Source organism: Grus americana, chromosome 1, assembly GCF_028858705.1.
Source record: "Grus americana isolate bGruAme1 chromosome 1, bGruAme1.mat, whole genome shotgun sequence".
Lineage (NCBI taxonomy): Eukaryota > Metazoa > Chordata > Aves > Gruiformes > Gruidae > Grus > Grus americana.
Window position 1 is genome coordinate 8,549,216 of NC_072852.1, and position 71,577 is coordinate 8,620,792.

General features: G+C 43.1%; 2 protein-coding genes across 4 annotated transcripts; one reads left to right on the forward strand and one right to left on the reverse strand.

Moving 5' to 3' along the window:
• Positions 1-1,283: 1,283 nt before the first annotated feature.
• TMEM243 (transmembrane protein 243) lies at positions 1,284-10,500 on the forward strand. The gene is made up of 4 exons (XM_054826629.1): positions 1,284-1,449; positions 7,959-8,009; positions 8,842-8,946; positions 10,154-10,500. Exons 1-4 carry the CDS (start codon positions 1,324-1,326, stop codon positions 10,274-10,276), a joined length of 405 nt encoding a protein of 134 aa, XP_054682604.1. The 5' UTR covers positions 1,284-1,323; the 3' UTR covers positions 10,277-10,500.
• A 150-nt stretch (positions 10,501-10,650) lies between these two features.
• DMTF1 (cyclin D binding myb like transcription factor 1) lies at positions 10,651-42,640 on the reverse strand. 3 transcript variants are annotated; one of them, XM_054826600.1, is made up of 17 exons: positions 42,452-42,640; positions 35,439-35,555; positions 34,798-34,917; positions 33,869-33,963; positions 32,998-33,112; positions 28,977-29,053; positions 27,345-27,502; positions 26,201-26,233; positions 24,955-25,064; positions 23,960-24,188; positions 22,088-22,239; positions 20,403-20,618; positions 17,948-18,033; positions 17,127-17,285; positions 16,158-16,544; positions 13,222-13,369; positions 10,651-12,022 (listed from the first exon to the last, which is right to left on the reverse strand). In XM_054826600.1, exons 2-17 carry the CDS (start codon positions 35,545-35,547, stop codon positions 11,913-11,915), a joined length of 2,304 nt encoding a protein of 767 aa, XP_054682575.1. In that variant the 5' UTR covers positions 35,548-35,555; positions 42,452-42,640; the 3' UTR covers positions 10,651-11,912. The 3 variants fall into 3 exon arrangements, with proteins under 3 accessions (XP_054682575.1, XP_054682585.1, XP_054682593.1); XM_054826610.1 differs by lacking the exon at positions 20,403-20,618; XM_054826618.1 differs by lacking the exon at positions 35,439-35,555 and having other exon boundaries at positions 42,452-42,631.
• Positions 42,641-71,577: the final 28,937 nt, after the last annotated feature.

Here is a 71,577-nt window from a genome sequence, read left to right on the forward strand (position 1 = left end):
TCTGGCCTCTAATTTTTGTCTATCCAGCAAGAAAGCAAATGCCCATGTTATTTCTACTAAATTTCATTGATATTTAGTGGAATTTATCTTTCAGGGCAAGAAACCTCCTGGGAAGTTGTGGAGCAGTGTGTGGTGGGGAGAACTGGGTCAGGAGGGAACAACAGAGCCAGTTTGAATGAATAAATAAAATCTGTCCTGGGAGATGTGATGTTTTAGTGCATCCTAATTGCTTTATTTTCATCCAAAAATGCACTTGGAGAAATGTTGTAACCATGATGGTCTGGGGATGTCCATGAAGAAAGACGTTTTTGAGACCAAGTGATGTAGTTAGAAAAAATAAAATTAATAAAAAAATAAAATAAAAATTAAATTTAATAAAAAATTTTTAAAAAATAAAATACATTAAAAGTAAAAATACTCCCCTCAAGCTTTCTCACATGCAAACCCACTCTCAGCTCTGAGAAAGCAGCAGCAAGCTTTAGGTGAAGCAGAGGCGGCGTGCGGGATTTCTCGCGGTGAGTCTGAGCGAAAACTTTGGCTAATGTATAGAGCAAAAATATTTCCCTGCCACCAATCCCAGCTCCCTTTTATCTAATTTCTGTAGATAGCAGTTGTAGGTGACTGGGAAGACCGTGTCAGTTCATTTTTCAGCTCTGCCAGTGTCAGAGGTATAAAAATGAAATAGAATAGAATAAAATGAAATAGAATAAAATAGAATGAAACAGAATAGAATAAAATGAAATAGAATAAAATGAAATAGAATAAAATAGAATAAAATAAAACAAAATGAAACGAAATGAAACGAAATGAAACGAAATAAAATAAAATAAAATAAAATAAAATAAAATAAAATAAAATAAAATAAAATAAAATAAAATGCTTAATTTCTCCAGGTTACAATAATGAGCTTTATTTAAATAACGCGCCTTCGTTTTGCAGTCAATACAATAAATAACAGACCGGTGACCGTAACTCCTCTCCCCCCCCGGGCCGGGGCTGCCGACTCCGCAGCAGCGCCCGCGTAAGGCTCGGCACGCCCGATGGGCACACGCACCTGCGGACGCACACCACACATACATTACATACGCACACACATACATACGCACACACATACGCACACCACACACACATACGCACACACACATACGCACACCTACACATCCACCCACACCGGCAGATGCATCGCCGCGCGCGAGCCCCGCCGCAGCCTTCCCCCCCCCCCCCCCCAGGTTCCCGCGGCGGGGCGGGGGCGTGGCCGGGCGCGGGGGGCGTGGCCCGGCGGCGCGCGGCGGGGCGCGGAGCGGCGCGGCGCGGGGGCGCAGCATGAGGGCGCCCCCCCCCCCCCGCCGGCCGCCCCAGCGCCCCCGCGCCATGGAGGGATTCGCCGCCCGCGGCTACGGCACCGGCGGGACGGACAACCGGCCGCTCTTCGGGGAGACCTCGGCCAGGGTAAGGGCTGCGGCGGGAGGGGGGGGGCGGTGCGCCGATTCGCCTCGCCGGGGAAAGGGAAGAACACTGCCCGGAACCCAAATGGGGACCCCCCAAAACACCACCCCCCCGTACACCCCAGCAAAGAAAACGCAGCAGCAAGCCCCCCCTCAACATAAATGCCCCCCCTCCCCGCAATAACGGCAGCCGTCCCCCGGGCTCAGCAAAGGCAAAGAGCACCGCAGGCAGCCGAGCAAGCCAGCCCCCTAACTGGGGGAACCTGCCCAAATCCGGCAAACAAATTAAAAAAAAAACAAACAACAAAAACAAACCCATAAAATAAGAAAAAATATCCCCAGCCCCGCCAAAACAGCATCAAAAAGCAGCAAGGTGACAACAAAGCTGCACCCCGATGGAAAAAATATGAAAGGAGCCCCCCAAATTCCAAAAGAAAGAAACCCTTTGCACTGGCAGAATTATTATAAAAAAAACCAAACAAAACCTGGAAAAAACCAAAACCAAACCCCTCCTGATCAGTGTCCCGAAACAAAAGAAAAATAATCCATCAAAACCAGCCCAAACAAAATTAAAAAAAATGAATGCCTCCCCAGAGCAATCCCCCAAAGCAAGCACCCCCCCCCCAAATAAAACCCAAACTCCCCAACCCCCCCTCCCCTCCCGCAGAAACAAACTTCCAAATAATCCCCCAAACCAGCCCCCCTCCCTAAGCCCGCGGCGGGGGGCAGGCGCTCAGGGCGCAGAGAGCCCGGGGTCGGGGGGACCCTCTGAAGGGGCCTGGACGCAGGTTGGGTGGGGGGGGGGCACCCCAGCCCCGGTGCCCCATCTGGGTGTGTGTGGCCCTGCAGCCTCCCCAAAGTGCAGCCCAGGGCTGCAGCACCCTGAGCTGCATCTCACCAAGTTTTGGGGGGGCCTTTGCTTTGCTGGGGATGGGACGGGGGGAGCTGCTTTTGGTGCCCTCCTGGTAATTAATTTATTTGCATCGGTTGACGTGCGGCAGTGCCGACTCTTCAGGTGTCAATCCCCCGTAAGCCGCTCAGCCGGGCAGCTTTCGGTGCCTGCTTTGGGGGGCTGCGCTGGGGAGGGGGCTCCCCGAGGCGCTGCCCAGCCTCGAGATCCCTCAGGAATGGCGATACCTGGCGCTGCGCACCCGTTTCCAGCGGGGTGATGGGGATTCGTGGCTTGGGGTTTGTGCCCTGTTAGGAGAGGTGACCCATCGACGTGTGGGTGGGTTTGGAGGGGTGCAGGCTGACATCGCGCTAAGTTATTCATGAACGTGTATAAAATACATCGTCCCCCCACTTGGAAATGCTGCTAAAATGATGACATTTAATAAAAATATAAATAAAGTGATACTAGCCAAATTTTTTGGGAAAAAAAAGAATGGTATGGGATAGGAGGAGGACAGGTGGGACCTCTGAGAGGACGAATTGAGGGGGGATGGGTCTCCCCTGCCAACGGGTGCTGGCCCTGATGGGGAGCACTGGAGGTGAGGGGACCTTCACCGCAGCACCCTGCGCGGGGGTCGCGATGGCTGATGCTTGGTTGAGGATTTTTGGGAAGCTTCCAGGGATGGGGACTTCTGGGGACCAGGATGTACCGTTGGAGCTGAGCAGTGATCCCAGCAGGCAAACCCCAAACTTTCCAGCCCGGGTCAAGCCTTCCATCCCTGACCCCCCCGTCTCTTTCTGGCTGTGGCTCCGCTCACAAAGGAGAGCAGTAAATAATAAGCATGGGATGCTGGTTCCAATTCCTGGGCTCGACCAGGGATCCAGTGTCCTGCAGTTTATCCCCTGTGGCTCCTCGAACCCATCGTATGGGACTGGCCCGTGGTCTCTTGCTGCCGTGCCCGTGTCTGATGGGCAAGGGATCGCTGTGCTGGCCTGGGGGGGGGGGTTTCCTTCGTGATTCGTTGGAGTTGCTTAGACAGACGCTGGTGAGGTCCAGAGCTGGAAATGTTCCGTCTCAGAAATGGCGAAGCTAAACTTTGCCTTAAAATGGGAGCAGGTTTGCTGGGAGAAGCACAGCAGAAGCACTGGCTGTGCTTTTGGATCTCTCTCTTTTGGCGATGGCCAGTGCCAGCAAACTGGGACCCTCTGCTCGGGCTGGGCATGAGGCCACGGGGAGGGGCAGGGGCAGTGCTCGTGCCCCAGGAAGCCCTGCAACCCAAATCAGGGGTCTTGCACCCTTGCCAGCGGTTGGAGATGGATATGGAGATGGATGTAGAGGTGGGGATGCTCCTGGTCTCCAAGCTGGTGGCTGTGGGGCTAACCAGGCTCTGGGGACAGGGCAGCCAGGCAGCAGCATCGGTCTCCTTCCCCTGCCGTGGTCCAGCTGAGCCTGCCAAGCTTGCCCTCCTGTGCTGGCTGTCGAGCAGAGGTTGGGGGCAAACTGGTACCAAAAAGGTCTCTGGTGGGAAGGGAGAGTGTAGCAAGATGATGCCAATGATGCTGTGAATTCAGCTGCGGTTACCAGGGATGCAGCACTGGCAGCATGCGGGTGTGAGATGATGCAAAGCAAAGGCACGAGCGGTAAGGTGGCAAAGAGGAGGCAGAGCATCACAGATGCAGGACTTCTTGGGAAAGAAGTTGAAAGCAGAAACTGCTCGGGTTCCTCTGTGATTGGAGCATTTAAATATAAGTGGGTGGGTGTTAATTACTGTGAGTTGGAAGCAGAAGGCGATAAAAAGAGACTGAGCCCCCCAGATGGAAATGAGGAGCCTTTGAGGGCACAACAGCATTTCCCCATATCTTGAAGTGGGAGGGTGGCCAGCATGGCCATGAGCCCAGCTCTTCTCATGTGCAGCACGTACTGCCCGCTACTCCGCGCAGTTTAACCTGGCACTAGATGAAGGTATCCCCTATGGCTGCAGTGGGCTGGCGTCTCGCTGCGATTGCTGCTGACCATCTGGACTTGCTGATGTAAGGCATAAAAATGGCTTTTCCATCATGCCTGCGGAGATGCCACCAAGTACCCACCCTCCAGGGGACAAGCCTGTTCCCCCATCCTGGCCAAGCCTCTGTCAGGAGCTTGTTCGCCATGGGCTCAGCCCCCAAAGCTGCTGCGAGGTGCTGAGCTGGAACGGGGTGAAGAGCAAAGTTGTCTCTCTGTCAAAGCCAGTGCTGCAGGTGCAGTGGTGCGGATACGCCGTCAGTTCTGCCTCGGTTTCCCTGCTGCTCAAAGTAACCCTGACCTAGATCCCAAAGGATCCTGGATTGTACCCTCCTGCTCTGCAAGGACTCGGTGCTTCCTGACCTCGTCTCCCTTGCTCAGACAGCCGGAGGGAGAGCTTTGCACCACAGCAGCTCCCTGGGGCAGCCGGGTGCCTCCAGCCCCTGCAACACCCTCCCTGGAGTAGGAGGAGAGGGCAGAAACCCTCCTGTTTGGAAATGCAGCTTGTGCAACGCTGAAATGCAGGATTCATTGCCTGTCTGCTGAACCAGCTGCCGGCTGGCTGACTGGGGATCCCCGTCAGCACATCGCGTGCTGCCAAGCTGTCTCAGAAGTTAGCGTCCGTGTCCACGTGCCCTGCGCCGGTGTGGGTTATCTCTCAGCAGCGCCGGCTGGGCAGCGTGCGGCATGCGTGCTCACCCTCTTTTTTTTTTTTTTTTTTTTTAAAATCTTTTTACTCTAGCATCTATCATAGCAAGGGAATACATAGTGATGCTGGAAGAAAATCCACCCTACATCAGGTGCGCTTGTTGCAAGAGCTGGCTGTGCCGTCCGGCTGCGATGGCTTGTAGAATACACGGCTCATCGTAGCCTGTTTCTGCACACCCGATATCCACGAGTGCCTGCCCAGGCTGCGCTGCGTGCTCGGACACGGTGCGGAGGTGAAAGGCTCCGTCATCCCCAATCCCTTTAGCCGTCTCGGCCTCTGCTTGTGTATTTTTAACCTTTTTGCTGTGCTAAGCTGCCTGGGGCTGAAGTGTCAGCGGGCACCGAGGAATACAGCCTCTTGCTGCTTTGCCAAGCCCAGGATTTCAGGATCAGTGGCTCTAATCTCTGGATCCTGAAATACCTTCTTCTGCCAGCGGCGCATTCGGAAAATTTTAGCGACTGCAGGTTTAACCACAGGGAAGGGGATGCCCTGACCCGCAGGGACCGGCTGCCACGCGGCAAAGCTGCTCCACTGCCGGCATCCGTACCCCATCTGGCTGTCACCGCGATGCCCATCACTCGCTGGCGTGAGATGAGAGGCCCCTGTGCCAGGGGGGATGCTCTCTCCCACACCCTGTAAAACAGGCAGAGAGAAATGTTCTGTGGTCACCGCCGAGTCCGACCCTCTCGTTTTCTCCCGGCAGACCAGTCTCTGTCCTGGCAAAACAGGTGAATTCTCTCCATCTTAAAATTCCCACCCTCTGAGTCTCTAATTAATCAGGAGAAACCTAATCATGGCTGAGTTTCTGGATGGTGTACCCTGTCTGTAGGTTTGTGACCGTGTGTCCGTCCCTCTGAGCCTCTCTGCAGGGAGCAGGCTGGGGCCGTGCTCACCGGGTTAGCGGTACGGGATGGTGACTCACTGCTGCTCCTCGGCTTTCCCTCCCCTTCCTCTGCTGTTCAAACCCCATCTCCCCATGGCACAACGGGAGAAGGGGTCCAGCTGCTCACCTCCTGCCACCCCTTTTGTCCCTGGGGAGCCGAGCCCGAATGCAAACTCCGGTCCCCCTCCATAAAATCACCTTGGTGGGTTCAGCTGGGTCTGCAGGGCAAGGGCAGAGCAAAACTATCATCTTCTCCTGATATCGGAGTTGTTTTTTGGGGTGGGAACCCCTCCATATACTGTCTAAAGTTAGCTTTGAGTTCTTTAATTATTTTAGGTTAGGTGGAGGAGCCCAGCTGAGCTGTTGTGATACGCTCTCGTGGAGGCCACGTGCTTGCATTTTGCCTTGTTGCTTCTGTTATTTGCCTGGATTTATTTCTCTTAGCTCATTTTTGGGGGTTGGTGGTGGGGTACCTTGTAGATGGCTCCCACATCGCCAACACCGTGTGCGGAAACACCGGTGAGGAGAAGGGGGTTGTGCCTGGCTGGAGGAGGACCTCGCGCAGGGGGTGTTGGCGATGATTTCCCACCGAGGTGGGTCACTTCCCAGGGCTGCAGGAACATAAGTGGTCTGGCTTTACGTAGAGGAGCCAGGCGCTAATAGAAGAGGTTTTTAAAACTCAGCTTGCTGTGGCCCTTGCTCTGAGAGACTGAACAGCCAGCGACCGGACGCAGCATCCGCCTGTTACGGAACCGCAGCTCAGGCACCCAAGCTCCACTGAGCCTCAGGTCAGGGCTGGTGGTCTCCCGTGAGAGACTTGGCTCTCTGCTTTCTCCTCTTGCCTTGCTGCTGCCGTGCTTTACTTCTTCACAACCTGGGGCTGTTCCCTGTATAAATCAGCCTCCAAAATGTAACGGCAGGGGAGAAGAAGGGTGTGTGACCAGGTGGAGGGAAATCGCCCCACTGGCTGGGATGTCTTTGGACAAGATGCTGACAAATGACTCTCCTTTTCTCACTTTCTTTTAACCCTACATATTTAATGACTCTCAGTAAATTACTTGACGTTCTGGGTTTTTTCTCTCCGCACATCTTTCCTGCTGTAGCTGTTCTTCCAGCGTGTTATTTGGGGAGCCAGCCGTCTGGGGTGTTACTCCTGACTGCGTGCAACCCGGTCTGACTTTGGTGACGTTCGTACTCAGAGCAGCGCCATGAAGACGGGGGGAGGCAGGTATCCCGGCAGGGACCGGAACGCTCTCCTTTTGCATCAAGTCCTTTCTTGCTCCAGCGAGTGTGTCAGTGCGGGGTCCTGCCCTGGGCGCTCCCCTGAGCCTGCGGTCACGCAGCCCGGTGTCACTGCCAGTCCCTGCCCGATGCCATCTGGGGTGGGACTGCAGTGCTGACACCGAGGAACACCTCTTCCCAGTTGCAAAAAGGTTGTCTCCTCCCAGGCAAGTGTTTTATACTGATAGGGAGCAGCAGAAAGAAGAGGGGATGGACAGCTGTCTGTCCAAGCAGGGCCGCCCTGAGGTGTGTTCGGGTCTGCTGGTGTTGAGGGGGAACATTTGGGGTGCGGGGAACACTTCACCTCCTTGCCAGCAGCCCACAAATTCCCACCTAAGACACTATCAAGCTCTTCATTCTCAGGCACCGAGGCTAAAATAAGCTTTTTCTGATAACCTCTGTCTGTGCACTCCCGCTTTTTAAAGATTTTTAAAAAGGATTTGCACAAGTGTAATCGATTCACACGTAGCGAAGAAGCCAACTGCAAATGAGCAAACCTGCCGCACGAGGACTTGGCCAGTGCAACCTCCCAGAGGTCCAGGGAGTCAGGGGAAACCTTCCCGTGGGGCAGAGCTGGGCAGGGAGCTTCAGTGGTGCTGCGGGGTGTGCTGGGGATGATGTGGGTCCTGGCTGATGCGGTGCTTTCGGCGTTGTCCATTACTGTTCTGTTTTATGTGGGGGTTTGGGTTGGGTTTTTTTTTTTTTTTTTGGCAAGGCGTGCGTGTAACTGTCCTCTCTCTTCTTCAGGACAGAGTCATCAATCTAGTTGTTGGCGGCTTAACATCCTTGCTGCTTGTAGTAAGTATCCCCTGTCCTGTCCCATGTTTTGTGCCTCCCTTAGGCGACGGGGTGAAAACCAGAGTTCCTCCCCAAAATGGGCGGCGAAACTTCACTGACCTAACAGGCTGTAGTTTGAGGCCCAGGTAGTGACTTTGGGTGCATCTGTCTTTTAAAACTCTTTGACAACAGGTCAAGGAGAATACCTTCCTTCAAGCTGTGTTTTAAGATCAGGCTGTGCAATAAAAAGCCCTAAGTCCACGAGCAGATTGTCCATCCCGGCTGAATGTGAGGCTGGGTGAGATGACAGAGTGCTTATGACGCAGGAGAACTGATTTTCTTCTCTTGATTTCCTTCTATATATTATTTCCCTCTATTTATGGACTATAGGAGTTTTTCCAAAGCTTGTCACTTTGTCTGGAGCTAAGCTTTCCTCAAGCTTTACAGATCACGACTGGAGAGCATCAGTTCTGCGCTCCAGGCAGCAGCGTCGTTTGCGAGCTGAGGTGCAGGGAGGCGTTGGGGAGAGCCGCCGTGCCAGCTGGTGGAAAGCTCGGCTGAAGGGGTGCTCCTACATGCGCAGCGTGCCCCCCCTGTGCCTGCTGGCTCTCTGGGTGTTTGGAGGACAGTTTCCAGCAATAAGCCAGAGTAGCAAAGTTTTCATAATATTTTTTTTTCCCCACCCCCTAAGTCTGCAGTTGTGTCAAAGCAATTCTCCTGCAGTATTTTATGTTTCCCTCCAGCTCTTCACACAGTGGGAGTTAAAGCGGGGGGAAACGACGTGCAGAGCTGGACATTTCTCATAGCAGCTCTGAAGAGAGCAGTGTCTTCATCTCTGTTTTCCTCCACACAGGTCACTCTAATCAGTGCTTTTGTCTTCCCGCAACTACCTCCAAAACCTGTGAATATATTTTTTGCTTTCTGCATCTCCTTGTGTTGCATTTCTGCTGGCATACTTGTAAGTACCGCCACGTTTGCTGTGCAAGCTTTTGACTGTATGACTGAGGATGAAATCCGAATAAAATCTGCTTTACATAGTGCTGCCTGCTTTTTTACGCTCTCCTAGAAAAGCTTTCCTGCTTCCATAAAACAAGCTGACAATGAGAGAGTTGGGTAAGCAGTTTTGTATTTACTGCAGAACAAGAGTGTGAGCTAAGCCAACTTCTGAAGACCAGCTGTGATGCAAGAGTTGTCACCTCTGTGACAATGCCACCTGTAGCCGCCTGTGGAGACAAAGCAGGAAACAGGAGAGCAGAGCAGTGAGATGGGAACGCAGGGATGGATTCTGCTGCAGAGGACTAGGGGTGAAGCAAAACACTCCAACTGGAAGCAGTGGGGCCAGCCAGGCACCTGCAGCTGTTGGTGGCCTTTCAGGCACAAGGGATGAGTTACAGTGGCAGGAAGCTACAGCACATGGCATTTCATAGGCTTGGAGCAGAGGTTCCTCTGTGGCATCCCAAGAGTTGGTCCCAAGCGTTGGCAAAGACGGGTCAGAGTTCATAGACTAGTTTGGGTTGGAAGGGACCTTCAAAGATCATCTAGTCCAGCCCCCCACTGTGGGCAGCGCCATCAGCGGTTCCTTCCTCTGCTGGAGCTTTTCTTACTTGTAGTATTCTCCTTCTCCCAAGGGTTGTGGCTCTGAGCTCCTGCCCCTCACTGCTGGGTAAGCTGGGAAGGTGCTCTGCGTTGCTCAGTTACTACCAGTTTCTGGTTCTGCGACTGGTAGCCATGACTCTGCCCACAATAGATTGCGTAGCGCAAAACCTTATGTTTGTCCTCATCGACCAGAGTGTAGCCAGTTTCTAATGTTTAAGAAACCAAACCAACCCTGTTCAACAAAGCTGACGAGACAACTCATGTCTTCATAGCTAACCTGGCACCCTAGTTTCACAAACAGCCTTGTTTTGGGGAGAAACACCTTGCCAAATTCTTGTTTCTGTATTCCACAAGCATGCTAAGAAAACATAGGCAGTATTTAATTGTTAAGAAAATTGGCTGGACTCTACACCTAGTCTTCTCTGGTCAGATGAAGCTGGGTTCTTTTACAGAAAAAAACCAAACAAAACCAAACCCAACTTCTAGAAGTTACCAATTCAGTTACTAGAGAAAGTTTCCTCAGAAGTACCGGGCATTTTTAAGTAATACGAGCTCCTTCTCTCTTCTAGATCTACTGGTATCGACAAGGAGACCTGGAACCTAAATTTAGGAACCTAATTTACTATATTTTATTTTCTATCGTCATGTTATGTATATGTGCCAACCTGTACTTCCATGAAGTGGGTAAATGATGGATGTTGGGGATACCCAGCAATGATGCTACTGTGTCAGACTGCTTTCAGCTCAGCCCAAGACATTTAAGTGAGGACAATCAGCCTGAGAGGAAAGAAGTGGGTTGTGCAAGGATAAATCAGTACATGATTTTCATGTAAATGTATATGTAATGTCCCTCTTGTTGGGGAGAATTATTGCCATAAGACATGACATTCTGCTTTTTTTTGAAGAGCTACTGTTGCACTTAATGAACATTCCAGTTGTACTGATGTTTCAGAATGGCACAAGCTTTTTCATTTTGGAAAAAACTGCATTTTTTATTACTGTACAAATAAACTGCAGCATTGCAAGGATCTGTAGCAGTATAAATAAATGGCATCTTACAGTTACGTAAGACAAATACTCTTTATTTCGTTTAAACTGAATATACAATTATTTCTGTTCCCTAGGCAACCATTTAAAACTACAACTTATTTTTCACATTAACAAAACCACAGACTGAAAAAGACCAACTCTTGATTATGAAGAGCTAATTACAGAAATAAATAAATTAATTTATACATGAGTCTTTAGTTTCTATAGCTTTTTCTCTCAATCCCTAGCTAACAGGCTGCTGCTCAGCCTAGTGTCTGTTTCAAACCCTTGAATGTAGGAATTAATTGGCTTCCTTTGCCTCAGGGCTCTATGCCCAAATTCTCACAGACCTTTTTCTCCAAGACTCTGCCACCTCCACGCCACTCCCCCATCTACTAACTCACTGCATAAATCACCTCTGGAGAGGTGGCTGGTAGTGTCATGTAAACTGTAAGAGAGACAAATGTTCCAGCCTACTCACAACAATCTTCAAAGAAGTTACAAGCTTGTGGGGGGAGGCTAGTGGGTCCTAGTAGCTTCCCTTTCTCATAGCCCTTCCCTTTTTATTCAGCTTGCTGTAGTGATGAAGGAAAAGGAAAAAAAGAAGAAAAAAAAAAAAGATTTTCCACAAATGATCTTTCTGAGCTCTGTCCGTTGCCAGCAACGGACTCCTCAAGAACAAGCAGACCAGGCAAGTCCCGTAAGCATGTGTGTCTTCTTCCTATGCTGTAGACGTACTAACAAGCCAGATGAGATGGGAATACAGACCATGTCTTCATGATGCTGCCCATGCTCCCTGAAGTCTTTGATGGAATACATTTCTTCCTGAAATGTAACAGTCTCTTACTCCATGTATTACAAGAGTCAGTAAGTGCAGAAATCCTCACCCATTCTTCATGAAACATGTGCAAACTAATTCTTGCTGTGGCACTAAGAGGCTACAGTCCACAATCCTTGACTGCTGTCCAGTTTTCCAGATGTGCAGTTCAGCACACCAGTAACCAGTCAGATCAGAATTGACCACGTGGATCCTAGCAGTGAGCACTGCAACAGAGGTTCTTTAAAACACTGAAACACCCCGGCTGAGACATAGTACATCAGGCTTCTGTTGGCTGCTCTCTAACCCTTTATAAATGAGGTAAATAGCCTGAGCAGAGAAAGTGCACTGTAGTAATTTTAAACTGGAAGTTTCTGTTTAAAGACACGGACTGACTGCTTTCTTTGGAAATGTGGCACAGAGTTGTAACTAATTTCACAATGCAAACATGGTCAATAGAAAATGGACACGATGACTGCTTCTCAGTGACAGCTCACTAAATCTTCAACATCCTTTGAATCTTCTGAGTCAGGGCTGCCCAACGATGAGCCAATAATGTGTGACCCATCTCCGTGATGCTGCAGGATAGGATCTGTCAAGAGACATAGTACATTAGTAATATGTACTTGACCATTAGTCAAGAGACATAGTACATCTTATAGCAGCCTTCCAGTACCTAAAGGGGCCTATAGGAAAGCTGGAGAGGGACTGTTTATAAGGGCATGGAGTGATAGGACAAGGCAGAATGGCCTTAAGCTGAAGGAGGGTCGATTTAGATTAGATATTAGGAAGAAATTCTTCCCTGTGAGTGTGGTGAGGCACTGGCACAGGTTGCCCAGAGAAGCTGTGGATGCCCCATCCCTGGAAGTGTTCAAGGCCAGGTTGGATGAGGCTTTGGGCGACCTGGTCTAGTGGAGGGTGTCCCTGCCCATGGCAGGGAGGTTGGAACTAGATGATCTCTGAGGTCCCTTCCAACCCAAACCAGTCTGTGATTCTACGTTTAGAACTATTATTTACTGTGCCATTATAACAAGATACACAATACACACTTAGGAGACAGAAAATGCAGTCTGGAATTTTAACCAATTTTAAGCAATGTTGCTCAAACTAGGCAGCTCTCAATTTCTGCTTTCAAGGTAAGCCGTGACTAATATAGATACAACCGGTGTGACTCACATTTGGATTCATCAGGTATTACTGTATTGGGCCTAGTGCTGAGCCTCTGATGGCTCTACGAGGAGATCCTTCCTCTGGATGGGAGTATTTGTTAGGTGCAGCAGTGGGAGAACACACCTGTGCTGCTTCTGAGATGACTCCTGGCATTGGGAAGTGTGGCACAAGCTAGCAAGCCCTTCCAGGTGAGTGCTGTGCAAACCCCAAATAGCCCAGCTCCTCATCATGAGAGCTATCAAGTGCATTTCTGATACCTCTAGTCTTCTCTCAAATAAACAAATTTCATTCAAGCACCTGGCATGAAGAAATGCACACTAAAGAAAGAGTTACTCATTAGCCTACGTGTACTAATTCAAGGCTCAAGGATGATGAAAACAGCTCAGCAAGTGATGAAGCAGCTGTTGTTCTAACGCTTTTCCCACGAGGTTAAGTGGGACTTCCTTTCACGTCCACTGATACAAGTGGGGTAACCAACTTGCTTAAAGTTTCATAGCAAGGACATGGAAAATTATTTAAGAGAAAGCAAGGGATTATAAGGCATTTACAGGAACTCAGAAGTGCCAGAGTGCTTTACTGAATCCTAGCTCCAGCACCAACCACATGAAGGGACTGCTGTACCTGTTAGAGTTGTCAGGGGCAAGACTGATTCGCTGTCTATGTCATCCGTTGTCTGGATAAAACCATGGGAAGAAGGAACAATAAGCACAGTCTCATCATCTATTGTAGGCTGATCAACTTGTTCTTCTATTGTTGGAGAACCCAGGTCCTGCACAACACAGAACAGGACATGAGAGTGTATTCTTGGTAACATAAACAGAAAAACTTGCTTTGGTCAGCTATACTCCATAATAAGCAATAGATTCCCTGGATTAATTTTATCTCATTAAATTGAAATGTCATCATCTGAGCTAGTTTACTTCAGCATTTATAGGGCATGTTTCATCCTAGTGCAGGCATCTAAAAACAAGATGAGAAGAATTCTAACCCTGTGAGCAGTATGAGGGCAGGGGGAGAGGAAAGGAGAGACTGCAAAGTGGTGATAAAAATGTTCTCTTGTACGTCAAACATTTTGTCTATAAAAAGGAATAATTAAGCTTTTCCACTACTTCTTGTTTAGATGTTCTGAGATACTGAAGCAATACTTTTATAGTACTTACCAGCTCCACAAAAGCAATAGCTTTACCTGAATTTAATACTTAGTTTCACAACTCCTCCTTCTCTGTCAAGTTTTAACTACTGGACACACAGCTCAAAAGACCCATTCTAATCACTGTGCCTTGCTTGCCCTGTCACTTGCTGACTGTAAGGTGGCTCCAAACTTTTTTAGCTGTTCCTCATTTTATCAAAAAATTGGCAACACACCGATTCCTCCCAGGTACAAATTGTCAATACCCCAACCCTCTTCCAGTCCCGTGATAGCTGCGGTCTCTTCGCTGGCTCTTGCAGTGCTAGCACTGAAATGGCAGTAATACGTCTGGCTTACTCAGTGTCAGAGCACACTCCATAGGACTCCTGGTTCTGCAAACGCAGAGAAAAGACATCCTAGATAGTACTGCCAGAATAAGCAGAGAGATTTGAATTCCAGTTTTTGTGTGTTAGATGCGTAAGGTTTGTTCAAGCTTCAGGAATCACTGATGCAGAACACTTGCTAGTGTTGCTGGCAGAATGGAAGGTACCTGAATTTATCCCTGTTTCCAGAGGGAGTGGGAAATGTTTGGGAGAGGTAACAGCCATCTCTGTTCAAGAAAATCCTTAAGTTCCTCCACCAAGTTATAGCAAAACTTAATTTCCTACATAGTTTCACAGTATTCTTGCAAAGGCACTGCCTGAAAACCCCTTTCCTGGTGCTGCCAAAGGAGTTGACCACCTTTGCTGCAGCTCAGTGATTTACACTCAGCCCAAACGTGTACCCATTCATGCAAGGCACAGTATGCCCAACCTGCAAAAGCAGCTTTCTGCAGAGAGCACAGCTGAACCTGCCCACGATAAGTAGTATGTCACAAGGCTTGAAACTGGGAAAAGGAGGCGTGAAAAACTAAAGAAGCCATTGTGGCAAATGGGCACCTTTCCCAGCCAGAAATAATAAAACCCTGCAACATGACTGCCTGCTTCCCACCACCCACACCCACAGTGGCAATACAATACTGGCAAGCGCGTAAAAATAACACTGACTTGAAGAAAGCAAAATTTAGGCATGTCTTTCTAGAATAACTTTTCACTTACAATCACAGACAGTTCGCTATTACCTGGAATTTAAATACCCATGACAAAACTGAATCTGACTAGAAGTATAAACAAATTAGAATTACAAACTCAAGTTTGTTTTTCTGTATAGAAAAGAAGTTCAGTAGCTCTTTATACCCTGCTAGCCATAAGCAATTTCTACAACGTGCAATTAGGAACTATGTTTATAGCAAAAGTTTACTAATTCTAGCTTGAGAAGTGAAATTTTAAACTGAGTAGAAAGCTGTTGGGCTGCCTCAACTGTTGAGAATCTTATCACAACTATGTCAACCACGACACAAGAAAGAGGAAAATGGAAGAACAATCTCCAGCTTCAGATCTATTCAGGATCCAAACACTGCAGTAGCAGACTGTTGAGATATACATAAGAGTACAAACTATACAAAGCCTAACAAAGTCCAAGCATATCAACAATGGATCTTCAAGACTGATAAAGCAGAATTACAGCAACTGTAGAGCACAGTGTTTTAGAGAACAGGAGGGGGTATTTGGATCTAACATATCTTTCCATAGTCTAACCTAATCAAGCTTCTAAGGAAAGAGGTATTTTCTACCCACTAAAGAGAGTTATCTTCTTTTTAGCATCTGTTTTCCTTGACTTACTCATTATGATAGTTCCAACAACTGAAAGATAGAGGAATTTAGTATAAACAATCCAAATGCCTGAAATCATTTGGATAAACTCATTTCTGCATCTCAGAATATTCAGTTGGACCTGAATAAAACTGAGGCCAGAGAAAGCACTAGCTTAAATGCTTCAAATTATAATTTAACGGATACTTAGCTGGAGTAGTATGTTTAATAGAAATCCTCAAAAATGGAAACTGTGGTGCACCTCAAAATAGGTTATTACAATCATAGAGCAAAACCTAAATACTCTACCTCACCTCCCTTGCTCGGCAGTCTACCTACCTGTAAAGGACATGTGTTGGACAATTAACAGCCTAGTTTAAAGCAGCAGCATCAAACAGCAATCAAAGGCAACTGTTCCATGCCACCAATATTCCCACTTTCCACAGTCATCATGCAAAAGCATCCTGAATAGTGAAGCAGCTCCACAGCTCGTGAGGTATTCAGTGCTTCAGATGAAGTCAAATATAAGCCAATACAAGTTCCAGATTAAATGCTATCACTTTCACATTAATGAAGCTCAAGGATAGCGGATCTGAACAAAATGTTCTTAAAACTATGATACACATGAAATCACTGACATATTTCATACAAATAGCTTAACATAAAGGTCAAAGATGCAATGAAATCATTCTCCATGCAGAAAAGGGGAAAATATCAAGCATCACGCACTCCCTTACTTCAGTAACGTAAGCGCTGGGTAAATCAGAGTGAGATTCCTCTTCTTGTTTCAGGCTGGCATCCGAAATCTCCTCCTCGGTTCTTACCATAACTCCATCCATCAGTTCACTACTATTCCTGCTGCTGAATTTGGAGGCATCATCTTCATTGTAGGCTGGCTGCTCTTCGTCACTCAGCTTGGACTGATGGATATCATCTGGGAAAGTATTTGTTTCTAGGGTATCAGGAGGATCCGTCAGGTCAGCTGATTGAATGTCTGAATCAACAGTAAGTTCCGCCTGAGTGACAGAGGAGGAGATATCTTCAGCAGCAACGGTGCGGATTATGACACTTGGCGTGTGGCACTGCACTGTGACGTTGTCACTTGTATTTAACAAGTGCTCTGGCTGCAAGCAGTATTTGCAAAAAGAGACACAAACAAGAACCATCAGAGACTTTCCTCCAAGTATTCTCAAATCTTTCAGCAAATAAAAGCAAAAGAATTCAAAGAACTCATTGCTAAATGTAGTTTAGAGTTTTACATATATAGTATGTCAGCCCAGATCACCTGTTGACCTTTCCTGGCCTTAAATGATGAATCTGTAGACTGAATTTGTGTCAACTGTTCTGTAATTCACAAATAAAGTAATAATACTATCACTACTACACAAGTTTTGTGAACAGCAATACTAGTTTGTGAGAGTAACATCAGGAAAACAGTGGGACAAGCCACTAGGTGGAGACATCATATTCAGCCACAGTAAGAACAAAGTTGCTTACTAAGGTAAGTTTTGAAGCAACTTCAAGTTACTTTTCAAAACCAATACAAAAAAAAAATTATCCCTCTTCAGTATTTTAAGCAAAGTAACACTGCTATGACTTAAGGACTGCTTTACAAATGTTAACATGCACATATAGGGGCCTGCATTATTACGTTGCCCTGCCCCCACTGCCCAAACTCCAGTCTTTTCGCTGCTCAAAATACATACCGATAAGGCATGAACTATGATCTGTTCTGGGGAGGCTGGAGCAGCAGCAGCCGTTAGGGTCATGGTAGGACTAGTTGTCAGTGTTAAAGGAAGGCCTTGGCTTGAGCTCGTCTGTAGTAAGTATGTACCTGGTGTTCCAGTCGGCTGGAGATGGAAAGACTACAAAAGACAGCACAAGTTTAATACCCAGCACGGTGCCTTCCTGGGACACACCGAGCACTCGGAGCATGCTTATTGACATGAACTCCTCTGGAAAACAAACAAACAAATCCAATCTCTGCTGCATCGATTGCTGTACTGCACTCAAGAAGTAGAAAGAAACTCACCTATAGCCTTAGGCTATCAAGACAAGTATTCAGGCTAAGAGTCAACCAGGACTGTATTATTGCTGTACAACAGCAGGTAAGAAAGGAACAAATTCAACTTACTCTTAACATTGAGATGAAAGCGAAACTGTGTTATAAATTACAGTACAATGAATCCTTACTTGCTGGGAGCTTCCTCTGGCTCCATTACATCAGATTTCAACAAAAAACAAAAAACAAGCACAAAGAAAAACTTCATAGCATTAAGACAGATTTAAAGCATTTAACTGTAATTCCCATTTTAGTCCACAGCCCTAATGAATTACACCTTTAGGTATAATTCATTTTGCTTTGAACTTTTAAGTTTTAGATCTCTTAACTGCCTCTTTCCACTTGAGAACTGGTTTTTGTTTGTTTTTTTTTTTTTTTTCTGGAAATGCACAATTCCATAGTCTATGAAGTAGGTGTGCTTAAAAGAAAAAACACAGTAACAAATATCAGTTCTCTGTTACTTACTGGAAGAATCTCAAAGGTCTGTAGTGTTCCACTGTTTAGTGTTATTGTCTCAGAGTCAACAGTAGCAGCAGGGGAATCGGTTGAGGCTGCAAAGGTAAAAAAAAAAAAAAAAAAAAAAGAAAGTATGTAAACCAAAATGTTTCAGCCCTGAAGAGAGAATAACATACTATAATTACTACATAGGAGGGTACTGTTAATTCTGGTAATAAGAAAAAGAAAACTGGCTGCAATCCTAATGACAAGGTTCTCTAATTGCTACCCAAGATGCAATACTATTTAGAGAGGGCATTCTACAATCCAAAAGCGCAAAAGAAAGAATGTATCGTTTTAGTGCACAGGGATAAAAGCAGACAAATAAAGTTATCTGACGTGATCTAATTACTTTTTGTGAAGAGATTTGTAAGAGGTTCTGGTGTAACAATATCCTTTGGATCACGTATTACTTGCTTTAAAGTGGTGTCAGGTTTAATATTGCTATGTTTCCCACAGACCTCAGGGTTTTGTGTTTTTTTATTTTTAACCTTTTCTGCCCTCCACAGTATGTCCACCACTGATGAAACATCAGATGCTCCCCAAGGTATCTGCCTACCCTGTGCATTATGATTGCAGTGTATAAAAGCTGTAAGTATTCTTACAAGTGTGTAACTATTTATGCAATTATCTCCATTAATTCTAAAAGTAACTAAGAGAAGCACTGAAAACAGTTTATGTATCAGACGTTTCAAGATCACCAGGTCCAACCAGCTCGTACCCACAGATTTATAAGATATCAAAAAACCTATTCAGAACCATAATTATGATTTTTACTTATTCTTAAAAGACTCACAAGTTCCAGGAAGCCGAAGGCATATTAGCACTTTGCCTGGGATTATCCAGTAATGCTCTAAGTACCGAAAGGGCAAAAGATTTACATGATGACAGCAGCGCTCCAAGCACTGGAAACTTGGCCATCTCAGACTCTGGCTTCAAAGTAGACTAATTTTGGTTTCTTAAGAAGATACAAGCTCCGATTTTTGAAGCTTTTATTGTTGTAGTGGCATGTTCAAGGTTTCCCACATTTCCTGGCATCCAGTAGCAGACAGCTGTGAAGTGTGGCCTGCCTGTTACCTAGCTAGTTATGTTCATAAAATTTACAGAAATTACTGCTTTGAAACCTTGAGCCTTCTATCAAATGCAGCTGCAAGTAGCTAATAGATTCAGGTCTCATGGGATTGAGAAACAGACAGAAAAGACACAATACAAAACTCACTTGGAATACACAAACAGAAATTCTTCAGGAAAGCAGACTAAAATGGGGAAAAAGGCTTGTTAGGCAGATAGGTGCAAGTGACATCACAAAATAACCATTACAGGAATGGTTACCAGCTCAGAAAGGACTAAAGGTTCCAGAATACCACCACAGCTTGCCTGCTCACCAAAACCCAATAGCTTTGACCGAGCTTGGCTCAAAGTATGAGACCACTTATGTATTACTACAGATAAAAAGTTCTTGGCTTGGTGTTGTGTGATATTTTAATTAAGAAATAAACCAGATAAAATGAAGATGGCACTTAAGTAGATTAAGATAGGCTAATATAATGAAATTATAAACAAAAAATTGTCTAACAAATGCCTATCTACTCATAGTCTGAATAACCAGTTCTTGGTCTGATTAACTAATTTTGTAATCGGCAAGATTGAAGGACTAACTTTTCGTAATAAAATTCACACACGACAAACAGTGCAAAATAGTAGACAATGGAGATGACAGGCTGCATATGGGGTGCCAGATTGGAGTGACTGGAGTTACTTAATAAATGTTTGATAATGTGCAAAGTTCATCCTTAAGAAGATGGGAAGCACCAACTTAAAAAAAAAAAAATACAGTGGTTAGAGCAGATCATCAGCTGAACATCAGTGTGACTTGGCAACTAGTGCTTTCTAGAGTGTCTGTGCCCGGAAATAACTGCAGAATACAGAGCAGGACTAGACATAACAGTATATACCTTCCTGCTTAAGAGTCCTTCATCAGAATTTAGGCACAGCAGTGTATATGTTATACAAAAGGAGATCTTGTACATGATGTTCATTGCTCTAGACAAAAGCTACCAGAAGAAATTTAACGAATAAACATATATTCTGCATCTCCATTAAGAAGCCTGTGTACTGAAACCTTTTCAAAGAACACATTACATGGCAAGCTCTTGCGTGCATGCAGACAGACACCTACAACCCCTATGTCCAGGCGCTCCAACTGCAGCTCCTTGGTACTATTGTCATGGTAGTATCTACATTTGCCTAACAAAGTTAGAAATGGGCAAATGGAATCCAGAAATTCTTAATCTGAAGTTATGGCAAGACCAAAGCAGAATTAATAAAATTCTTTAAGACATGCCCGCTCCTCCTTCACCATCTTAACATAAGAAAGCTTTAGGTTGCATTAGAGGACAGAGTCTCATTCGTTTCAGCTACTTACAGACATGCGTAATCTGGACTGGAATCTGCAAAGCTGCCATGGGGCTTGGTGTGTTGCCTGTGCTCTCCTCTAAGCGAGCCACTCGAATCTGCACGTGCTGAACTCCCGAACTGGAATTAGTATTTGGTAATCCACTTCCAGATTTGTTCTCCGAAAGCTGGTGCCCTGGATTGTTTTTTTGGTTCTCATGGAGTTGTTTAAGACCCTTTATCAGCACTGAGAGAAAGAATACTCATGCTAAAGCATGTTGAAGAAGCATATTTGAAATGCTGCACGTGAGATTTATCCAAGATGAAAAAAGTAACCAAAATCCTTCTGGATTTGGAACCTAAATGATTTATAGAGATATATCAACTAGAAATTTAGCACATACATAAACCACATTTGTAGCTAACTACTGAAGTGAACCTGGATTTTCTCAACTAACCTAGCCATCTTAGGATGCTTGGAAAAAACCCTAAAAGTCATAAAAATTTGGACCTCTCTAAAAACATGTATGGTATATCCCCAAGCTACAATCAAGTGCCAGTATCACTAGTTGTGTAATGCTGCTATGAGAAATGAATCCTCCAATCTTACAGAACATGGAAGCGGATTTGTTCAAGAGGTTGACAGAAGCGTCACTGGAAATACAGAGCAAGAGAGAATTAATCTCACAGTGGCTATACTACACTTTTTAGCCTGTGCATGAAGTGGCCCATTGCTCCAGTAAAACTGCCCACCTTTTTTCCCCCTATGATCACTTTGGTCCCACTGAGGGAGTGGCTGATATCTATGAGGTTACAAAAGTTGAGGCCACTGCTTTTCTAGCATTTGATACAGTGAACTGCTTAAATATCTCCCACTCCTGACAGCATGACATTTTGTCTGGGGAAAGTGAGTGATTCCTGTTGATTTAGTGGCATATTTATATTATGAATTATTTGATGCAACAACTGTCTAATAACATATGGTTTATACCATATTAAGCATAACAGGGCTACCCTCTCAATTGCAGCCTCCAGGCATGACTAATATATAGCTACTGTGATTAAATTACTCCTTTCATTATGATGTGACTAATATCTCTGACTTTTTTTTTTTTTCCCCTCTCCTCAAGACTGAGAAAAGGAGGACTGAATGAAAGGTCACAGAAATACCCTTTGGCTGAGCTGCTAGTTTCTCTGACCGAGAATGAGAGCTATGAGAAATGAATTTGAGGAGTTTTATACTCCCCATTCCTCCCCTCCTCCTCACTGTGGTAGATCTACCTTCTTTCTACAGCTAAGGTTCAGCACCCCACACAGATTACATGTTAACATTTTAAAGGTAACAGATCTAACCTGAGATGATAGTTAGGCTGCGGATACATATCCTCTTCCACCTGAAAAGGTCACTGCCCTCCAAACCAAAGATCATCATCATCTGAGATCTGCCAGCTGAGCTGCAGATGTGCTCTCACTTTAGCCAAAGTGAGCAGAGTTGGCAAAATCTACTGTTTAGTTGTATACATCAGCTTGGCCTGTTTCAACTGAAACACTTAAGGATTGCTTGCAGGAGCAGATCCAAGGGGTCAGTAACTTCTAGCAAAGGAGCAATGTCCTCTTTGGCCAGCAGTGTTGCAAGTAGACAACAAAATACAGCCTTATTCCTTTGACATTTGTGAACGGAGCTTTCAGAAGAGAAGTGTTTGAGTAGTACATTACCAGGGAATGAAACATCTTTGTGGTTTGCAATCTGCCTTTTAATGGTCCACCATTTACTCCGAAGCCACTGTGGTGAGCGGACACTACTCCATCCTTCAGCTAGTAAATCCCAATTGATGTCATTTTCATCAGAAACTTCAAGTTCCGCTATCCTGGCAGGAAACAGAAAATATTTACCTGTTAGAAACTACCCTCCAGACTGGAAGGGGTGTTGCACATCTCCAGTCCTGTCACACGTAACAGCGGCAAAATGGCATGCTAGTGAATAGTCCACCAGAGCTCATGAATCAATATAGGCTTCCAAGGCTCCACGCTGCCAGAGGTCAAGCAGAATCATAAACAGAAGATGGACTAGACCTGTTAGATGATCCAGTCCATCTCCTTGCCATGCAGGATTATTTTCCTTATTTACATATACATTAGGAGTTTGATCAGATTATTGTGAAGCATTCCAAATGATGGTACTTGCATCTTTTCTCTTTGGAAAACCATTCCCCAAACACATCTCCAAGGCAGGAAATACTTCCTGAGATTCACTCTGAACTTCCACTTAATTAATTTCATGTTATGATATTTACTTCTGTTTTCTCCTAATTAACACTCATCCGTCCTTAACATAGATTTTTGCCTCCTCTCAGATGCTTCTTAGCCAAAGTAGATGAAGTTAACTACAGTATTAAACAGTTCCTCACAAATCAATCCCATTAGGCTCTCCAGGTAAGGGACAGTCTTCACATAATTTTGGCAGATGTTATGCACATACTGGATTCTACCAGAATCTGTTTGAATACTATAAATATCTCTGAATTGCCTCCAGCTCATCTGTACCTGGAGCATATGGAAGAGAGGTGAACAGTGAGAGGGAAAAGATTTTTGTGAAAGTTAAGAAAAGTTCTCTTCACAAAGCAAGACATAGCACTGAATACTCTTGCTAGCTAAAAAAACCCAAACAAACCCACAACAAAAAACCAAAAAAACCAAACAAAAAATGGGAAAAAAGAAAAAAAGCTACCCAAAACAACTAAACAACCCTGTAGGATGAATTAAGGATATCTGGACAGATCAAAACAAATACCTTTTGTACAGAAATATTAAGAATTATAACCAGATAACCAGCACATTCTGAAATATGGAATCAGGTTCCTCATTTTGAGTTCAAGTCAAACAGCTTCAGTAAATTAGTAAATATAGCTCTGTAAATGTATAGATTCCCTGTATGTCTTGGTTTTTTATTCCCACCCAAAACTATATCACCCCATAAAAATCCACTGGCTAAAAAGCCTGAGTTAAAGGCATTCAAAATGGAAGGAGGACTGGAGAGAGCAAAAGATTTCCAAAGTTACTACCAGGTTGCCAGTTCAAATGTAGTCAAAGATGCTGATATCCAATCAGTGTTTGGTGGCCTACATGAAATTAATTTGCAGTCTCAGCTTAGTTCTTTGTAGACAAGACGTCCACATCACAGAAACCACCACCACACTTGACCCTTGTTGGTCATCTCAGCAGAGAGGCCAAGGACTGAATGGGCAGGGAGACTGAACTACCCTCCAGTTAAGGGTTAAAGCGCATTGGTGGGGCAACGTGTGGGAAGCTTGCACGGTCGCTGCCTGTGCTGTACCTTTTCTGTGGAATAAAGAAGACTTCAGTCTCCAGGGTTTTCAATCTGACACCTTTCACGAACACTAACATTCACTAAAAAAACAAAAAACAAAAAATACGTTCAATAATAAATCTCTGGGAACTGTAAACACAGCAGTGATTTTTGGAGGGTTCTAGAGTTTTTAGTGTCTAAATAACCAGCAAAAGGGACCCCAATGGAATCCTGCTAGTGTCATGTATTACAAACCTTTAAAAGTAACTAAAATAACAAACCTCAAGATCAGATTTATTTCATCTTCCTTGGTCCACTCAGTGCCCCCACTTTGTTTCCAGTTGAGATAGTTGAGCCATTTAGAGCGGCATTGCTTTTCAGAGCGTGTCCCAACCCGTTCCGCTACGGCAGCCCACGATACACCTTGTGTGACAATGTCACCTGGTTCTGTGCTAGTTAGCTCATGCACTACTTCTGCTAGTCTTTTTTCTTCTTTCTCTGTCCACTTTCCTGAAAGAGAGAAAAGCCCTCCAAACTTAACTAACAGCAGATGCCCTCTGTTCAGATCTGTAACATGTCAACAGCCATTTATCTTCAGTGCCTAACACCTTACTCCAGATGCAAATACTGACTTGCTAAGATATAACTGTTTGTTCTTACTAATAATTTATATTATATCCAGCCTTGATTAACAAATGCATAACTCCATGGTTTTGCTGCCATGTTTCTTTCTCTTCTCTTCCTCTCGCAGATAAATGAAGCCACACAGAACTTAACCAAAATACTGACCCAAAGCAAACTGGTTGAAGCTACCTTAATTGTATTAGTTGAAGTAAATTAACCATGAAACAATTTAGTATACAGTAATTACAGGAGGTCTGACTAAATTTTCCTTCCATTTCAATATATACACTACAAAATAAACAGTACTTTACTCCTAAAGTGCATCTGTCTCTTAATTGACATCAAATATACAATGTATGTTTATAAACATTAAACACAAGAGAAAGTACTTTTAAATCCACCTCAATCAAATATGCTCCAGTGGCATAAATGTATGACGGATAACAGACTGCAAAAATAAACTGAGTGTTCTGATCTTTAAGAACTGAAACTGGAGAAACTTATACCAAATACATTCTAAAAATGTCCCCAGATTTCACTTTGCAAGTTCCTCAGTTCAGAGTTACACATCTCTGAAAACACCACTGACAAAAGCAAAGGTGCCAGAGTTTTAACTAGAATACCCATTACAGCACACCAGCATTTACCTCACCTGTGTTGCAGGTATCCTTCATCAATCTACATCGATCTTTTACAGATGAAGCACTTCTCCCCAGCGCAGCTCCTATTGTGGCCCAATCATTACCATGCTTTATTCTCAGCCTGGATAGAAACATGTTCATCAGCAGTATATCCAGTTAAGGGATTACCAAAATATCAAATACGCTCTAATAAAAACAGGATAAACGTGCAGTTTACAGGCTTAAAGACAGAATGGGGAGTACCTTTAATACTACAGCATTAACATATTTTCTATCACTGCTAATTTTTCTATGTGTTTGTAGAAGCCTTTTGCGTCAGCTAAGCCACAGAATACTCACTTATAAAAATGTTTAATATCTAACTGTCTTGCAGGAATGCTGTGAGGTTTAATTACTGTGTTAAATACGATATGAATGTTTAGATAAACAGCCAACATCCTCAAGATTCTCAAGTGGTACAGAGAAATTTTCACTTGAGAAATCTGAATAATGCCTGATGAAAACCCAGGCATCCTACAATTTAAATGAGGCAAACCACTGCATAATCATGGTTGTAATTTTAACTATTATTTTCCTCCCACACATGACAACAGGTTGCTAACATGTTGAGCCATGACTACTTTTGACACATTTGGAACCACAGGCACCTTGCGAATGACACAAACCAGCTAAACTGATCCAAACATATCCATCAACACAATGAAACGGACTCCCTTCCTTCAGTCCAAAGTGGTTTCTTCAAACTGCTCAACACTGGAAAGCTGCAAAAGGCGATAAAGTCTGCAGCCCCTCCACCTATCAGGTTCCTAGTCAAAATCAAAGAGCCTTACCCATAACTTATGTATCTCTCTCATACTTCACAGGGGAGATCCTAACCTTGACCTGCCACTTCTTTTAGAAATAACCTTTGCTCAGGTTTCCTAAAGAAAGGGAATTTCTGTTTTTCACAAACATAACCGCAAATGTTGACTGTGCTTGTAAAAATCTGAAACACTACTAATTTCAGCAGAAGGTTTACTTTAGAACTTTGTTGCGTACTGCTTATGTCCTGAATACTCGTTAGATAATAAAAAAACCCCCCCAAATGTAGTTTCATTTCTCTTCAGATTAAGTTAGTGACCACTATTTTCTGATAGAGTTCAGGCAATCAAATTTACTTGCAACTTTTCAGTGATAACATGTAACAAAACCTGTAAAAACTACTCAAGCTACTAAATATAAAAAAGGTAGCATGACCTTGTTAATAAAAAGACTTACTCTTTAAGCTTTTCAATTTCCTCAGGAGTATACCTAAGCAACAGGTAAATAAAAAGACATTATTTTAAACAGAAAGCATACAGCATAAATATTTTTCTTTTACTAACCACACAGTACACATTTAGTTAGAAGAGATTAAGGAATTTCAGCTGTAAAAAACAATCTGACTTAATACTTCGAAAGAACATCAAGAATAAATGTCATTTTCCACATTAGTGTATTTCTAAGGTGATGTGGTCTAACACTTCGCTCATTTGCCAGTAAAATTCCTCATTCTCAGTGATCTTACTACTAAGAGCAGAATTAGAATTTTGTGTATTAGTTTCCTTTCTGTCTCAGTTCACAATGATTATAAGGGTGACTTTCCATTAAAAAAATCAGCATTGAGATGGTTTTTTTAATTTTCAACTACCTTTAAAAACTAAAATCTAACATCCTTTTCGGCACTTCTGGATGGTGCCACACCAACTGCTTTACAGATGGGCAAACTAAGGGCACAGGGATGAAGATCAATTAGCTCAATGTCACGGTTCTAGGAAAAAACTACATCTCGGCAGATCCATGCTTGTGTCAAAGGCTTCTAATCATATGAGAATCCTCTCTGCATCTTTTTTTTTCTTTGGGGGGGGGGGTGTTGGTGTTTGTTTTTTTTTAAATTTGTGGATACCATCAATTTGATAGAATCACAGACTGGTTTGGGTTGGAAGGGACCTTAAAGCCCATCTAGTTCCAACCTCCCCTGCCATGGGCAGGGACACCCTCCACTAGACCAGGTTGCCCAAAGCCCCATCTAACCTGGCCTTGAACGTTTCCAGGGATGGGGCATCCACAGCTTCTCTGGGCAACCTGTGCCAGTGCCTCACCACCCTCACAGTGAAAAATTTCCTAATATCTAATCTAAATCGACCCTCCTTCAGCTTAAGGCCATTCCCCGTTGTCCTATCACTCCGTGCCCTTGTAAACGTCCCCCTCCAACACAACTATTGTCAAGGCTGATCTACTAGAATTCAGCAGAGGTGACTTATGATTAGGAAGAGCTAGGTGTGTTTGGCTAGACTCTTCTGTCTCACATACAAGATGTCCAACATTAAATACATGACCCTACTCATACCAATAAAACCATGCAGCATTAGAGGTTTCATACTTTCCAACATGGTTTCTGTCATCATACATGCGAAGAACTCTTCTATAGACAGCGAAGAGAGGCCGATTCAGACCCCAAGCTATTGTCCTGTAGAAATCTTTTCTTTCATCTTTCGACATTTCAAATATAATTTCAGTGGCATCTTTTATCCCACGGGCCTAGAACAAAGCATTTTAAAAAAACAACCAAACAAACCACAAACAAAACACCTTAGATAAAGTCTCCTAGCAATTAAGAAGTAGAAAACTTAAGCACTGAAGCCTAGCATACTATTACACAACTTTCCATGTATCTCAAACACTACAGTCCAAAAGTTAAACTGAGTATTTATGAATTAGCTACCTCAAATACAAACCCTTGAACATTAGGTTTTTGGTGGGGTTTTTTGGGGGGGGTTTTTTGTTTGTTTGTTTTTGTTTTGGGGGTTTTTTGGGGGATTTGTTTGGGTTTTTTTTCACACTGGAGTCCAGGTAGACAGGGAAGCTTTAACTTTCATCTACATTTAAAAAAATCTGTCCAATGTTTATTTTAAGATCAAAAACTGACACATCATTTAGAACACCATGGAAAATATACTCTGGTGGAATTATCCTGGGGTTATACAGCAGAAGGTGCTATATTAATTTATTACATAATTACATAATTTTTATATATTTTTTATCTGAAAGCAATTTTTTTCAATTAAACTACTCTTCTTGCTCTGATGGAAACTAAAAGCAAATTTGATACAAAAACACCGGAGTTAAGTATAAAAGGAAAGCTTTAGTTTAACTTCAGCTTAAACTAAAAATCACTACATTTCAATTATTCGAAGCAGTACAAGAAAGTAGACAAATGGGAAAATAAATTAATCAAATGTGTTATCAGTTACTCAAAAAAGTTATTTAGCTACCTTAAAAAAGCTTCTCTAGATTTCAAAAATATTACCTATGAATGAGTTTGTGGCAGAAGTTCTAATACACTTGTGGACAGGCACACTTTCTACAACTAATACTGAGGATTTTTATACCAACGAAGACTAAATTCAGGGCTTTTTTTGATTCACAGATGAAGGCTGGCGAACCTGTAATATCCAGGCTATATATTCTCAGCTGTAAGCCTACCTCCAATATTACTTACGGGCAGTTATCACTGTCAGCCTGTTACTGGAATGCCTATTTTTACACTGAACTCTGACAACAATATATTAAGGGGAAGAAAGCTGATACAGGCAACCTGACAGTGTAGTAAACAAATACAGATATGGCATCAAAGAAGTCTGGAAGTTGTATTCAACGCTTTGTACAGAAAATCATCTCTATTCCTAGTGTAATTTTTTTCTCTGTCTTCACCAAAGATTTCATGAGTGATGTATATTCAGAGAAAGAGATTAAGCCACTTGAGGACCCTGACATGAAATTTTAAAATGGGATATACTCAGTACACAAATTAAAAGCAATATTAGATTCAGTAGTCTTAAATCCTGTGTATGGATATAATTATCTTATGAATTTCAGATGGGTAATCGCCATTTCTACGACGAACCGATCAGAATCCCTTATTGCACATTCTAGGAAGTACTAAAGAAAGTTGGTTTCTATCAGGAGCTGCATCACCGTGCCAACTAGCAGGTAACATACTCTTAACACATACCTTTAAATAACGCTCAATGTTACTCATCAAAATGTCAATTTCTTCCTTCGACCACATCCCTTGCTTCCACTTATGGCCTGAAAATAGAAATGACAAACTAATTACTGAAGTGAAAGTCAGCAAAACAACAACAAAAACATCAGAAAAACATGACCCTCGTTATTGCAATTAACAAAGAAAAGAGAGTAGTAATTTTATCTACTTAAACTAACTAGAATTAATTTTAAACAGATGTTATTTCAGAACTGATAAACAATCCTTAGTAACTGTCAACTAATGTTTAAATAATGTGAGTCAGATCCACCTTCAAAAACATCCATTTTCTAAAAACAGAACATGGATTCCTCTACGTGCTATCAAGTCACATTTTTAGGCTTTCTCTTCAGCCACAACTAGAAAATTTCTGTCTTTAAACCGACAGCTGAAATTTCCATGCACTCAAATGATTCCAGAAGCTGGGACTTAAAATGTGCCTCAAAATACTACTTGAGAAATTGACAACAACGTGGGGTTCTCTTATACACCTTAGCACTTCCCAACATGTAAGTAATGCTACCTACTGGGAGTGCTCTTCATAGACGTAAATGCTCTACCTAGTCGATTTTGACAAGCTAGTCCCTATCTCTCTTTTTTTTTTTCTCCTCGCATTGTGCAGTGGTCACCATTAAGATAAAGACTCACGTTGAGTGTTTTATTTCCAAATAAAAGTGGCAAACCAATAGAAACAAACATTATGTTTCCCCTCTGTCTATGCCCTTAGTAACTACAATGCTAGCTATGCTTTAAAAGCAAAATCAATCAACTTTATTCAGAGAGAAAATTTCAAATCTGAGGTCTATCAATAAAACATTAAAACATTCCTACCCTGAATTTATATACAGACTCCTCTTTTTTCCCCTCATGCTCATACCATACTTAATATTAACGATCACTTATAATTAAGATTATGCTGGTGACCCAGTTTACATACTGGTGCATGCTGGCTACCTGCCCATCTCTGCTCAGAAAAATCAGGGTACTTCCTTCTCAGCCTGCTAATTACCAGAGCTGAGAGGCAGAACACACCAAAGAGACTGTTTACTCAAATCCAATTATAATGAAAAGTACAGGCATTATTACTAATTCCGTTGGAATTGATGAGAGAAAACTCTTCCCTTGTGCCTTACAGCTTCAATCTCTTCTTCCAAAGCTACAGAGACAGAATAACCTACTACTGTAGCTGTGATTCACACCTCTATCCAAGCATCTGAACTGTCTTAAAGGGACACTGCTACTCTTTACATGGAATATTCTTTACCACCCAACTATTTTAGGAAAGGAGGCATATTTTGCACTTCACGTGTTTGCATATTCAGTGCCAAGATTATTATAACCTGCCCACAGGTCTTCAAAGAAAACACTGCAGCAGTGGAGACTGCTATAAAATGATGAGCTCAAGCAACACGTCAAACTCCTTGCTGCTGTAAAAGGAGATGCACAGTGGGACTCTTTCACAGCTGATCTCTGTGATGGGGCACGGAGACTCCAAGAAAGGTTCAGCTAGTATGGAAACTCAAACTATATTTCTAGATGTATTTTATTGGAAATGTCTTCCCCAAATTATTCATCTCAGTTAGAATCACCAGATTTAGTGCCCTCATTCATTCACAGCCGTAAATGCCGGTTGTGATGCATGGTCACTTGAAATGCCTGTGAGACAGCTACAAAAGGAACGAATGCAGTAAGTTTCTAATATGTTTAACAAGACACACATCAAACATGAGGCCACCAAGTCACATGGAAACAGTAATTTCTCTGCCAAATCACCAGTACATGTTCCTCCAGTCTCAGCTAAGAAAGTACCACTCCCAACCAAAGCCCTTCACCACTGGCTACTGGAAGGATCATAATCTGTGCTTCCTCTCACCCCAGAGCACAGCAACTGTAGGAACCTGATTTCTCACTACTTCTACGCAGCTGCCTCAGTGCTGTGATGCAAAGGGATCTCTTTGCTATCCCATGTCCGCCTCAAACCTTGGACTGAACACTGAATAGCTTTAAGGCCCGATAAATCTAATAAATAAGGACAGAGAAAATGGGGAGAAATTATTTATTGGCTGTTAGAAGCAACTGTTATTGCACACTTGGGATCAGTGAGTGAAATGTTGATTGACAGAGTTGCTCTGCTCCCTTTCTTTGAATTTTCCATATCCGACACCCAGGTTCTGTGTGCCTCACCCACATTTTTTGACTTAGTACACTCAGCTCTCTGAAGTAGAACTCACTGGGTAAGAGATCATTTGCTTCTGTGAGAGAAAACCATTACTTTTTTCCCCCCTAAAGTTTTCTAATAAAAAAGGGAGTTGCTTTGGACAGACTGAAAAAGATTTACATTTTTTCCCCCTAGAAAGGGGTAAAGTCAGGGTAAGAAAAATAGTAGAGAGACTGGAGAGAAAACAGGTCTTCATTTGACGCTAATTTGTTACTCTAGGTTTAGAAAGGCATTTCCCCTGGTGGGGGTGGGGGAAAATCAGCTATAAAGTTCAGCAGCTACTGCATGATTGTGCAGATACGTATGACACCAAGCTGTGTGGTGTGGTCAACATGCTGGAGGGGAGGGAAGCCATCCAGAGGGACCTTGACAGGCTGGAGAGGTGGGCCTGTGCAAACCACATGAAGTTCAACAAGGCCAAGTGCAAGGTCCTGCATGTGGGTCAGCGCAATCCTAAGCACAACTACACGCTGGGTGGAGAATGGATTGAAAGCAGCCCTGAGGAGAAGGACTTGGGGGTACAGATTGATGAAAAGCTCAACATGAGCTGGCAGCGTGCGCTTGCAGCCCAGAAAGCCAACTGTGTCCTGGGCTGCATCACAAGAGGTGTGACCAGCAGGTCGAGGGAGGTGATCCTGCCCCTCTGCTCCGCTCTTGTGAGACCCCACCTGGAGTACTGCATCCAGCTCTGGGGGCTCCAGTACAAGAAAGACATGGAGCTGTTGGAGAGAGTCCAGAGGAGGCCACGAAGTTGATCAGAGGGCTGGAGCACCTTTCCTGTGAGGACAGGCTGAGAGAGTTGGGATTATTCAGCCTGCAGAAGAGAAGGCTCCAGGGAGATCTGATTGTGGCTTACCAGTATCTGAAGGGGCCTACAGGAAAGATGGTGAGGGACTGTTTATCAGGGAGTGTAGTGACAGGACAAGGGGTAACGGGTTTAAGCTAAAAGAGAGTAGATTTAGATTAGATAGTAGGAGGAAATTCTTTATGATGAAGGTGGTGAGGCACTGGCACAGGTTGCCCAGAGAAGCTGTGGATGCCCCATCCCTGGAAGTGTTTAAGACCAGGTTGGATGGGGCTTTGGGCAACCTGGTCTAGTGGAGGGTGTCCCTGCCCACAGCAGGGGGAGGGTTGGAACTAGATGATCTTTGAGGTCCCTTCCAACCCAAACCATTCTATGATTTTGAAAGGGAGAAATACCAACGGGGTGGCAGTTTTAGGAGCAGCGGTGATTATTTCAGTAGATCCTGGCCTGCATGATCCATCTACTTCTGAAGCAACTCCATTCCAGAAACTGCTTAATATGAATCACAACATAGTGGCCAGTAAGCCCTACTCAGAGGAAGGCGTATTAACCTGAGCAAAGATTTTCTTTTTCATGGTGTACCACCCTCTGACTGCAGCTGCCTGTCCCCTAACGACACAGAAGTGTAAATGGAGCAAACACAACTGCTCCGTCTGTGCCGACACACTATCTACAGCAGTTCTTTACCACAGCCACTAGAATCACTGTCACCGCTGCAAGCTTGGTCCCTGTTCTTCTCCAAGTGCACCTGGAGTTCTAATTTTCTTCTTGCATACAAAGTGTAAGTGGGATGGTGAAGACTTAATGCATTCAATATCTCAGCACTTGTAGAATCAGTCTTCTCAAATATCTTCACTAAAAAAGACAGACTAGAGGCTACTTTATGCAACCTGCAAAACGTCCTGAGACATTTGGAATAGCTTACCTTTCTACAGCATGGGAGAATTGCATTTGCAATATCCTACCTTTATTTGTTAGAGAATCCTTATCCTCTTTGGTTGTGAACCAGGCCTGACTAACAGCTGACACTTCTTCATTGCCCATTGGGGAGATTTCATCCAGCTGCTCATTCTGAAGAATCTTGAAAAGACCAATATGAGATCATCCAGTAAGATGTTCGGTTCTTTCTATCACCTTGCATTTAACATGGAGGCATAACTTGAAGGAAAATGAAACCAGCGCACCTAGTTACCTTGCTGACTGCTCCAAAAGTGCCACTTTTTAGATACGGCATTAAAAGTACATTCACCTTTCTTAAAATACCTGAGTAAGATTTAGCATCTTAACATATAAATGTGTGAGAATTAATTAGATAACATTCTTCATCCTGTTTAACGTACAGTGAATAGGAAGAGTCTCACTGGCTTTGGTGGAAAGAGGACTATGTCCAGCATCTCCAATCCAGAACTTTTAAACATGGTACATCCACAATGAGAACTGTATGTAACTGTTAGGACTGGTGAAAGGCAAACCATGTTTAGGCCTGTTATAAAGCTTAATTTATAATCAAAGAATGACAGAAATAAGAGAGAAACTTGTCTTCTATGCAGATCACCACAGAGCAAGTAATTATAGTGAAGGGTTACATCTATTACTGTTACTGCATTGCTCTTTGGGCAGTAAGTTACAATATAAATAACCTCTTTCATATATAAAATGATTCAACTGCACTTTTATAGAACATTTTACAAACAAGATCCATGCTCAAATACATTAGTTTCATACTAAAAATAACCTTATTAATTTAATAAGCCATTTCTGCTATTTGCTTCCTTTTTCATTTAAATTTAAATAAAACTGTACATCAAATAGGTCAATTTTGAAGTTTTACTGTACCTGAATCTGAGTAACAGTTCCTTCGTTAATCTCATCTTCAGCTACCTCAGTGGTAGCAGTCATGGTCACCTCAAAGCTCTGATCATTTTCTGAAACTTGAGAATGGCTAAGTTAGTTGTCTATCTTATTCCTGTAACATTTTTTATGCATGCTACAGGTTTTATAAATTGCTACCTTTGCACTGAAAATTTTAAAAAGGCCTTATTTGGTATTTATTTATTGACACAGTAAAATCATCAAAATTATTATCAACTGTTCCTCTTTATAAAATTTAAATATGGGTTTTGAAACCTTCAGTTTTACACTGGACTACAACTAAGACCTAATGTGAAACATCTAAATAAAAAGTGCTTGATTTCATGCAAACATTTGGAACTGCATTAACGCTTCCTTTCCATCCCTATCTTCAGTATTTTCCAATTGCTAAAGAACAATGTTAAAATCTTTTGGCTGCATTCTTTTCCCCCAGTTTTCTTTCAATTTCAACATGATAATGCCTTGACTTCTAAGGAGTTTCTACTAAGTTCCACCAAATAAACAGCCACTCTAGGTTTTGTAAATTGGTATTTTAACTTGCTAGATCTGGTTTTGCCTCCCTTTGGGAGATTATATTGAACTACCTAATAATCAATCAGCTTCCTTAAGACTAATTCAGTATTCAGCCTACCTTTTGTACAACAATCTCTACCTTAAAAAGACCATATATCTCAATATTATGAAACATTGAAACACTGTTATTATTTTGCTAGCACTGTCTAGATAACAATTGCTGCAAAACCATCCAAGGCTCTGAGTGGTAAAGATGATACCCAAGTATATTAATAAAATTTGAAAATAAAACATACAAAATATTCTAATGTGATCCAAAGAGTCCAGTTTTAACCAACAGAAACTTGGCTACAAGAGTACAAAAACTTAAAAGAACTTACTTGGGACTGCAACAACAGAAATGCATGGAGTGGAATCATCAAGGCTTTGATCATCCTCTGATAAGCAAAGCCTCTTGTGTGGAGGTTCAGTGCTGTCTTCAGAGTCTACTTCATCAGCTTCTAACAACAAAAACATACACAGGTTACCTTCTGTCAACAAAGGGGAGCTTTGGACAAAGTTCTGCTAACAAAGTGGACCAAAACAAAAGGTAGAAGCAAATGTGATAGGTTGGTTCGGTGCTTTACTACTGCCCAGGAACTTGGTCTAAGTTATGGGCAACAACAGTTCACAAACTTTCTTCAACATACATTTTCTGTGAGATTTTCTTTGTAAATTCCATCCACAGTCCGTCACGCACAAACCAGTCCTTTAAGTCTACAGAAATTTGGGTACATGCTTGGTTCTAAGAACCCATTTCCACTGAAATAAACCAGAACAGCTATATCCTTGTTGGACAGATACATACATAATTCTGTGATTTACACCTAATTTGACAATTTATCCTTCTTTAAACTGAAACAGAACAAATCGCAGCACAGTAAGCTGAATCCAAGTAGCTCATAGAATTTGGGAGCAGGGAATTATGATGGTTGGATCAATGAAAAAAGAAGAAATAATACTATGCAATGCAATTCTATACCATTTTGAGGGCAATGAAGTATAAGGTTCCCTTCAGTGTCCTGAGTCAAAGTCACAGAGTTCACGGTTTCTACTGTCACTGTGTCAGACTCTTCTTCAACTGTGCTCATACTCAAACCTGAAAGAGCAATACACAGATTACTTTTCTGCAGTCAGACTGCCACTTTGTCCATAATGCTGCTTCCTTTACTTCAAGCAACCAGCATCAACTCCCACAGAGAATGACAAATGTCTGTCCTTTCACATGAAAAATTCCACGGTTTAAGACATTCAGCTTTACTTTTCCTGCATACTCATACATTGCACAGGGTAGCATCAGCTAGCTTCAGAGCTACTTTTCAGTTAAAAATAGTCCTTAAACTCCCTATTCAGGAGCATTTGCAATTTACTACTACTATTTTTTTTTAACACAAACCTAGGCTATTACTTTTCAGCATTTGTGAATTCTCCCTATCTGATACTTTCTGTCTCACTAATATTTGTTCCACTGCCCATTTCATAATTTTATTATTATATAACCTAAAGCCAGTCAGTACTGAGAAATATTTTTGTAGCACCACAGTACTCATAGCTGCACTATTTATACAGATTGCTAAATTGCGAAGTTGTACTCTCCTTCCATGCATGGAATTAAATGTGTCAGAATTTTTTCTTTAGCATCAAAACAACATAAGCAACAGAAAAATTGGGTGCAAGCAATCAACAGTATAAAAAATTACTCAGAAAATAAGTTATCCAGGATAAGCTGTATTCACTGAAGTCAGTGAACTAGGGCAATAGAAAATGCTTCTCGTAATCTCATTTCCACTAAATACATATATATACACACACTACGACGAAACTCAAAGCTTGTAAGAATTTCAGCGTAAACTAGCACTATTACTAAGTTTGAAATAAAACAAAACCTCAAGAAAAAGTTCTAATCCACCAAATACAAAGAAATGTAACCTTTTGTGCTGCTGAAGAGAAATGAAATCACATCTAAAATATCCAGAAGCTTTGCAATGATTTCATCTGTTTTAAGCACCTGGGTTTGGTGACTACTTTTGGCAGAGATTTGTGAAAAGAAAACATCATCTCTTTCTCCCTGAAATGCTCAGTCCTTTTTATGTGTTTTCTCATATGTCAACAACAGGAAAAAAAAATACTTGTAACTTTTATTTTGAAGCCAAAATACTGTTATCAACAATTTTAACTTAGGTTGTTAAAAAAATCACTGACTATAGCTTTAAAAAAAATAAATCGCAATTACATTAAAAGTTTCAATGTACCAGGCAGGAATACCCCTATACCCATACGTAAGTAGAATTTACAACCTAGATTTTAAATCCCCTGTATAACGTTAACAATGTTGCTTCAGCAGGAAATGATTTAATTTTTATTCAGAAAACATGTTCTTTGGTATTGAAGATTCCCAAGAGTATTATTTTCTTGGAAGGATAAAACTACTACCAGTCTTTCAATAAAATTATTTATCACCTCTCAAGCTTGATGAAGATTTGGCACATCTTTAAGCACATGTGGTAACCAATTCCTAAAACGAAGTGATAGTAGCCTTCTGAACATGTCAAAAATTTCAGATACAATTGACATTTTAGATCAGAGGGTTCTCAAATTTATTTTCATATCTACCATTAGCAACAGCTCCTTGCCACACGCAAGCACAGGAGGCAGTAACTTCCTTGCGATTCATCTGCTTCTGAGTGTTACAGCCTCTGCCCTATCCTTTACTAGAAGTGATGTTTGCTGCATGGCTATAGTACTGATTTTTAAGAACCAAAAGAGGCACCCTTAATTCTAAAACATGAAGAAAGAAATCCAAAGTGTTTCAGCTAAATTAGCAGGCTGTAACTTCTTCAACCCGGTTTTGAGTTATTCATTTAACTTTTTGGGAGTGAACAAATTGAACCATTCTGGATGGCCTAAAGAAATACATAGATTCTCTGTTTCATGTTCATAGGTACTTTCTGAATAACTGTTACTACAGGGAACGCTGCACTAAAAATTCCCCGAGTTGCTTGAAATGCCATGGAGGATTATTCTCTAATTTTACATCAACAGATAGTGATAACATGTATTTTTCTATAATCAGCTGAAAGCACCTATTTTTCTTCTCACCACTATAAAGACTTGAAAGACATGAGATTTATTTTTATAAAACATATTATGTCAATCACGTACGTCACCTAAAGCTGATCTAGAAGCAGTGGAAACTATAACACCATCCACAGCAGAAGATACAAAAGACCATTCCTTTTTTATTGAGAACTCAATACAGAGATAGCAAAGCTGGGCCATTTTTCCATCAGTTACTCAGGACTTGCTGAGAATCAAAGAATATGTTTACAGGATTAGGCTCCCAAACCAAAACCACAGTAGCAATTAGGGTTGCTCATTTACATTCTCTCCCTTGCTGGTTTGCCAGCATACAGCATAAAAGGGGTGCATACATCCAAACCTGGCATTTCCATCAAAGGTGGGGAGGAAGATACACCACGATCAACAGCTGCGACCCTGACACTTCCACACAAACAGAGCCGTAACAGGACTAAATAGACAATAGCTGAGGCACCACACCTAAGAGCAGCACTGGTTCTTCTGATCAAGTTAGGAATCTACAGTTGTCTGCCCTAGCTCCCAGGCACCCCTTTCAAAGCACTAAAAACTCTGCACAGCACATTGTTCAAGGAACTGTGATTTCCTAAGTACTCCTCAATGTAATTCTGGGACTAAGCAGGGTTTTATAACTTTTTGCCACCCTCCCAAGAACAGTTTATCCCAACGAAAAGTGTAGGCTCTCCAGAAAAAACAGTAATGTTCTGTGTCAGGTACTTGAGATTTAGCATATCTCAAGTTTTCTGAGTAAAGGTAATAATCATTATCAAGCCTCAATAAAAACTCCGGAAGAACCAAATCCTTCATTTGACTGGAAAAATTCCCATCAACTTTTATGGATATGGCCTCGGACCTCAACTGAAAACTGACTGCAAAGAACATGAGGAATCAAGTCAAATGCATATTTGGGTCATTATTTTTTATTCATTAGACTACACAAATACAAGAAAACTGAAGGAAACAAACAAACTTCCTGTTTCAAGATGTATTTACACCAGGACAGGAGTGCTAACCCATGAAGACATGAATTAGTGACCAAAAGGTGAGGAAAAAAAAGTCTCGAGTAACTGTGGTGGTTCTTCTGTGTGAATAGGTAACAATCTCCAGATCTTACAAAAATCACTGCTTTACACTTAAATAATGACGGAACTACCATGTAAGCTTAAGACACATCAAATACCACATATGATGGGACTACTTGGGAGTTTACGGTGAGCTCAGTGGAGAAAGCACAGTGCTGCTGCAGGAGACAACGCCCTCTGATGCAGGCTCCTTTGATACTGGCTGCAGGGACACTGTACTCGCCCGATGTCCTTGATTTATCACGGGATGACAGCCGAAGCCATGCTAAACAATGCCGTACCTCTGCAGAGGTCTTTCAGGATGTGCCATGCAAATTCTGTTTAATACAGACACCTGCACATCCACTACATGTCTGCTCTTGAAAAAGTTAAATACAAAGTTAATGACAGCCAATGTTTCTTAATTAGTGAGAATTATGACATGACTAGTCTCGTTACCTCCAAAAGATCACCTTCTTTTCATAACTTCACTAAGTATGCTTTTGAAAATGCATTGCTTTATATTTAAAACAAAAAACTTGGTTTAATTTTAAATGCATGACCCGAGACTTTTCTTTAATCCTTGATTCAAACACATTCTTTTTAGAGATACCAATCTACCACTGATATTTTATGCTCTGAAGGAGGGTGTTAGCTTGTGGGGGAAGGGAATGCTGTTGGATGCACATACACAAACAGTATGGATGCATACTATGAAATGCAGTGAAGATAGTGTAATCTTAAATTTCTAAGATAGCAGCTTAGAAATCAGTGTAAATTTAATAAGCACTTTTTGGCTTGTCAGATTCTTGGGTGCATTTACCAAATTCAACATTTTTAAGCATTGCATTACAATTTTAGACAGGTTTCAACTGGCAACCAAAGAGACAGGAAAACACTTTGCCTACAAGAATAATTTAATGTAGAATTCCAATATAAATTTTCCACTAACGCCACATAATACAGCAGTTCTTATTTATTTGGGAAACATGCAGCAGATTTAGGCAGGAAAAAAACCACAAAGCTGACTTTATAACAAGTTACAAAAAAATCCGAACATTTTAATACAAAATTCCTGTAATTCTAAATCATCTTCATCAGGCAGATGGGCTCAATTATTCTGTGGGCTGTAAAAATTAAGCACTTCTAAGAAATAGTATTTTGACCCTTGCAGACAGAATTCTGTCATTACGCCTAGTGATTAACTGAATGTTATGGCTAGCCCTGTGGACTGTTGTAAATCTTTTAAAATTTCTACATGAAATTGTATTAAAGGCTGTGTTTTCTGCACTGGGCAAAAAGTAAAAGTATGTTTCACTAAATCCTGTAAGAAGTAAAAATTGACGTTTATTAAGAGAGGCATCCAGCTATTGAGGCATTTAACTGGAACAATCACATGGGATGCACTGGGATTTCAAGACATTCATTCAGGAGTAACACAAAGGAAACAAAGTCATTACAGGACCCCAAATAGCTCATATTTAAGAAAGACTGAATGCCTAGTGTATTCCATACCATGGCTCCTACATGGTCAATACTTACAGTATATAATCAGGAGTTTTTGCTATTCAACTAGTGCCAATTCTCTTATGCTATTATTCAACAAGAAACCTTTTCTTCATACTAAACGGGTTCCACTCAAATCTAAAAATCCACCACACAGAAACTGTCTTTAACAGCTGCAACAACGGGTGTAAGAGGGGACCAAACTGATAGATATCAAAGAGAACGACCCAAAGACCTGATTTCAAGACACAAAGATTTATTAAACTGTATCAGCATGAGATTACAGTCCTTTAGGAACAGTTACGTTCTGCTCATCAATGGCATTTAGATAAGTGGGCCATTCCAGAAACGAAATATATGGGAGACACAATGGGACAAACTGTTCCCATTTGCATCAATCCCAATTTGGCAGAACTCCATGAATTCTAGCCTATCCATTGATATTTTAATAAAAAGCACTGAGTATGCTTTAAATGTCACACAGGGAGGGGAAAAAAAACCCTAAGTCCTATCTCTTTCAAAAGAAAAAACACAGAAAGTTCTAAGTTTTCTTTTTCAGTAATAGAAAAGGGCTCTCAGGCACAAGGTTATGACTGTGGATAAAAATCTTTGTAAGACTGATATGTACTAAAAGAAATATTCTTTTACTTTCATGTAAATCCAGATTCATTCTAAGCATTCCAGTAACTTCTTCACCTTTATAAACAACAGGCAGAAATTTAGCATGCAATAAAATATGAAAAGTTGATTGTTATCCTAATTGTACAAGGTGTAAGATTGACAAGCAAAGCCACAGCTCTGTTGCTTCCTGATGGACAAATGAGCACAGAATTAATGCTTATAAATAAGTGACTATTAGAAAATGTAAAATACAGTACAGACACATGGAGGTTTTCGTCTCTTATACACCCACCTTTTATAATTTTGAGTGGTTAAGACAAAAATCAGTATCGTTAGGCATTCTATTTAAGGAGTTTTAATTAACGTTCAATCTTTTGGTAAGCCATAAAACATGATCTAGGAAGTTTCAGTAAGTATCTGGAAAATAAGCATGAAGTTGTTGCCATTATTATATTCATATGGATTGATGGAAATCAGAATTTGAATGGGATGTGTCCATTTCACTGCAAAGCCTGCATCTCCTGATTTTGCAACGGGACTTTAACTACACTGTCAAGAAGCCAACTTACATCTATGGCCAAAGCAGTGCTGGCAAACAAAAAGCATTTTCTAGATTACTTCAACACATAACTTACAATGGCCAGATGGGGCTGAACAATAGTAACTCTTTGTGAATAAATACATACAAATACTATCTGTTGGCTAAGGATGTAGGTAACAGAAGTGTAACATGCTTCACTGAGCTGAAGTGCACAACCAAGAATAGACACCTCAAAAAGAAAAAAAAAGGACAGAAAAATAGGCTTGCCCGACCGGAATCTTTTTTTTTTTTTTTTTTTGGCAAAACAGAGAGCGTAACTCTAGTGCAGAAAAGCCTGGTACAGCTTTTAGAGGAAAACCCTGATATCTTGGCAGAGTTACACATTACAGACTCCACTTAAAAATAAAGCCCCAAGCAACCTCAAATCGCAACTCTCGCTGTGGGGGGAGAAGAAAGAAAACAGATAAAAGACACAAGCTTAGGATACCCCAACCGCAGACCCAGCGAGGGGAAATCGGGAGATTTGAACGTGTTCGTGCAGGTGGCCTTTTATTACAGACATGAATGTAAGGGGAAAGGAGTTTAAAACATAAATAACAAAAAAAACCCAAACCCGCACGCCGCCCTCCCCTTCCCCTGTTGCCCCAAGGCAACCGTGGTTTGATAGTTTCCAGGTTTTCCCCTATTTTGCTGCCCCCCTCCCTTCCCAAATTTCTTTCTGCGCGGCGCTCCTGACGCCCCGTAGCTCCCCGGGCAGTCGAGGAACAACGGATCGCGGCCCGAGGGAGAAAGCCAGCGGGAGGCAGCCGCCCTGCCCCAGCCCCCGGCACTGCCCCCGGGGCGGGGGCAGCGCCTCGCAGGCGGCGGCTCCGTGCCTCAGGGCCCGCCTCAGCCCCCCGCTGCCCCCCGGCCGCCAGCGCCGCCATTTGGTCCCGGGCCGCCGCCGCCATTTTCCCGTCTTCTCGGCGGGCGGCGGTGCTGGCCGAGATCGCTGCCAGTTCCGCTGCGAGCCCAACCCGGCCCGGCCCAGCCCAGTCCGGCCGCGGCTGAGGCGTGAGGCCGGACATGGCCGCCTCCCCCTCCCGATCTCCTCAGTCTGCTCTGCTCCGCTCCGCCGCCGCTGCCCGGCCGCTCCCGGCCCTGTCAGCCCGCAGGCCCCCGCTCACTTACTTCCTGTTTTGGGTCCGGGCACTTGAGAAACCAGGATGGAGACTCCCAAGTACCAGGATGGAGGCGCCGAGCGGCAGCGAGCGGCGAGTGGGGGAGGCGGAGGCAGCGGCAGGGCAAGGCACAGGCAGCCCGCGAGCCCGCCGGAAGGGCCCGCCGCCCGTCCACCCGTCGCTTCCGCCCTGCCGCGGCGCCACAAAGCGCACGGCGCGGGGTCCGCTGAGGCGGTGGTGCCACAAAGCGCACGGTGCCTTTCCTTTCCTCGCTGCTCGGGGGGCGGGAAGCCCCCCCCCCCCCCCCCCCCGCCCGGCCCTGAGGAAAAGCCCCTCTTCCCATCCGCAGTTCCTTCATGGCTCGCTTTTCATTTTCCTCCTGCCTAATGAGCTGGAAAGAAAATGGTCTGTTAATCAAAAATGAGACTTAAAGACGAGAATAAACAAGCAGCTAGTGGTGTGCGGCTTGTGGTGTTCACCGCTTCGTGAAGGGTGTGCCTGCAGGCACCCTGATCCTTGGCAAAGAAGGTCACCCACTGAGCCTCCTTACAGACAGACCAGGTAGATAAGAAGGTGAGCGGAATCCCTTGCCTGTGTTTTTACACTTGTACCACAAAGTCCCTTTATGGCTACTTTATGGATTAAACCTCTAGTCACGTCCTCCCCCAAACCTCGGGAGCTTTAAAACATGCCCTTGTCCCCTGTAAACAGCTTTTCTGCAAACCTTCCTCACAGGGTGTAGGCATCTTGAAGTCTCAGGAGAGGCTTGCAGAATCTGTCAGGCAAGATGCAGTTATCCTAAACATCTGGGGCTTTTTAATACCTTAAAACCCCCAAAGTGTCGAAGATGCCTGCAAGGGACTGATCAGCATGACCGGGAGAGCCCTGTGCACTTCCGAAGCAGCAACTGGAGGGAGGCAAGGCAGGAGAGATGCTACATCTAGTCTAGGATTTCTCAGATGGGACTAGGTGACTATGATTAGGCAACCTCATCTTACCTGTAAGGTTTCAGGTCTTTCTGTTTGCTCTGAGCTTGCTACACCTTCAAGATACTGGGGCAAACAGGGTTGGATGTGTTGTAGTGAGATATGATGATAAACCACTGCTGCCAGATCACGCGGCAGCACTTTGTGGACCGAGGCACCGGGAACTGTATGTCACTGTCCTGTGTCTTAGTCACAGATCTGCAAGAGTTTTCTGCATAGTTTTGGGATTATGACCCATATATGTGCCCCATTCCCTGTTCGTGCTGTGGAAAGAATATCACTTTCCTCACAGGTACATGATATAATCACACTTGGGAACATTTACTTTAGATCACGATCAAGGTAAATGTAGAAGAAATGATGACTGGAGTTCCCTGGTGTTTCATGAACAGGATAAAATCTTACTCTGTAACTGCTGTGGTTTAACCCCAGCCGGCATCTTAGCCCCACGCAGCCGCTCACTCACTCCCCCTCCTCCCTGGTGGGAGAGAGAATCAGAAGGGTAAAAGTGAGAAAACTCATGGGTTGAGATAAAGACAGTTTAATAAGTAAAGCAAAAGCCATGCACACAAGCAAAGCAAGACGAGGAATTCATTCCCCACTTCCCATGGGCAGGCAGGTGTTCAGCCATCTCCAGGAAAGCAGGGCTCCATCACATGTGACGGTGACTTGGAAAGACAAACACCATCACTCCGAATGTCCCCCCTTTCCTTCTTCCCCCAGCTTTATATGCTGAACGTGACGTCATGTGGTATGAAATATACCTTTAGTCAGTTGGGGTCAGCTGTCCTAGCTGTGTCCCCTCCCAGCTTCTTGTGCATCCCCAGCCTACTCACTGGTGGGGTGGTGTGAGGAGCAGAAAAGGCCTTGACTCTGTGTAAGCACTGCTCAGCAATAATGTATTACCAACACAGCTTTCAGCACAAATCCAAAACAGCCCGATACCAGCTACTATGAAGAAAATTGACTCTACCTCAGCTGAAACCAGGACAATAACGGACTCTTGTTCTGTGGAGCAAATGAAATTCATGCGTCCTGAGTTGTCTTGTGTTAAGGGAACAATTACATGCTACTTAAGCTGATGAAAGAATCAAACACAGAGTTTGCTATGGACCTAACAATCCCTTTTTTAAAGTAGCAGTTTTTACCCATCCATAGAGTTTTCCTCCAGAGGGCCTACGTTCCTGGTAGCCACCAGGTGTCTCTACTGCAACGTGCTCTGGACCCACCAGTTGCATCACAGAGACGGAACTTTTCTCTTTGCTGCGATGAAGTTAAAGCTAAATTAGCATCGTTCTGTAGGTACAGTATGCTCACGCCTCATCGGGCATTTGAGAAAAAGTGAGACTGTGGTGCTGCTTGATAAGAAGAAGATGTGAGATAGAGGATCATCAACATGCTGATGACTCACCATGGTGGTCAGTAAATCCTGAAGGCAAAGCATAAACTCTAAATAATCCTAAATCTGATTACGTGGACAGTGACAGGAAGTACAGGAGACTGAAAGCTCAGTGTAGATCCTTTATCTTAATAGAAAAAAAAAAAGTTTTAATCTGCAAGATTCAAGAGAAGAAAAGCAAAAAGTACAAGTTAGAGAAGGCCTTGAATTGTATGTATTAAATACTGGGAGGTGGGTAGGGTGGGTGATGTACAAGATGACAAGCAGTGTGGTTGGCCTTAGTAGCTTCCTTTTGAACTGACCTGTAAGAATGTGTACGGTGTAAATATAAAGTAGGTGACATAGAAGAGTAGTAATCAATATAGGAAGCCCTGGAGCAGATTTTGATGTAGCTGGAAGAGAAAATCATAGATTTTGGTTATATTATCAAGTCTGTGGGCTGGGGTATGAACACATCACTTACTGCCGTCTGCCTCTTGGCTTAGGGAGACTGGCATCCCGGGTGATGTGCAGCTAAGGGCCCGGGGGCAGTAAAGGTGGTGGAGCAGTTGCAGGAGTGGGCAGGCAGCATGGGTGAACTGACACGGGGATCTCCCTGATGTCAGGCCAGAGCAATTGGCAGAGGTGCAGGAGATATTTTGCACAACTTTTATTTCTGTCTTTCACTCTCATGTTAATTGGCTGGGATCAGCATACCTAAAACTTAAGTAAATTGCTTTAACCATTGAAATCCTGCAGATCCCAGCAGGCAGTCAAAACTGCTAATGCTTCAATCAACCCAACTTCTTAGGACACCTCGATCTGGGAAGTTCTTTAGGCTCCTAACTTTAGTTTCTCAGGGATATGTGAAATATTTTTGTTCTGAGACAAACAGCTACCTCCCGTCCTTAGCTCCACTGAGATGCACTTTCAGACAAACATTTGGGGTGAAGCTGCTCCTTTCCTTTGGTGTAGAGAGCACCAACATCCCAATAGATAAGCCTTCTCCTGCAGTAGACAGGTACAGGACCATCCTCTGGAGCTTCAGAGGTCCTAGTTGTGGGAAGGAGTCTCAAATTCGGAGGAGTTTTTATTTATTACCAGTTAGCACCAACTTCTGATCACCAATTCAGGTATCAAAAAAGAACATAAACAATCAAACAAAAACTTAGGTATATTTTCTCCCCCTTCTGCAGGCTCAACTTCCCTTCGGTGCCCTATGGGTTATGCTCAGTGCCTTTGGTAAGGTGACAATGCAGCAGGTTCTGATTAGGTGTGTAACAGTTTCTTTCTGCTGCTTTTTGCTTCTTAATGATTCTCCTCTGCCGGCCCAGGTTGCTGATGGGCTGCAGTCCTTCAGGGGTGTCCCTGCCCTGCTGTGGCTTACCCATGACTCCCTTGGGAGTGCACCCCTTTGGCATGGAACATCTCCAACCACACATCTCCTCAGCTGTCTCTCCCTTCGCCTGTGTCTTTACCTGTATCTCCTCCTTTTGTGGCTGCCTCTCTGTCTTAACTCTGCCTGAGCAGGGGCTCCACACGCTCCCCTGACCAGCTGGTGTTTTGGCACACGATGGCTCATTTACAGCAGTTTCAGAGCTGGCTGGAGCCCAGTGCAGGCCATGGCGTCCTCCAGTGCAGGGCACCCGCAGACCCCAGCTGCTCAAACCCTGCCCCATTGTGTCTCCTGCTTCTGAGGCAAGATGGCTTTCCACTCCCTGTGCTGCAGGAAGGATGGGGATCGCAAGCGTTTTGATTTCTGGAAGTTCATGTTATGCATGACATTAAATGCAGAAGGAACTACTAATTTCAGTGGACTGGATCTCACCAGGGAGGTCTTCGTTTGTATGTCTCTGCACTGGCAGCAGCAGGAGTTGGTGCTCACAGGGAAATGGTTCTTCTGCTCTGCATTGGTATGTAAGATATGTCTTGCTTAATGCAGTCTGTTGTGCTTGTCCCAGTTCAGACCCTGGACTGGTTTACTATTCTTGTCTGTGGTGTCACGGAAAGTTGCCTTTTTCCCCAGCTCGTTGCAATCCATAGCTCCAGAGGTTCTCCTCATTTGGCTGCATTTATTTATCTGTTGTGCCCACTTAATGTGAGGTGTTCCCTCTGTTGTTTTGGGCTGGTAGAGCTGAACCACTGATTTGACCTGCCAAATGTCTCCTGCTGTAACTCCATCTGTTCCCAGTCACACTGACAGGCTTTGGGGTGCTGAGCAGTGGTTCAAGATTCACATTCCAAAAATGCATCTTCATGTCAGTCATAAAAATTTTGTTCCAGGCAAAAGGCAAGTCCACAGAGAAGAGCTGGACTATCTCTTGCAGATTATCCCCTGCCTAAGCCTTTTTGCGTGGGTTTTTCCATCCTTTCCCAAGGAACTGTGTCTTGCTGTTGCAGACATGGAGATGTCCTACTGTCTAGGACAAGGAATTTCTGAGTGGAGGTAGTAGTTGGCACAAGCTGGAGGGAACAAACCCGGAGGGAAAGACACCTCTCCTCACTGCACCACCCTGCAAACAGTCTGATTCCTGTTTGTTTATGACATTATTCATATTTACATAGATTTCTATCTGTATAGCTATGTATCAAATTACATATGGGTATAGCAAATATATTCATTACTTATTTACAGAAAAAATATATTTTTATACATAAACAATCTAATATTTATGTAACACATATTCATTTATATTCTCACAGTTTGGTAGGTGCTGGCTATAGAGGATTGCTCAGGCCCGGAAGAGCTGCCATGAAAGAGGGAGATGCCAGAGAAAGAGTAACAGAGCATGGTGCAAGCTTGTGTGTCTTCTCCACTGCAGAGTGAATCTCCTGTAACAAAAAATATAACCTTGGGGCCTGGCCTAGGAAGAATCCTATAGAGAGCAGTCACTCATTTTGAGACCTTGTCTTTGGTGACAGTATCTCATCTATTTCCTCACTTGCATCTGAGTAGTTTGTAATGGACTGACCCACCTTGAAAACCTCTGGTGATATGTTTTGCATGCATGTCACTTAGAATAATTTAGGTTGGAAAAGACCTTTAAGATCTTACCCTCTGTTAGAATCCTGGAAAGTATTAGAGAATGTCAGTGTTTTCAGAAGCCTTGATACACAGTCTGTGGAGCCGGGAAGGAGGGCATTTTCCTTTTTTTTTTTTCTTTTCCTGAAACCTCTACTGACACACTTAAATTACGACCACAGTCAGCCTAGGCTGCATGGGCAAGCACACTTACCACCTGGGTTGCCATCTTGGGGTGCCTGGCTCTCCCCACAGACTGGGGCCCTAGCAGTAGTGATCCCACTGAACCTAACCAAAGACTCACAATGTTTGTATTGATGTAGCTAAATATGAAGAAGAAAAAGGAACAGAGCCCCAGAGACAGTGAGAAGAGGGCAAGCTGCCATCAAGGTCTACATGGGTATGAGCTGTCAGCAGCATCGGGATGATGCATTCTCCTACTATTCAGTATAGCAGGAAGGGAGCTGTGCAATTCATGGTATCCATAAAGGATTTAGTGGCTGGAGGGGATATCCAGGAGAACAGGAAGGAGGAACAGGTTTCTGTAAGATGGGTGTATGGAAGGTAGAAGAGGAGAAGGAACGAGGCTTCACAGAATCACTGACGGAAGAGAAAGGAGAGGACAGAGCAGATGGGAGGAGCAGATGGATCCCAGTTGGGAAGCGACTTACTGTGTGCCACTGAAATCAAAGATGCTGATGCCAGGGGGAGACATGAGGAGAGGGTGGCAAAATTTAGTTCTTGCTGTAGGAGGGACAGACAAAAGCGGACGGGTGCTTTCTGCATGGCATTGTACACAGATTGCGTGCAGGGGCTATGGGTGGGCGGGGGAGCCGCAGCTGTGTTGGGGAGGGAGGGACCATGCAGAACAAGAGCTGGTTCCTTGGCCTATGTCACCCATAAAATTCCAGTAATTGGAGCTGTATGGTCATGGTCTTGAACTCTCTGAGGAGCTGTGGCAGGAGAGTGACGTATTCCATGCTGGAAAAAAGTGTCCTGTTTTGGAGCTGCAGGTTGATTTAGGTTTCATGTAGGTTCAGCTTTTGGGCAGTGTTTACCAAATGCTGGTTACCATGAAAGCAATGACAAAGCTCCTGTGCATTTGAAGGGGACAAAGTGTTTTCTTCAGGCAAAATGTACAATTTATCATGTAATTCTACTCTCTGCTGGCAGATGGTGCTGTGATATATCCAGGAGCTGGGAACCAGCTTCTTCAACTCAGGGGATATGAGCAAGCAGCATCTACTTTGTATTTTCATTCTGGTTTGTTGCTAAATTTGTTTTACTATGAAATGAAATTCTTTTCCTCCTTGTTGTTCTGCTTCCAACTTCGACTATCTAAGCAGGTTGGCCAGTTTTATTTTTGTCTCTTTGGATTAGCACAGAGCTGGCAGGCAGACCTCAGCTACAACCCCAAATCTTTCAATTGGAAGAAAAGCTATTCATGGCATTATTCCCCTCAATGTAAGGTTTTCTTGTATTTACAAAACCTGACTTTTGAGCCCACTTTAATAGTGATCTGAAGTTTCTGTCAGTAGATACACCAGAGACACAACCTAAACAACCTGAGGGTCACTTCTGCCACAGTTTTTAATGTTTCTTTTTATCTCGCTTGCTTGATACTGTGGGCCATTGCTGATTGTTTTTCTTGCAATGTACAGTGTGATTAAAGGTTTCTCTCGGTGGTTTCTTTCTGGGAAACAACAAAAAAACCCCAACCTAAACCCTTCTCTATTGAAAAAAAGAATATTTGGAGGGATTAGAGAAGGGTGGGATCAGCCTATTTAGTCTCTAAATTTAAAAGTCTAAAAAGCTGCCGAAAAGTCAGTGATAGACCTCATCTGCTTTCTAGAACTGCTGTCCAAGAGGTGCTTAAACTCTTCACATGTGTCCTTGCTTTGCTTTGGAGGTCCCTGGAGCCCTGCACCCATATTCTTAGCAGCTGAAAATGCTAGAGCTGAAGACCAGACGCACCAGGAAAAAGAAAGACTGTATTCCAGCAGCCAGCGCACTTGGAGCCAAACAAGGATTTCTATCACTAGCTTCAGATTTCTCCAGTGAGAGTGTAATGTAAAAGTCCTACACATTCCTCATCTTGTCCTGCCCAGCTGAGCATCAGGCTTCCTACCCTGGGCTCATCATCAGGCTCTGTGTAAGAAGAGAGGGAGCAGAGCTCCCCACCTTCACCATCCCTGCTATAATGCAACGTGACTGAAATGATCTGGGTTAAGAAAAACATCCAAAATAGGTATTTTCAGTTGTTTTTCTGCTTTGCCCTGGATCTTTTCAGTGTCCCAGTTTTCAGCACAGACCCACAAAGCTGTCACAAAGCCACAGAAGAGGGCTGCAGGACATGTGAGCAGAAGTGGTTGCAGGGGGAGTAAGTTAGAAACCTCTTTAGATGGCTTCACCACTGAGAACATGCCCATGGACCCATGTCTCATGCCGAGGAGGAGCCTGAACAGAGGCCTGCCAACTCCCAGGCAGAAGCCAGAAGCCCTTTTGTAAAAAGAAGTGAGCACAAGTGCTCCTCATGTTCTTCCTTTTTAATATGAAAACAGTCCATTAGGGACCTGTTCTGAGGTGATGGCCAGGTGGGTGAGTCCTCTTAGAATGTAGGTGCCTAACATTTCTTGTGGATGCCTCACACTCAAGAACAGACAGAGGCTAACTTAGGCAGACAAGATTATCCTCCAGAAATCTCTGCCTCTCTCCAGAGGCACTTTTTTGTCTCCTCCAACATCTCAAGAAACGTCTGCATTTACATCAGAAGGACCAAGGAGAGGCCTCGGGTAGTAGTTTTCAAATTCAGCACTTCATAAATAACATCAATAACATCAATCCAGTCCTGCATGACTGAGTTCTTCAGATACATTTGTGCATTATTGCAATTCTACCTGAAGTCACAAAGAATTGAGGAGCCTCAGTGCCAGATTGTACCTAGTGCCAGTGCCCAGTTTCGGTGGTGATTTGAAGTGTCCATGTCCCTCATCTTGGGCTCTCTCATGTGTTCAGAGCAAGGCTCTGACATGCCATGTGCTCTATGGAGTGGACTTCTGTTACTGTATGCTGATGCGCTGATGTCGGGGAGGTTGAGTACAAGTGTAAGAAGTTCATCTCTTGGAAAATTAATTGCAGAGTAGGACTTGAAACCTGAGCCGCAATTCATCTGTTTTTTCCCTATCACAGATGTGGAAAAAATGGTGAGAGTAATCTTCAGAAGCAATCAAAGCAGTGAATCAAATTTGGCAATTTACAGGGCAGTGGCCAGGATAACGCTATCCATTTCCAAAAGTGACAGAGTGATACGTTTCTGGACCTTAAAGAGGCCTGTGTTTCCACGTAATTTAGCAGACATGTATTTCACATTCTAATCCGATTTCCCAGGCTAGAGAAAAAGTGACTAAATGAGTTGATAATACTACCTGGCAGCTGTCAAATGACTTTGTGCTGTCTAGAGAGAAAACGGAAGAACATATGTTCTGAACTCCTGCTACTTAAGTGAGAGGATGAAAGAAATAGAAAGGGTTTAAGTTGGAAATGAGATCATGCATTATGCCCTTTGGACAGCATGTAATCTGGCTAATGGCATCAAGGAGCTATATAAATAACTTCATTAAAATGAACTTGTTTCAAATGAGCTAAATAAATCAGACTCATTTGTCAAAGAGCTGGGATGAAATAATCAGGTTAATTTAAAGCTGCTCGCTGGGGGCACAATTCCTGAATTTGTTCCACCAGTGAAACTGCCATCAGTAGCTTCAGTCACCAGTGGGAGCCCTGAGCCTGACATGAAAATGCAGTCTAGGCTTCCACATCTGCATTTTCAGGAGCCCCTCTCTTGCATCTGTAGCATGGTCTCCAGAATCCCACAGCTGGAAGTATATGTTCCAGGGCATTTAAAGGATTATTCAAGAACCACCAGCTCTAAATCCTTCGCTGGTGGTTGTGAGCCGTTCAGTCCCTTAGTCTGTACTCCGCTGTCCGCTCTCTGCCTCTGAATGAAAGGTGAAATGAATTGTCTGGAAAACTAATTACTTTTGGTACCTATCCCTGCTTTGATGGGAGAAGCTACTTGATGCAACAGGTCTTTTCCCCCACACTTACTTCAATGCTTTGTGTCTATATTTTCTCTGTTTTCATTAAGCCCTTTGCTTTAGCAGTTTCTGCAGAAGTCAAAATGATAAATCCTGTTCTTCAGACTACAGATGGACTTGCTCCTCCATGGTCCCAACAACCTTTACCTTTCTAGGGATGTATGAATACCTGCTGTAAGCCCAGTCCACTGCAGCGGAGTCACTTGAGCCATGCAGATTTAGACCAACTAAGGATATGACTGTAGAGAATGAATGAGTAGGAAGGTTGTCTTGTCCAGATGCAGGCTGTCTGTCTGCCTGTCTTTTCTGGTTTACTGCAAACCTCAGTTCTGAGTTACTTGGATTGTGCTCTGGTGGAGCAGGAGCTGCCCATATACCATCATCATGCATTGTACATCCCACCTTTACCATGTAACCAGCTTTTCTCTCTGTTGCATTTGGGATCCTTTTCTTCCACATATGCAGGGAAAGAATGAGGACCTGGATCTCGTGGAAAATGAGTTTACAATCAGCATTTACAGACAGCCACATTTCAAACAAAGGAGTGAGAAATTGATTCTTCATGTTTATATCTGCCAAGATCAGAGTTGGGGGTATGGCACGTTCTGCTCTTATGCAACAAATCTGCCCTGAGGTGTCTGTAGCTGGCAGCTATGGATTTATCAAATGAGAAAGTGGACCATGAATTTGACTTTCAGCAATAAAAAGCCTTGCAGCTCTTTAATACATCTCGGTCCTTCCCTTTGGTTGTGTTCCAGCAATGAACCCACAGCTCAGGTAAAGGGTTGTGCAAATGACTTCAGGCTGCAAGAGAAATTCCTTGTTCCCGGAGTGCTGATTTATCCAGCTTGGTTGCTGATAGCAACCTCTGGGCTACTTCAGCCCTGTGAGATGAAAGCAACTTTAGAGATCTGTTCACCAAAGACATGGACACCCCAACCTCACTCTCTCCTTCTCCTAGCTGTCTCAGTCAGCTAGGTGACATACTGCCCAAGGACTGTCCTAACCACAGCTTATCCTCTAGTTTCCAGCCCAGTCTGAACCTGTAGATGGTCCAGATAGATAGCTGTGCTTCCCTGTGGAGCACCCTGACCCCATAGGGTTTGGGTTGTTGTTTTTTAAGCTCAGTGATGTATGTTTTTAGCGATTTGGGAACTCATGTGGTTGCAGTGAAAGGTGTGCAGTCACCACGTACCTCTCAGCAGGGCCAGCTCAGGAGCAAGTGCTGGGTAGAAGCTAAAATGCCTTCCCAGAGTCTGGGGTACAGGGGACCATGGCAAAGAGATCCCCATCCAAGAGCTGCAGGATTCGGCAAACGACCAGCTGAATAAAAAAAAAAAGGGGGGGGGGAGGGATCGAAATAATAAACCCTAGACTTTATTTTCAGGATTTTTCCATTGGCTGAGATTCCCTCTCCCCCCCAAGTCTGAGTTACAGGTCAGCTTTCTCCTCTGGTAGGTGGTAAGAAACATGTCAGCTCACCTGGGGCTGACACAGCTGCAGCATTCTTGCAAGTCACATTGATATCAAATAGCAACCATATGTGTGGGGCCAGAGGTTGTACTGCTGCGGTATATTTGATGTGATGCAGAATGATCTACTAATCCGTTAGTAAATGTCAGCATGCTGTCTGTGGTGGAAATCAAATCATATCCAAGCAAAAAACTTTGCTTTAAGTATGGAAACGATTTGTGTTATTATGAGTTTCTTCATTACGGTAATTTTGATAGTGGCAATTTCTCTCTGTAGGACTGAAGCATATTATTCCCTCACTTTTATGAGCAGAAAGGAGTGATCCTCTTAGGGATTTGAATGCATCTGGAACATCTTTCCGTTATGTGCATTTTTTGTTTTTTTTTTTTTTTTTCCCCCATGCCAGGTGGGTCATATCCTCCTGATTTATACTGCTGTAAATTGGGATTTATCCCATCTGGCTGAGTCTTGTCAGAATCTGTCCAATATTTTTTGACAGATTTTCAGTTTAAACTGATGGAGTTAGCCAGTAGGACCACTCTTACTAGTGAAGTGAGCAGGATTTACATTTCAGATATCAGACTGATTCCTTCAACTCATTTGTAAAAGCTTTCTAACCATCTTGAGCCAACCAGAATTGAAATAAAGCACAAAATACTACACTTGTGAACATATGGCTGGTTTCCTGTATTGTAGCAGTGACAGCTATACTGCAACCTGCATCCTGGTTCCCATTATAATTTCTCTTTTCATCTGCTCACTTGTTTTTGAGATGAATTTGTTCTCAAATTAAATCACAAATCTTTAACTACGGTGTGTGACTGCTCGCAGGGCACCTTTCAGTGCAACTCGTTATCCAGAAGGAGCAGGACACGGGAGAAGGAGATGCTGGTGATGGCAGAGGTCACTCGACAATAAGAAATTTGAAGAGACGTTTCAGCTAGAAGCACAATCTGTATTTCCACTCAATCCAAAATGTTTCTGAAAATCAGAAACACAGCCTTTTCAAACATTGATAACAAGGCAAAGCTACCAGCAGAAAATGAGGCATTATATCATTAAAAGACCAGTTTTAGCCATCAATCTAAGGAACAGTGAAAGGACACCTGGCCTGCCTCTAACAGGTGATTCTGAATTACCTGTGCAGGAAATTCTTTTTTATCTCTGCAACTGATGAGGCATGTCACTGGTGATTAGAAAAATCTATGTTCAGGGAAAAAAAGGCATCTCTGCTTACAGGACTGAAGAAGAAAGAATTACAAAATCACTTTTTTTCCCCTCAGATGAACAATATGCCAATTAAATATTCTGTCATCAATCGGCTAGTTTGGAAAGACTTTTGGAAAGTCATCAATATTAAGATTGTAGTCTTGAAATCCACTTCTTGCATGTTCCTCCCTTTAAGACAATGTGAGCATCCGTATGAGCAGGAGGAAACGTGCATTCCACGTCTGCAGGATCTTCACCTTTTTCAGCACAGTCCTGCTGAGAAATTAAAAATATCAGCCCTCAGGACTCCCAGCTTGTGAATACTTCAGTATATTCTTAACTTCAATCATGACTGGTTCTATGAATTTACATCAGGAACATACATATTGGGAGACAATGCTATACAATTTTTGGAATCGATATTTGAGTATTTTGAGCCTTTTTTCAGAATGGCCAAAATCCAGGGAGTCGTGGAATTTAAAGAGCCTGAATTTGAGGTCCTTGCACAAGTATTGCAAATCCCTTTTAGACTTTTCTTTGCAAATCCCCTGCTGAGAAATACTGGCAGCTATGGCAATTAGAAATATTTGCCATACGTAATATCATAAATATTAACAGCTACGGCAAACAGCCCTATGATTTGAAAGCCTAGCAACTCCTAATTTTTTTGGAAAAAAATTCAGTTCTGGTTACATATATGAAAAAAATTTCGATAAATACCCAAACTGAATGCATGGTTGAAAGAATGTCAATTGTAACATCAGCCCTTTCAGGTATTTCATAGCACCTCATTTTTAATAATTCATATATCCCTGTAGTGTGTATTAGATGTCACACACAGTTGTGAAGAGTAAATGGGAAAATACAGAAACAAAGCCAAGAGGAGTCCATTCCAATTGACAATAAATATTGAAGTTTTTCATTCAATGAAAAAACACATGAATGCTGTTGATATATGTGCAGTGATGTGGCTGAAATCAGTGATTTAATTGTTGTTTGGGGTTTTGGGTTTTTTTGCTTTTCTGTACTGTGCCTTTAATCTCAGAGCTGTTTGCTGCCTGCTGCGGCAGCAGCTGTGAGTCAGGCCAGTTAGTCTTTTAGGTCTGAGGCAGGATGCTGCGCGCTGAGTCCTGGCTTTCTCCTCTGTCTTTCCCTTTCTAATGATGATTTGACCGTAGAAGCCCTTCTAATTGACAGTAGAGAGGCTCTAGCCTTTTATATCCTGCTCTTTCAGGCCGATGGAATTGCCTTAACTCTAAGGCGCTGTGCATTGGTAGCAAGAAAGTCAGACTCCAGCATTAAAAAGTAGGTTTCAGGTGCAGATTTCCAATGTGCTCCAAATTCGACTCTGAATATTTCCTAAATTTGAAGCTGCTCATATCTGAAGTCAAGGCTGCGAGGCAGCAAAGGCCACTGGTAGAGATGGTATCTACATCCAGCCTTCTCCCAGATTTGGTAGCATCCAGATCAAGGGGGTTTTATGTGGAACCCTGTCTAAATTTAGCAGGATAAGATATTTTCCCTGAGTGCTGTGTGAAGTCTCTCTCGCTCTTTGACCTTCATGGAGTCTGCCAATCAAGTTCAGTTTTCTCTATGCAGCTATTTTTTAACCTCATGGTGTGTAATAGCTCCATTATGTGCATGAAGAGCACTGAAGAAGTGACAAAAGCAGGATGCGTTTTCCCAGAAATTATTTCTATGCAACTTCATTACATTGGTCAGTCTCAAAAAATTGCAAAGAGAATGAACTTCTTAATAAATTAACAAAAATATCTATTTTGTGCTTTGGCAATAGGAAAAAGGTGAGTCAAGTTCTAGAGTGTTTATCACAAGCAGAAAAAAAACTCTGAAAAAACATTTCACCAACAGCCCAGCAGCATATATGAGAGAGAGAGACAGATTTCTTTAGAAATGTCTGTTCTCTATTTGCTCATTGCAGGTAATCATTACCTTTTGAACAGCTGTGTGCAAATTCATTTCATGCTGCACCTGTATATAAGAAATCCCTGACTACGGTAAATACATGGAAGGAAGCGTGGTATCGTGGTAGGGTCACACACACAGCAGGAAGCAAGGAGTTCTGCCTCCTCACTTCACTTCTCTGTTGCTCCTTAACCTCGCGTGAAGTACTTACGCCTTTTCCTGGTCGAAAATTAGAACTACTCAATTTTCAATTAATCTTTTTTCCAAAAATGAGCCTTTTCTCTAAAAAAGTTGTTGATAAAACCATTATTGGTAACAGTATTTGGGTTTGATCACACACACACACACAAAAGTTTTAAACTCTGTTTTCAGTAAGAAAATCCTGAACAAAAATATCCTTTTTAAAAAAATGTATTATTAGTTTCCTTCCTCTAAGAAGGAAAAGTCTGAACTGTCCTTTTAAAGTACGTTAGTCTCTGGGGCATCATCCGTAACACAGCTGTTCTCATGGTGTGGCATATCCCAGTTTGGGCTCCTATACAGGTTTTCACAGTTTCGTAATATGGTTATAGCAGAGTTTAGTTCCACTCACAGGTGCAAGACCAATTTTAACTGCCAGTCCAAGCACTGTTGTATTCTAGTGTGTTTTAGTACCTCTTTTCCACTCTGTCATTGTGAACCTGGCAGGTTTTCAATTTTTGAGATAAAGAGAACATTATTTACTGTCTCAAAATGCCATGAAGTTTGATTAATGTTGTTGCAATATCCCCGGACTACATAATTAACAAACATTTGTATCAATTTCTTTCTTGAATTTAAAATTGCCTCTTTAATTTTGCCTTCTAAGATGGCCACTTAGCCATTGCCAATTTGATATAATTTTCAGGGCTGAATAACGTGTGTTACTGTGTGGAGGATGTGTGGCTGTGTGACTCTGTCCACCACAATTTTGGAGCCACAATCCTCATTAGAGCACAGGAAGCTGGAGAGGAGCTTCTTTACCTCTGGCTGTCTTTGCCTCCAAGTTTCAAAAGTAAAATTTCTCTGTGGCAGAGACAGGACAAAAGCGATAGATGAAGGAGAAGGTGTGCGACTGTACCAGGCTTGAATCCTGACCCAGGGTGGTGACGCGAACACTCAGCCTACCTCCTGAATACCCCAGGCAACTCCTCTGAGATCTTTTATGCTTTATCTAATAAATTAAATAATCCTTGGGTCAGTCAGAGATTTCTCTGCCTTGGAAGTAACCAGTTTCAAGATGGTTTGGACTCAGAGGTCCATTCCCCCAGCCCAAGTTAATACATTTAATACAATGGTCTTGGCTATTCCAATGTTGTTGTTTTTTTTTTTTCCTCTACCTTTTCACAAATGAGCTTGCTCCACAGTGCAGAAAGCAAGCTGACAGTAGACCCCAAATGTCACATGATGGAAAAAGTATTTCCTGGCCATCTGTGTTCAGGTTACTGCACTGGCAAACAAAGAAATAAATAATGGGATAAATTGTTTATAGAGCTATTAGGACAATTATGAGTTTGGGGTTTTTTTTGTGATAAGCATGAAATCTGATTATTATTACTTACAGCTATCTGAGGGCTAATGCTTCTCATAGGAGCTGAGATTGTGGATCAGTGTTGACATCCGTGTGGCTCAGCATCCTGCCCCGGCATGTCTGCACAGCTGCATCCGAAATCTCACATGAGCAGATGGGGAAGAAACCAACTCCAGCAATGACCTCACCAAGACTGACCTTCCCCAGGTTTTGACCTGTGATGAATAAATATCCTCGGTATCTGTATAACTGCTGAATCTCTTCCCTAAACATCAGTGCTTGGATACCAGTGTGAGTTCTTCTGTTTATTTCCAGGGGCTCTGCACACGTTAGTGATTAAGGATGAGATATTATTACGAGGCTTTGGGCAACGTGGTCTAGTGGAGGGTGTCCCTGCCCATAGCAGGGGGGTTGGAACTAGATGTTCTTTAAGGTCCCTTCTAACCCAAACCATTCTGTGATTCCATGATTCTACGATCTATTACTGTTACAACTGCTTCCATAGATTCAAAGTGTCAAAGCCCAGACGAGAACTCCTTTGTGTGACCCACCACACAAAGAAAGAATAAAAAGATGGTTTTGCTCCAAACAGTTTAGAATCTGTTTATCAGAGAAGAGATGGCAGGCGGATGTGAATCAACATATTGAGGAACGGGGAGTTTGGTCAGCAGGATCAGCAGCAACTTCAGTCTCTGAGGTGCCTTTTCATTGCTGGTTTGTTTGGAGGCACCACTCCTGTATATGCTAGGAACTGAGGGACTGCTGGGGAAGAGTTGTCTACATTACTCACCAAATCAAATGGGGTTTTTTTGTGGACCAAGCTTTCATTTTATTTGTTGTTTTGAACCAAACCATGTTGTTAAAAAACAAGATTTGACCTTTGCTCTCACTTTATTAGCAGGCACAGTTCCAGCCTGTTGTTTATGACCATTACCTGAAATTCATATTCGTTGAGCCAGGTGCTGTTTGCTTTGTCTCTTGTTTGATCTTTTTCTGTCGTAGTTGCAATGGAGGTTTTATCACCTTCCCCTTTCCACAGTGCTCAGAGAGAGGGGCAGAGAGGAAGAATTTCTCAACTTATAAAGTGGGTGTAGGCAAACAGTCACCGTAACATACAGTATCCAGTGTGCTGAAAACAACCTTTGCTGGCAGGTTTCTTGTTCTCCACATCAAACCTTTCGCTCCTGGAGGGGTGAATACTGTGTTGAGTATCATCGTCTGCTCAATGAGAGTTTATGAATTAGATGTGGAGACCTCATGTGCCTGTTGTTGGCAGTATCATTTTGCATTCACACCTACTTTCAGTAGCGTCACAAAATCAGGTTTTACCTACAAGGGTCCGTTGTTGCCTCTAACTCACTCACCTCTCGCATGGCACAAACCTCTGATTCCAACTTAGTAATTTCTGCATGGAGTGGGAAATTCTGTTTCAGCTGTAGCAGACCTTTCAGAATAATATCTAGCCATGATTTAAAGATTTCTGGTAATATAAAACCCACACAACCGTACACATGTTGTTCCATGACTCACCTTTCCTGTCACCTTTCTATGCCTTGTCTTTCTTTAATGTGAAATTATTTAACAGCAGCTTCCAGCTGCAGCTGATTTTCATTGTGTCTTTTTTGGGGGAAGGAACCACCTAGAATCCAAAATACATTTCTTGTACAGGCTGTTAACAAGACACCTGTGAACAAAGCAACTTTTAACCTTCTTTGAATAAATGAAGGAAAAGGGGTATCTTTTCCCTCTTGCTGCGAGCCATGCTTTTCAAACTTGTTTAGATTAATTACATGTCTATTTATTTTTTTCAATTGCAGTTAGGATTGGAGCCTTAGGTGCCTGCATTTTGGTTCCACCATTTAACAACCTCAGAAAATGTCTATGGCTAAGCTCACAGTCTCACCCTATAAATACTCTGTGGAAAGGTACAAACCATTACACATACATCTTATAGCCATGAAGAATTGGGGACACTCAGCACTGCAGCTCCCATGCATTGAATGAAATGGTTATCATCTTGATTAAGGAAGTAATCTCCATGCTGAAGCAGAATTAACTTGAAGAGCCGTGATTTCAGGAGCTACAGCAAGCCATTCCTCTTTTATTAGAGTTCTGTTAATTGTATATGGAGAAATCAATCTCATCAGGAATATCCTTGCTAGAATGTAATTGCACATTTCCATTTTCTTCAACAGATCTAAAGAGACCTGCAGGATCTCTTTTTGCTCCAAGCAGCCCAGGGTTTGACTTAAGACCATAAAGGAGCTTCCTCTGAAATGCAGATTTCCTAGAACATGTTAAGTCAATACATTTCTCTAGTGAACAAATAGTTAATAGTGAAATAGTTCAATGCACTGACAATGTAGGCTTTCTGAAAAGCATTAAATAGTCAAGAAAAAGAAGTGGGAAACAAGTACTTGCAAAGCCTCTTTATTGATTTGTCTATACCTTGCTAATTTCTGCCCTGACAGTCTTTCATGCACAGTTGCATCTGTTTCCATTTCGAGGGCACATATCCAACAAGGGATTTCTGTCAAAAAATCTAAGTCTTTCCTTGTGAATACAGAGCAAAGATGGTCATGAGCTCCTGCAGGCTGCCTGCATGGTAATGCATCATCTTCCTTCAACTTTCAAACTTTTAGGCATTAAAAAACCGCTTTCCTAGCCAACAATACCTCTGCATGCTGATGAGAGTTAATGACATGATGCTTTCCCTTCCCTTCCTGTCCTGTCCAGTCTCATCTCATCCCATCCCATCCCATCCTATCTCATCCCTTCCCATACTTGTTTTGGTAGCTACTATTCTGCCTGACACTGCAGACCATCCAGGCACAGGCAGCAGTGCTCTACTGACAGCACTACAGGAACATCTAATTTCTCTTTTAGGGAGATGATTCCATATTTCATAGAATCATAGAGTATCTCAAGTTGGAAGGGACTCATAAGGATCATTGAGTCCAAATCCCTGCTCCTCATAGGACTACCTAAAACTAAACCATATGACCAAGACCATTGTCCAGACCCTCTTTGAACTCTGGCAGGCTTGGTGCTGTCACCACTTCCCTGGGGAGCCTGTTCCAGTGACTGACCACTCTCTCAGGGAAGAACCTTTTCCTAACATCCAATCTGAACTTCTCCTGATGCAGCTTCATTCCATCTCCTCGTGTCCTGTCACTGGTCATCAGAGAGAGGAGATCATCACCTCCTCTTCCCCTGCCACCCTTCAGGAAGGTGTAGGCTGTGATAAGGTCACCCCTCAGCCTTGTCTTCACCAAGCTGAACAAACCAAGTGACCTCAGCTGCTCCTTGTAAGTCTGGCCATTGAGGCCTTTCACCATGTTGGTCACCCTCCTCTGGACACACTCTAATAGTTCAATGTCCTTCTTACATGGAGGCGCCCAAAACTGCACACAGTGCTCGAGGTGGGGCCGCACCAGTGCAGTGTAGAGTGGGACAGTCACGTCCCTTGACCAGCCAGCTACGCTGTGCTGGATGCACCCCAGGGCACCGTTGGCCCCTTTGGCTGCCAGGGCACAATGTTGACTCCTATTCAACTTGCCATCAACCCAAACCCACAGATCTCTTTCTGCGGGGCTGCTCTCCAGCCTCTCGTCCCCCAATTTGTGTGTATAACCAGGATTACCCTGTCCCAGGTGGAGAATCCAGCACTTGCTCTGGTTAAATTTCATGGGGTTGGTGATTGCCCAACTCTCTAGCCCACCCAGATCTCTCTGTAAGGCCGTGCTACCCTCGATGGAGTCCACAGCTCCTCCTAATTTAGTATCGTCAGCAAACTTACTTAATGTACATTTGACTCCTGTGTCCAGATCATTTGTTAAAACATTAAAGAGCACTGGCCCTAAAATTGAGCCCCGCAGAATCCAACTCCATCTTCGACCACTGGGACTGGTACTTGCACAAACCAGCTCCGCAAGGACAGTAAGAGGCATCGTAACAGCGTGGAGTTTGACTCAGTGCGACCTGGTCTGGGCTTCATGTGGCTGAGCCGCTCCGTGGCTGCAGACTGGGTTGAGCAGGGCTGCAAGAGCAGCAGAGCTTGGTTCAGAGGGAGAGAAATGGGGTCAGTCCATGGCAGCAGTACAAATTTTTTTGCAAAAATGGTTGGATTGTCACTCTATTGCTAGGAGACAAAACAGCTTAATTGTCTGGCAAACCCTGAAGTGAACGCTCACTTATAGTCCAGGGGTTTCTATTGTATTTAGAGTATTAGTGATTTAGAAGCACAAAAGGGAGGAAAGAGGGGGAGGGAAAGAAGGGGAGAGAAAAGGCAGGTTTGTGTTTGAACCTGACCTTTGAGTAGGAGCCATCTGGATCCTGCAAGAGCCCTGACATACCCAAAGGGGCAATACTGGATAAATGAAAGAAAACTCACTAACTACCTGTGTTTAAGTTTCATGGGTGTTTTAATGCCATTGGGATGTTTTACAGGGTCAAAATATTAATAAAATCTCAATGTCTAGCCTTCAGAAAATCGCAGAGAACCTGAGCTGACATGAAAAGCCCTGTGATATTTCAGCTCTGTAAAAGGAGATCTGAGATTTAAAAATCAGCCCCAAATAAAAGCACATGTGCTTGTTTTACCATTGCATTGTTTTAATTTTTACTGAGGAAGTTTCCGATATAATAAATGTCATTACATTTAAATAAGACTACCTAAAACCAGGATGGGAACAGGTGAGGTTCTTCAGGACGGTTGCACCAAAGGGTGATTTTCAGTGTCGTGCATCTCTACTAACTTCAACAGGATTGCAGCAGAGCTGGCCTCGAGGAAGCTGTAGGATATCTATAGAGTCAGCACCCCACTGGAGACCTCATCTGCAAAAGACTGAATCACCCAACTCACATCGCCAATACTCCAGTGAATAGAGATGAGCAGAATCACTTTTTGAACAGATGCTCACTCTACACAAATTAGCTTTCCTACCAAAGAGAAATTTCTCGCCTGGCGTGCAGCTATTCCAAGCCTGGTGTTCAGCATTGTGCTTTAGTCCCAGAGGAGAAAATGGCTCAGGCTTTATTTTGCCCAACGGGGGAAGGCTCGCATAGCTGGGAGCACCAGAATGACACATGAAAAGGCCAGAGATGACACTTCAGCTCTGCCTACTTCCAAACTTCGCTTGCATTGATTTTTGTGGACATCCAAAAGGAAAAATAAAAAGAAATAAGGAGCTGAAGAGGGAGTTCCCCTCTAACCTTTTCTCTCTCTCCTATCAAAGCTTTCACCTGCGTCTTTCTTAGCAACGTGCTCTGCATACTTTGAGTTTCACTACTTGACGGTGCTCTTCTGAATTCCTACAGGCAGTTTCAACAAGTGCCTTAAAGATGTGTGATAATTAAAATTAAAAATGAACTGGTTATTTCTGTGCAAACTTTGCCAGAAATTTAGCATCCTACAAATTATAATTGCAAACCATCACCATGAATATTCATCTATTAAAAAAAAAAAAAAGGATGTGAATGATTTATTAGATTCTAGCCAGATTTGGAAGCAATTTTGCAGCCGGCACAAATGAAAAGAGCGAGTTTGTCTTCATGAGGCTACAGTAATTTACAGAATGAAATAACCTCAGCATTTTCTATTTGTTCCCTGAAGCTTTTATAGGAGGGCGTTCAGTGTATCAGGAAACCCAAAGGTATATTTCACAGGAATTAAAGATGACATTCTTGAAATTTTCCTCATGATTACATCTGATCAGCTTATTTGTCTTGGCAAGGGTATAGGCTTTTTCAATCCAGGCACCTCGGTGCACTGATACGCGCACCTTGTGTAATTTTTCCCGTACAAACTAGAGGCAAAGTGGGCAATACTGAGAGAGTGCCAAGTGTACAAATTAAATGGGAAAGACAGAAAGAATTGGAGTAAACCTAGTCTGGTGTGATCTGAGATATTTTGATATTTAAGTATTAAATGCCGTAGCACCTGGATGGTTCAGAGAGTGGATTTCTTTGGCTTTTGCTAGTTTATGAGCATCACATTAACAACGATGACTGAAAACGCCTGTATTTGGGGTGGAAATGGTACTGGAGATGAGATTTGAAGGTAGGAGCTGGATATCTCATTTCCATTGTAATCTAAAGGTGTGGCCATTTCTTCTTCATCGTGCACATCACGCATAGGCGAAAGGGCAGGATTGCTGCTATCTTTGAAGATTTAAAATGTGCTTGTATCCATATGCTTTTAAAATAACAGCCCAAATAATCTAAAAGTCTTCTGATTTCAATTATCACTTAATATAGGTTAAAAAATCCTAGGGAAAACCATATGACATTTGCTTTTCGCTGTAACTCATCTAGAAAATGAATTTAATTTAGCTTTCCCTTAACTGGGTAAAGGGAATAAATTGTATTAACTGCTCTTTTCCTTTAAAAGGTTTATTTGTTCCAGAGTTTGGTAGGGCTCAAATGTTTGATTTTAACTCCTTATTTTCCAGACAAAACTAGAAAAATATATGGAATATGAATATTAGAGTTTTAGGAACCTGGGATTTTACTAATTTAGGATATGTTTTCTGAAGCCCATTTGAATTTCAGATAATAAAGACTGATATAGCCAGAATTTACATAATTTACTGAACACCCCCCCCCCCCCCATTATCAACAATAATCAAAAGGAATTAATTGTTTTTACAGAAAGGTTCAGGGACTTTGCCAGCTTCTATGTTACACTATAATTTTTTATACGTTTTGATGTACACTGGGAAACATATGAACATATACAAATCTTGCAGGTTTTAGTGAGTATTTTTAACAGGGCACGAATGTATCTTGCTAGTAGATTTGAGATAAACAAGATTGCAAGGAATGTGTGCCATGACTTGCTCTGGAGTACTTTTTGGTATTTTGCAATATTTTTAGCTTTTTTGTTCATTGGTCTTTTCTTTTGGGGGTACAAGTAATGGATTTTATCACTGTTTTATCTCTCATTTCCTTATGAAATCCTTAGTCCAACCCATCCATACTACCAGGAAAAAGCTAGAGAAACCAACAGTCCCAAACGCAGTGGCCATGCTCTCAGAGTTTCTGATGCTCTTTCCTGGATTCTTCACTCACCCTGCCCAGGTAAGAGCAGCCATTGACCATTCTTATCTACCCAACCTGGCCATGTTTCAGAACCTTTGGAAAGCTTGCTGTGACCTCTGTAACCACCAGGGATGCCATGAAGAACTGACTATGGAGTATTTAAATACAAGAAAATCTGTGGTTTTCCTATGACAGGGCTATTCCTCCCCACCAGACAGGTCAAGGAAATGTGCTTATTTCAGAAAACCCCCTCTACCCCCCTCTCATGAGACCTCACCTAAAGTACTGTGTTCAGCTCTGGGGCCGCCAGCATAAGAAAGACGTGGACCTGCTCCATGGGGTCCAGAGGAGAGCCACAATCAGGGGTCTGGAACATCTCACATATGAGGACAGGCTGAGAGAGTTGGGGTTGTTCAGCCTGAGGAAGAGAAGGCTCCGGGGAAAACTTATAGCAGCCTTCCAGTGTAGTAATAGGATGAGGGGTAAGGGTTTTAAACTGAAAAAGCATAGATTGAGATTAAATATTAGGAAGAAATTCTTTACTGTGAGGGTGGTGAGGGACTGGCACAGGTTGTCCAGAGAAGTTGTGGATGCCCCATCCCTGGAAGTGTTCAAGGCCAGGTTGGATGGGGCTCTGGGCAACGTGGTCTAGTGGAGGGTGTCCCTGCCCATGGCAGGGGGTTTGGAACTAGATGATCTTTGAGTTCCCTTCCAACCCAAACCCTTCTATGATTCTATGATTCTGTATGCCTGCCCACAGTTTATAAAGATTTCCCATCCTGAAGATCTGTAGAAGCTTGGCCACCTCCAGTTAGAGCACAATCCTTTTATAGAAAGGCAAGGTTTGGCCACACCACCAGCCCAGTGACACCAGCAGTGCTGGTGATGCTCAAGAAGGAGAGCTTCACCCAAAACAAGGTCTCGCTGAGTCCTTACCTAAGGACCGTGTGCTCTTAAAGTGGCTCCTCTTCCCTTCCTTTCCTTTGCTGATGTCAGCCCTGCCAGCGTGACCCTGCCTTGGTTCCTTGTTGCAGCGCTCTCAGCCTGTTGGTCTCTGAAGCTGCTTCACTCCTAATTCAGCTCCTTCATGGTGGACTGCCTCACCCTCCTGTGACTGACTGAGTCCTGTTTCAGCTTCCTGAGTTAATCATGAGTGTGTCTAGTGTCCTGACCCACCCTAAAGCCACACCAGATTTTGTTCTGCATTTCCCCCGGCCATGCCCTACCACAGTTGAAGAAATCCCTGCAAGGTCACAGCAGTGCCTCTTGTGTTGGGCATAGCCATTTATGAAATTGTATCTGAGGCTCCTAATACGTTTTTGGGTTAGAGGGGCATCTTTCTGCCATTTTAACTTTCTACTCAATCTTCATTTTGTGGGGTGTACATTTTGCAGTCTTACTATATTGGGATATTAAATTCCCATTTACAGTCAACAGGAAGAGACTCTTAAATGCTTCTTAAATAGATGATTCAGGGTAAGAGCCATTTCATTCGGTCTGACCCAAATCTGATGTTTATAACTGCATACACTCTGAGTACACATCAGGGTTTTCTTCTGTGCTTATAACAAACTCATCAAATTTGTGGAGAAGTCTTTTTTATTCTTCTCAGAGAATGAAATATTGGTTTTTCTTTCTTGGTCGCCATGGGAAGGAGCTGAGAAGCAATTTTGGAGCTGACAACTTTTTGCAAGGCTGATCTGAAATACTAATTCAAAACTTCTAAAGTCACATTAAACATCTGATCAAAGTGTTTTGAGTTTCATTATCGTGGATTTCTTAAATAGAAGCAGATGGTATTTTACTGTGTGAAAGCATTGCAATTTCTTTCCTTTCAGTTTTATCTAGAGGGAATACTATTCATATGAATTCTTATGTAATTCCTAAAAAAACCCCTAAAACCCCAAAACCCAAAAGAAATAAAAAGCTAGATTGATTCACAGAACTCTTCCTATTGATGTAACTTGTGCATCTCTGTATCACTCTTTGTTGCATCTTCCAAAACAGAACTTGGAAGCCCGTGATTAAAACACTAGCACGTAAACAGGTTTCCTGTGATTTATATCTTTTGGTTCATCAATATTCCCCTTACCATAAAATTTGAGCAGGAAATCATGACTGTCCTTAAGCATCATTATAGATGGGACTTAACTAGGAAGCAAATCCCAGTTGGCAGGGTCACATTGAAGTCCTTTCTCTTATAATTTCAATAATATCCTGAAATTATGTACAAGCTGAATTCTCCCATGCAAATGACAATGGGGCTCCACCCAAATTTGAGGGTCTGCCCATGCAATCAGCTGGCTGGGAAGGGGCCTAAGATCAATGTTTCTATATTTTTCTCCTGAAAAACTCTTATCAAACAAGCACAGGTGGGACATTGCTCCCTCCCCATCAGCTTTACTTCTGCTTTATTTATTCTTTGTTCCAGAACTGCAACTCAATAACCGTGTAAAACTGTGGGTTTGCCTCTATTTTATTTTATAAAGAAATGTTATTATTACGGTCCAGGGTTACAGTGAAGACTAAGAGACTAGTTTATGCTATTTTCTGTCCAAAGCTGTCTCTGAGGCAATGCAGGGCAGTGCTGCATTATAGCAGATCTGAGAGGTGATTCTCCTAACAACGTGATTAAAGGCAGAATTTCTTTAGGTGACAAAAGTGGATTCTCAGAGAACAATTTTATGAATTAAGCAGGCAGGACTGGTTCTGTAAGCCAGGATTTGTCCTGTCTGGTCTAATTCACAATGAAAACTGAATATATATTTTTTTTCTTTGCTGTATGGAATAATAAGGACTTCAGGAGTGTCAGACTATTACCATGACTGATGTAAAGTGAATCCTGGCTCTCAGTGCTCTCCATTTCTATGAATTTTACATAGAGGTTAAGAAAGATAATGATCTTCATAAAAGCAGCTCCCAGAGTCGCTGCACGAGGCCGGGAGTTTTAGTGCTTGGAATGTGGATGAGATATCCACTGCCCTGGAGATTACTTCCAGACCTGCGCTTCTAAGATTAGCAAGAGCTCTGCTTTCGGTTATCCTGCATAATGGTATCACGTCAACGGGGTATGTTAGTTTAGTATAAATTGTACATGATAGCTTTGCATTTCTGTTCAAAAAAAAAAAAAAAAAGACCCTTTTTCCTGGCCAAAAACCAAAGCACTGTTAAAAATTGTATAACGTTTAAAATTCAGTTTTATTGTGGGGAAAGATGCAGGTTTTTACAGTTTTGGAGAATAAGAAATTCCACCTGGAGCTAGACCTGGGGCAGTTCAACTTCTCCAACATTACCCTGCTGTGACTTGCGGATCCTGGCTTGGAGAAATAACCTCGTGTTTGGACACAGTGTTGGTGAAAACAACAGTCTTGATATGGGCTCAGTCATTTAAATACTTTGTAGGAGATTTGTAGGGTCACATTTGATCCTTATTGTAACAAATGGAAATATTCTTAGCAATATGTCAGTGATTTTTAATCTTCTGAATCTAGCACTAGTTTGGGATGCCCCTGAGCAAGTGTGTATCTACAGCACAGACACCTGCATTTCAATGAGCTGCCTAGACCATTCTATGGGATGTCATTCATCCTATTTTAGTGCAGATGTCTGAAATAAGCCATGTGAATCCAAATGTGCAGCAGATGGCTCTGAAATGTTTGATATTCTGGCTGTTCCACCTTAAAAATCAGAGCGAGCTTTAGTCTATTTTTAGCAAATCAGTGTAACAGGACAAAATCCTTCGATAACTCAATGCATCCCACAATCTTTTTCAATCAAAACTGCGGTTGGTACAAAACACTCATATTCTTAGCTCACTTACTAAATATGTGTTATAAACTCACTGCTACAATTGCATGGAGACCCCATGATTTCTCCCCTCACGGCCTTGCTGAATATTACAGCAGCTTTGGTTAACACTTGCTGGTGAGAGTCCCTTCTCCATAAACTCAGTTGCCAGCTTCGCAGCAGCTCCGCAGTTGCCAGCTTTGGGGACTCCTGACACTGCTTCGGGATGTTTGGCACGGCAAGCTGGCTCTGTTTTAATATTGCTCTTCCTTGGGTGACACTCTGCCAAGAATTTTTTAAATCTCTGCAACGATTAAGGAAGCTTTAAGGTAAGAGTAAAATGAGCATCACTTACTAAAATGTAAAATTAGAAATCAGTTTTTAGATTTAGAGTGATGAATCAAAAGATAATTGGTAATATACCTTGTAGTTGCCTCTGCGCTGGCAATGGGATGTCTGAAAACTAGGTGGTGAGTGTCTTACAGATGGAGAAGGTTCTGGTTGGCTGGCCTGATCCAGGCTTACAGTCCATTAGCACAAAAACCCAAGTGTGCTGAGTGGTAAAAAGTGGAATCAGACTTGACAAAGGCTGTGAGCTCTCTTTGTGCTATGTTAAACCTTCAGGATTCGCGTGATTTTTGACCCTGTTGTACTTCTGCTGCCTCCAGATGACTAGCTTTTGGTTGATACTTTATTTGTGAAGTCCCATTCCACTTGTGTTTACTGGAATTTGCTGGAGACAGGCAAAGGGGTACCCATGGAGAGTAGGCTTTTGGGAAGCTGGATCTTCATGTAGGTGCCCATGTAGAGTGGACAGCTTAAAATAGCCCATCTGCAACTGGAGCAGGATGAATCATAGAAACATAGAATGATAAATTTTTTTAGGTTGTAAAAGACCTTTAAGATCATTGAGTCCAACCGTTAACCTAGCACTGCCAAGTCCACCACTAAACCTTGTCCCTAAGCACCACATCTACACGGCTTTTAAATACCTCGAGTGATGGTGACTCCACCACTTCCCCGGGCAGCCTGTTCCAGTGACTGACAACCCTTTCAGTGAAGAAAGTTTTCCTGATATCCAATCTAAACCTCCTCTGGTGCAACTTGAGACCATTCCCTCTCGTCCTATCGCTTGTTACTTGGGAGAAGAGACCAACACCCACCTGGCTACAACCTCCTTTCAGGGAGTTGTAGACAGCGATAAGGTCTCTCCTCAGCCTCCTTTTCTCCAGGCTAAACAACCCCAGTTCCCTCAGCCGCTCCTCATAGCACTCATTCTCTAGACCCTTCACCAGCTTCATTGCCCTTCTTTGGACACGCTCCAGCACCTCAATGTCCTTCTTGTAGTGAGGCACCCAAAACTGGACACAGTATTCGAGGTGCAGCCTCACCAGTGCCAAGTGCAGGGGGACAATCACCTCCCTAGTCCTGCTGGCCACATTATTTCTGATACAAGCCAGGATGCTGTTGGCCTTCTTGGCCACCCAGGCACACTGCTGGCTCATATTCAGATGGCTGTTGACCACCATCCCCAGGTCCTTTTCCGCCAGACAGTTTTCCAGCCACTCTTCCCCAAGCTTGTAGTGTTGCATGGGGGTGTTGTGACCCAAGTGCAGGACCCGGCACTGAGCCTTGTTGAACCTCATACAGTTGGCCTTGGCTCATCAATACAGCCTGTCCAGATCCCTCAAGCAGATCAACACCTCCACACAACTTGGTGTCATCTGCAAACTTACTGAGGGGGCACTCGATCCCCTTGTCCAGATCATTGATAAAGATATTAAAGAGAACTGGCTCCAGTACAGAGCTCTGGGGAACACCACTTGTGACCGGCTGCCAACTGGATGTAACTCCATCCACCACAACTCTTTGGGCCCAGCCATCCAGCCAGGTTTTTACCCAACAAAGAGTATGCCTGTCCAAGCCATGAGCAGCCAGTTTCTCCAGGAGAATGCTGTGAGAAATGGTGTCAAAGGCTTTACTAAAGTCCAGGTAGACAACATCCACAGCTTTCCCTCATCCACTAAGCAGGTCACCTTGTCATAGAAGGAGATCAGGTTAGTCAAGCAGGACCTGCCTTTCATGACCCGATGCTGACTGGGCCTGATCACCTGGTTGTTCTGTATGTCCCGCATGATGGCACTCAGGATGATCTGCTCCATAACCTTCCCTGCAGTGAGGTCAGACTGACAGGCCTGTAGTTCCATGGATCCTCCTTCCGGCCCTTCTTGTGGATAGGTGTCACATTTGCTAACCTCCAGTCAACTGGAACCTCCCCAGTTAGCCAGGACTGCTGATAAATGATGGAAAGTGGCTTGGTGAACACTTCCACCAGCTCTCTCAGCACCCTTGGGTGGATCCCATCCAGCCCCATAGACTTGTGTGTGTCTAAGTGGTGTAGCAGGTCACTAAGCATTTCCCCTTGGATTATGGGGGCTTCACTCTGCTCCCTGTCCCTGTTTTCCAGCTCAGGGGGCTGAGTGCCTGGAGAACAACTGGTCTTACTATTAAAGACTGAGGCAAAGAAGGCATTAAGTACCTCAGGCTTTTCCTCATCCTTTGTCACTATGTTTCCCCCTACATCCAATAAAGGATGGAGACTCTCCTTAGCCCTCCTTTTGTTGCTAATGTATTTATTATTGTCTTTTACAGCAGTAGCCAGATTAAGTTCT

What these genes read in the sequence shown, in the direction of transcription:
- TMEM243 (XM_054826629.1), top strand. Translation starts at nt 1,324, where the DNA reads ATGAGGGCGCCCCCCCCCCCCCGCCGGCCGCCCCAGCGCCCCCGCGCC. An exon ending in TCGGGGAGACCTCGGCCAGG is followed by an intron (nt 1,450 to 7,958) that starts GTAAGGGCTGCG and finishes TCTCTTCTTCAG; the next exon opens with GACAGAGTCATCAATCTAGT. An exon ending in TAACATCCTTGCTGCTTGTA is followed by an intron (nt 8,010 to 8,841) that starts GTAAGTATCCCC and finishes TCCTCCACACAG; the next exon opens with GTCACTCTAATCAGTGCTTT.
- DMTF1 (XM_054826600.1), bottom strand. Translation starts at nt 35,547, where the DNA reads ATGAGCACAGTTGAAGAAGAGTCTGACACAGTGACAGTAGAAACCGTG. An exon ending in GAACTGTTACTCAGATTCAG is followed by an intron (nt 33,113 to 33,868) that starts GTACAGTAAAAC and finishes GGTCTTTTCAAG; the next exon opens with ATTCTTCAGAATGAGCAGCT. An exon ending in GGATTCTCTAACAAATAAAG is followed by an intron (nt 29,054 to 32,997) that starts GTAGGATATTGC and finishes TTCTATTTTCAG; the next exon opens with GCCATAAGTGGAAGCAAGGG.